Source organism: Myotis brandtii, unplaced genomic scaffold (genome assembly GCF_000412655.1).
Source record: "Myotis brandtii unplaced genomic scaffold, ASM41265v1 scaffold478, whole genome shotgun sequence".
NCBI classification, from domain to species: Eukaryota; Metazoa; Chordata; class Mammalia; order Chiroptera; family Vespertilionidae; genus Myotis; species Myotis brandtii.
The window spans coordinates 622,538-694,626 of NW_005368264.1; the positions used below are offsets into that span (position 1 = coordinate 622,538).

General features: G+C 40.5%; 2 protein-coding genes across 4 annotated transcripts; both read right to left on the reverse strand.

Moving 5' to 3' along the window:
- Positions 1 to 4,343: 4,343 nt before the first annotated feature.
- Positions 4,344 to 54,024, reverse strand: C6 (complement component 6). 2 transcript variants are annotated; one of them, XM_005875990.2, is made up of 19 exons: positions 53,863 to 54,024; positions 53,130 to 53,296; positions 46,949 to 47,111; positions 45,153 to 45,309; positions 43,333 to 43,477; positions 38,281 to 38,422; positions 32,852 to 32,990; positions 30,129 to 30,329; positions 27,818 to 28,058; positions 23,097 to 23,219; positions 19,979 to 20,145; positions 18,388 to 18,613; positions 17,401 to 17,572; positions 16,659 to 16,770; positions 15,468 to 15,600; positions 13,871 to 14,059; positions 12,397 to 12,487; positions 9,460 to 9,701; positions 4,344 to 4,876 (listed from the first exon to the last, which is right to left on the reverse strand). In XM_005875990.2, exons 2-19 carry the CDS (start codon positions 53,131 to 53,133, stop codon positions 4,695 to 4,697), a joined length of 2,829 nt encoding a protein of 942 aa, XP_005876052.1. In that variant the 5' UTR covers positions 53,134 to 53,296; positions 53,863 to 54,024; the 3' UTR covers positions 4,344 to 4,694. The 2 variants fall into 2 exon arrangements, with proteins under 2 accessions (XP_005876052.1, XP_005876053.1); XM_005875991.2 differs by lacking the exon at positions 53,130 to 53,296 and having other exon boundaries at positions 53,863 to 54,023.
- Positions 48,838 to 50,663, reverse strand: LOC102250253 (diacylglycerol kinase alpha-like). 2 transcript variants are annotated; one of them, XR_001364012.1, is made up of 5 exons: positions 50,429 to 50,663; positions 50,114 to 50,187; positions 49,880 to 49,954; positions 49,382 to 49,467; positions 48,840 to 49,291 (listed from the first exon to the last, which is right to left on the reverse strand). XR_001364012.1 is itself a non-coding variant. In XM_014547527.1 (4 exons), the coding sequence occupies exons 1-4, from the start codon at positions 50,191 to 50,193 to the stop codon at positions 49,194 to 49,196; spliced, it is 339 nt and encodes a 112-aa protein (XP_014403013.1). In that variant the 5' UTR covers positions 50,194 to 50,415; the 3' UTR covers positions 48,838 to 49,193. The 2 variants fall into 2 exon arrangements, 1 of the variants encoding a protein (XP_014403013.1); XM_014547527.1 differs by lacking the exon at positions 50,429 to 50,663 and having other exon boundaries at positions 48,838 to 49,291; positions 50,114 to 50,415.
- Positions 54,025 to 72,089: the final 18,065 nt, after the last annotated feature.

Below are 72,089 nucleotides of genomic sequence, written 5' to 3' on the forward strand. Positions count from 1 at the left end.
TGATCAATTATATTCAAACCATCAGCAAGTCCTATTGATTCCACCTCTAAAACATAGCTTGAATCTAGCTACCTCTCTCCATAGCTCTATAACACCCTCAGTCCAAACTACTATCTCTCACCTGGATTAGAGTTATAGCTGCTTTAATAGTGTCCTTGATTCTGCTTTTGCAAATGAAAATTGGATTATTTAGATCTTTCTACTGATTTGACATGAAGGGTGATTCATTCCAAAGAGAACTTTCAACCTTCCTTGCTGAAATTAATCATCATCGTCATGCCTGTATGAGCACAGTGAACAAACACCTTTCATCAGCTTAGGTAGATATAAAGTCTGAATTCTCCAGCCATTTCTCCAAGTAACATTCTAAGTCAGCCTGTGGGCTCCTTAATAAATCAGGCTTCAAAGGCAAGGTTGGCAGTAAAAGTGTCTTGTGTGATAGGAAATGAAGGATGAAGTCCAAGCATTTTCTCCACTGATGCTAAATAATAATAATAATAATAATAATAATAATAATAAACCAAGATAGTTTTCAACCTTCCTTGCTGAAATTAATCATCATCGTCATGCCTGTATGAGCACAGTGAACAAACACCTTTCATCAGCTTAGGTAGATATAAAGTCTGAATTCTCCAGCCATTTCTCCAAGTAACATTCTAAGTCAGCCTGTGGGCTCCTTAATAAATCAGGCTTCAAAGGCAAGGTTGGCAGTAAAAGTGTCTTGTGTGATAGGAAATGAAGGATGAAGTCCAAGCATTTTTTCCACTGATGCTAAATAATAATAATAATAATAATAAACCAAGATAGTTGAATGCACAATTCACTTTAGACTCAATAGTTTTAATATACATACACTCCAACCAATGCTCAGAACAAATAGAGTGAGTTGGCTGGTATTGTCTCCATTTTCACATGAGGAAACTGAGTCTCAGAGGAGTTTTTCTGAGTTCGAACAGCTACTGAGTATCTCCAATTGTTATCAATCTTTGAGAATTTAGGCTTGATTTTATTAATTTTCCAGTTTTTAATTTCCAAAACATGTTATCTGTACCTGTTTAATTCTAGAGAATGAAGAAAATGAAAATAACCCCAAATCCCAGAGATTTGTTCTCCCAGTCATTGTTTTAAAAAGCATTACACACACAATTTACATAGTTTAAACATATACAGTATGATAGCCTGTTTTTTTCACCTTTTACTATGTCCTTTAAATATCTTTTTAAAGAGGTGTTGGTCAATGGTCTTGTACTATTTCCATATGGAGGGGCCATAATTTATCACTGGATATTTAGGCTGTGTCATTTTTTGCCATTATAAATAATGTTGGCATGATCATCTTTCTCCATAAATCACTGTGAGCATGACTTTCAAGGCACCATCTGTTCCTTGGAGTCCCTTAGTTGGTGACACACACCTCGACTAACTGACATTTGACAGGTGGAACTGAAGCTGTACAGCTAGAACTTGTCAAGAAGACAAATAGAGCGGCAGTGGCTGCCTCACTCCCATAACATAAAATAGATACAGGTCTAATTTCGCAGGCCACTTGTTTGGTTAGAAGCTTGATGCCTCATTGATTCCACAGATGATATATTCCAAAAGAATGAAGGTGACCTCAGAGACAGCCAGCCATTTAGAATCCAATTAATCAAGCTGCAGGGAGGTGGTGTCCGACGCCAACCAGACACACTAGGACCTGTCAGACTCTCGAGCCTCAGAAATGGAACTTAGGAAGGTGTGGATTAGGGTTAGCTCTTGGGTGCTCTTCTGCAAATTGCAGGAGAGACACACTCTTTAAACGGAAGGAATCTTGGTTGTGTGAGTTGCAGGTTTTTGCAGAAAGAGAAAAAACAGTGAAATATTCTAAAATGCAGTGAGCTTTGTTGAAGACTGCCTCAAAGAGGAACTCGCTCATAGTCTTAGGATTCTGCTTCAGGGACGTCTGAGATGTAGCGCATGATGATTTATAAAGCTCTTTAAACTTGGGTCTCCTTTATTTTGTCAGTATCTTGCAGAATAAACAAAAATTAAAATCCATATTGAAAAAAGGGCCTGAATTGGTTTCCTGTTGCTTAAGAAACAAGCGTGAATGCTTCGTATTCATTTCTAGTGGCCTAAGAGAATAAAACTTTTACCTTTGATCTAGAATTTATTTAATCTTCTAGGATAGTGGCGGAGATTTTAGGCCCAAATTTCAGGAATTTAATACGTTTCAGTTTTGCTCTTTGCTTTATGATGATGGTTTTATCACTAGCTCTTAACACTTCTTGTACTAAATTGCTATATTAATATTAATAGTCGACTGTGAAAAATTCAACTGGTAAGTGGTGTATGTAAAGTAACCTAATGCAAACTTTAATGGATTAATGCACTAAAAAAATCCTTAAGGAAAATTTCTACAAGTAAAAGAATAAAATACTTTAAAGCAATGTACTTTAATCAAGCAATATGAATGTAACAGCTCGTATAAGCACTTGATTATATTGTGGGGCACAAAGAGAAAACATTTTCTTTTTTTCTAATCACAGTCCTATGGATTGAATATTGCCTGCAAAAAAGGATATGTTAAATAAAGTCCCACCCCTGGTGCCTGTGAATGTGACCCTATTTAGAAATAGGGTCTTTGCAGTTGTGATCTAAATAAGATCCAGTCATTAGAGTGGGCCTAATCCGACAGGACTGCCATCCCCCTAAGACAGTGGTTCTCAACCTTCTGGCCCTTTAAATACAGTTCCTCATGTTGTGACCCAACCATAAAATCATTTTCGTTGCTACTTCATAACTGTAATGTTGCTATTGTTATGAATTGTAATGTAAATATCTGATATGCAGGATGGTCTTAGGCGACCCCTGTGAAAGGGTTGTTCTACTGCCAAAGGGATCGCGACCCACAGGTTGAGAACCGCTTCCCTAATACAATGCGAGTGTGGGTGGACAGCCACGCACAGAAGGAAGAGGAAGAGGACAGCCATGTGATGATGGAGGCAGAGACCGAGTGGTGGATGCACCTGCAAGCCAAGGAGTGCTAAAGGTTTCTGACAAACACCAAAAGCCAGGAAAGGCAGGAAGGGTTCTGTCCTACAGGGTCAGGGGGAACTGCTGAGACACTGATTTCAGATTCCTGGCCTCCAGAACCGTGAGACAATACATGTTCATTATTTTAAGCCACCCAGTTTGTGGTACCTCGTTATGGCAGCCCTAGCAAACAAACACGGCTTTTCTATGCTCTGCCCAATTCCATTTTTCTCTTGCCTCAAATAAATCTGGGACACATCATGCACATTTCTGGCCAGTTTCTGTTTTTAGAACTTGGTTCAGTTTAAGGCTCCACTGGCATTTCCAATTTACACCTCATCACCTTCCCCGCCTCCAGCATCAATGAGGCCTGTGGGTCAGCGGACTTGGGTTAGGGGAGGGTTGCTCTGGCAAGTTTCCAAGCCCTCCAGCCTCATGGAAGTGAGGAGGAAGGGCAGGTCTCATTCCAGGACACTGCCCTCCCCTGCAGCTGCTGGGCCTGGTCCTCTGGTGTTGGAAGCAAGGAAGTGGACTCGGCGAGATGCCTGGAGTTGTCTGATGGACAGTCCGTGATGGGCGTCACTTCTGGACTTGTTCTTATTAAATCTAGTTCCATGCTACTGGTGGTCTGTGTAGTTCCTTGGGGGGATGTTTTGCTTTTCTCCTACCCGCTCTGCCCCAGAACTTCCTGCGAGAGGCAGCTGAGTCTCCTTCTAGTGTTTTCTATAGATTCACATCCAAGATTCAGGGTGGCCTCAGAGCGCCTGCCTCTCCTCTTCTCTGTGCTCCTTCCTGCGGAGCCAGGAGAACCAGAAAAGTTATTTCTTCCCTGCGCCTTGGGACTCAGATGGAGAAAGCGCTGCACCTATCTTTTTCCTTCTCACTCCGCCAAGAGCACTGGCTGCTCTCCCAAGCATCCTGCACTCAGGATGCTCTGAGCAGGAAGCGGTCTTGAGCGCCTGTCAGGGAGAACTCCCCAGTGCGGACCCACGCCTCCCAGGATCTCCTCCGGCAGGCTGCCCCCTAGTACTTGGCACCTTGTAGACATTCAGAACTGTTTGTTGAATGGATGCATGAAGGTTGGTTTTCAAGAATGTGTTTTACACCTGGCCGATGCGGCCCAGTGGCTGAGTGTTGACCTATGAACTGGGGGGTCATGGTTCAATTCTCGGTCAGAGCACATGCCCGGGTTGTGGACTTGATCTCCAGTGTGGGGACGAGCAGGAGGCAGCTGATCAATGATTCTCTCTCAGCATTGATGTTTCTATCTCGCTCTCCCTCTCCCTTTCTCTCTAAAATCAATGAAAAAAAATGTGTTTTACAAGTTGTAGATTTCTACGTTTATTGATTCATAGAAGAAAATGATGTGTTTGTTCTTATTTCTACTTGTGAGGATGCTTAATATCACAAGCTTCAAAGGTCCTCTGAAATTTCATCATTTTAATACAACATGAACAGATGAGTTTACTAGATTGATATGCAAGGTATTTTCTAGGGATATGCTGCAGGGTGTCATGGGCTGGAGGGGAAGCTAAGACAGGAAAGACAGGGAGAATAATTATAAGAAACTAATACAAAAGTTTGTCAATAGCTTCTGAGCATGCCAGTCTGCTGTTTGTACCAGATGCCCTTTTGTCGGGGTTATTTTTGGACAGTCACTCTGTTCATCGGTAACTGTGTTAGGCCAAACACTTTCCAGGATGCAGTATTTCCACTTTCCTGTTGGCACATCTTACAGTTCCCACTTCACAGATGTTCACTGTCTTGCTACTCGTCGATGACCCCATTCTGACGCAGTAGAGTTGGTCCCCACCCTTGATGCACTGGTTGGGCAACATGCAGATACACTTGGAAGTAGAGGCTGCAATGAGAGAGACAATGTGATCACCACAGTTCTCAGGGTTGGGTTTTACCTAACTTGCCCCCGGAGTGGTGAGCTCCTTGGTTAGCAATAATTGAGAACGCTGAAACAAAGGCAATGACCCAATACGCAACTGTGGCTGAAGGGCGTGGCCTGCGTGTAAGAGAGAAGAACGCATAGTAAGCCAGTAAGACCAGACGCAGCATTGGATCATCTCTGACACCTCCTTCTCGCTCACTGTTCCCACACATTCAGCTCCATCCTGCCAGTCCATTTCCACAGTGTCATCAGTTAGTCCCTTCTGTTCTTTTCTCATTGGCACTGCCTAAGTACATTTAACTTTATAATTTATTGAGCATGTACTATAAAACCCATTTAATAGGCCAAGCACTTTGCATGCTTTATTTCATTTAATCCTCACAACAAACATGAAATATCTGTTAGCATACTAATTACACAGATGAGAAAATGGAGCTCAGAGGCATTAAGTGATTTGTCCATGGTCCCACAATTAGTAAGTGGCAAAGGCAGGTTTTAAAACCTAACTGACTGCTGCTACCATATCTGAGTCAGCCTGAGACCCAGCAGCGATTTCATTAACAGAGCAGTGTTTGCAAGGCAGATGTCAATTCTATCCTGTGTGTCTCAGCTGATGGGAGAAAACAGGGCAAGGAAGTGGGGAGATATTCAAAGGCTCAGGCTTTCTGCCCTTGGTAGGAACATTTCATGAAAAAGCACACTTTCCCTCCTATGCCTTCTGTCAACCCGCTGGAGAAGATTCTAGTTGTGGAAAGTCTTGTCCATTGTCAGGAAGGATGGGGTCTGGTGAAGGACAGGAGGCTGTTCCATCTCCGAAGAGAAAGTCAGTTCCCTGGGCTCCTGGAAAGGCCACAGTCACCACTCAGTCTAGTTACGGCTGAAACGCCCTTAGCAAGGTTGTTTGCAGAGCACCAGTACCAGAGCCCTTCCCCATCACCTCCCTTAATTCATCCTTCAACACTCAGTTCTCATGCTTTCAACCTTATGAAACCCTCCCAGGCCAGAAGATGCTTATCTCCCCTACAACTCTCATCGCCTATGGCCTTGCATTAAAATTATTCATGCAAGAATTGGGTAAAGTCATTCCTCCAATTACGGTGAACAGTGCAAGTGTACAAAGGCCTTTTATCTTCAGACATCTCATCGTACTTTGTACAGTGACTTCCTTCTGTTAGATACCAAACGGCTGTTTGCTGACTAAGTCTCCCCCTCTTTTTAGTTAAGGTGGGATTATTTTTGAAGTTCAGGCAAAACACTTAATATGCATAAAACCGGGCCATTGCAAAATCGTTTGTGTTCTAACTTTTGAAAAGTGAACTTCATGTCACTTTGAAGTTCCATTTTAAACTTTTTCTTGTTTTGTTTTAGAAAGAGAAGGAAATGAGTAGCAAAGTACACAATTTAATCACGGTGACATTCAATTCAACTCAGGATTAATAATCTCCCACCTTGCCGCGAGTGGGGTGGGCATAGAATACATGTTTGACTTTCTCTTTCTTTATAAACACTGTGGTTTATACACTGATGCTGGTCTATAGTGCCTTTCGACCCGAATTCTCTGTGACACTGACTTTTGCTTAGCAATTAAAGGGCTGCCAGAGGCAGACCATATCTACTGGGGAGGACGTGCTTCCGTTTTCTGATTGTGTGCAGGACCAAAGAATACTTTAAACAATGTCAATGTCTTATTAAGAAATATTTATGTTTTAGTGTGATTAACTTGAGCAACATTCATGTATTCAAATATTTTACTGTTCGTTTTTTTCTTGTTTGATAAACTTTGACTCCTGGGGACCGTGGACTTTGGATATATGTACAACAAAGACCTAACAATAAAGACCGGTTTTTATGAAACTGTAAGCTGCAGCTTATTTGTTATTCAGACAGATTTAAAAATAATAATTTGTGGAAAAGTAGCAATCCCCCCCCAGTTCTTTGCAATAGCAGAATTTGATAAAGACCTTTTCTCCATGACAGATAAGGAGGGATGAAAGTTAACACTAAACACATCCCTAGCATGCCTGAGCTACCATTTTGATTTGATCTTCTGTCCAAATTCCTTCTATTTTCTGTATGTATTTTTGACAATAATGTTCTTACACTACAAATTTCAAAGAAAATATTTAGGTTTTAAAATGATGTTGCATAACACTGTCAGTTTTTTTTCTACCACAAATTATTGTTTCTGAGAGAGATGTCAGTTGGATAATGGTGTTGGTCAGGCAGTGAAAGGATGAATAACAGTGTTCATCTGGAAGATGACTTAATAGTGTTTAGAATTAGGCAGTGTACATATGGGGCCCTGGTTTGCTGTCTCTCACAGTGAATTGCCTTGTTCCAACATGGCTGAAAGGTTGGAAGCCCCAGACATTGACTTCCTGAGTTGCTACCATCAGATGGTCTGTTGACCATGGCTCCAGTGTCTACCCTTTGTTATGAGTACCATCCTGCCACCTGTCCAGGGAGCTGGACCTTGACAACCAGCTTTAAGTAGAACAGGATGAAACCTTATTTAGGAAATAAGCCCTCTCCCCTTTTCTAGGACTGATTTGAAGAACATGGGATTGGAAAGCGAAAGAGGAGTCAATGGGAACAGTAAGGTTTTTCCAAAAGTAAGGTGGTTTTAGTAAAAATTAGATGTAACAATTCAACAAATTTCTATTGCATACTTCATGCCTCATTTTAAAATAAGCCTTTGAAGAGTGACACATGTGATATCTGGATGCCTTTTTGAGTTCTGTTAAATCCTATTCTTCAAATCCTATATTTATAGGTATACTAGAGGCCCGGTGCATGGATTTGTGCACCAGTGGGGTCCCTCGGCTTGGCCTGTGGGGATTGGGCCAAAACCAGCTCTCCGACATCCCCCAAGGGGTCCCGGATTGCGAGAGGGCAGTTCTCAGGTGATGCACCCCAGAATTGGGCTCCCTCCTTTCTGGGTCTGGAGTGCAGGTGAAGCAGATTTGGGATGACAATGCCCCAGCAGCAACCTAACCCCCAGCCGATTCTGCGAGGAATCTGGCTCCCTCCTCTACTGGTTGGAGCGTCTGTCCCCTAATGGTCATTGTGCATCATAGCTATCAGGTGACAGCCAAACAGTCAGATGGTCACTTAGGCTTTTATATAGCTCAGGTGGGCTACTTCAGGGTCAAACTTCATCTTAGAGCATATGGACTGCTGTGAAATTCTGCTTCCAAGCAATTAACAAATAAAATGGCAATAGTCAATACACTTTAAAGAAAATAGAAATGTAACACCACTTCTTAAACATCAAATTGGCAAAGATATAAAGGAGTGATAACTCCAGGTTTGGTGAGAGTATGGGAGGACAGTCTTTATCATCCATTGTAGATAGGAATACAATATGGTAAAAACATTTCTGGAAAGCAAGTTGATACAAGAAACTTAATAATTTAAAATAATACTTAACTAGAAATTCCATTTTCTATGGTATATCCTAAGAAAATAATTTAACATTATAGATTTATCTGTGATAGATTTGTTTATCACAGCACTGTTTGTAATAGCAAAACATTGGGAAAAATCTAAATGCCTAACAGAAGATTGGTTAAATGAATCGCAAAATGTCCATATAGGCTTTTGCAGACATTAAAAATTATGTGGCAGAATAATATATGATGACATGGAAATAGTTTTATAAGTGAAAAGCAGCAATATGTAAAATAAGATTTAGAGTATGATCTTTTTTTTTTTTGGTAAATTTGTAATATAATCAGGGCAACCCCTGGAGAAAAATTTTTTATGGAATGCTTCTCTGTATAAATGATTAAAGTCACTCCAAATTCGAGTGTCAGCACCATACCAGCAGTCCATTTCCAAGCAATCTTGAGAGAGACTACCCTGCGGGTCATCAGCCTGCTCTGGGAATGTGTTTAGCTTTGAACCAGAGATGACTCTATAGTCTGGGAACATCTGGTTGACCCCATTCATGGTGGAAGGGAGGGTCAGAGAAACAGTGCCTGAGTCTATGAGGGTCCCTGTCTGGGTTCAGGGTGTCCTGCCCGAATAATACAGCCAGCCTTGGCTGGTTCCAGGCACTACAATTGGACATAAAAAATTTGAGGAATCTGCTTCAGCAATTGGTGTCCACGAGGAGCCCAGTCCAGGCACAGAGTACTCTACCTCTACTGGCCCCAGCTGGTCCCAAACGCCAAAGGAAATCTTAGACAATTCAGATACACGCCCTCTAAAGCTGGGAGAGGGGAAGGGTGCCTGAAGCATGAAATCAGGATGTATACTCTTCTCACTGGGGTCTGAGGGTAGTGCTGATTATATATGCATAGCACAAAGATGCGAAAGATTTACACCAGAACTGTTAAAGCAGTTATTTCTAATAGTAGGTGGGTTATGTTTTTCTTTTCGGTTTAAATCACTTTATAAATATTTTTACAATAAAATGGAATGATTTCTGATTAAGGCAAGGTTCATTTTAAGAGAGAGTGTACGAATGTAAACAAGATAAACCAGCTGAGATGAAGTTTAGGTGAGAGCATTTCTAGTATGTGGTCACCACTGGCACTTACCTGAACATTTTTCCCAGTCGTAGCAGGTGTCATAGCCACAGGCTTCTCTCTTGGTGCTGTTGAATGAAAGCTTTGTTCTTTCAAGACCCCATTCTAATTGTGGACCATCTTGGCAGGAACCAATATGTAGAAAATGGAATTGCTGGTTATTTAAACATTTCTTGGCCATAAAGTTGCAAGCAGGTGAAGTAAAGTGACTGTTGGAGTCCGAGTCAAACACACAGAGACCTTCTGAATATTGGCTGCCCGAGAGAGGAAAGCAAGCATTTACACATGAAGACCAGAAGACAAGAAATGGCATCCAGCCAATTTAACATGTTAACTTACTACCCAGGTATCTTTCCCCTGCTCTCCCCACCCTCCAATTTCTCTTCTTTTCATCCCCTTGCATGCTCTGGGATTCATCTTTCAAAAATTTCATCTTAATCTTGGTATTACTTTCAACTGCCTTTGAATTAAGTGAATTTTAAATTCTTAAAAAGATCTTCCATATTTTTATTCAAATCCACTTGCCTTTCTGGAATTATTTTTCCATCCCCTTAATCCTTCTATATCACCTGAAAGTTGTATTGATCATTTTCTAAATTGGTAAGATTATTCTTCCTTTGCTGTCATCCCATGCCTTGCTCAATCAGCATTGTGTTGTCTCTCCTCTCTGCCCATCTGTGTCCAGCTCAATTCCTGCTTATACTTTGAAACTAACCCTGATTGACCTAGCCCACGATAGTTCATTGTACCTCTTCTGAGCTCAGTAACACTCATTAATTGCAACACCAGAATTGTATATCATTACATGGCTTTGCAAGTGGGTTTGTATTATGATTAAGAGCATACACTTTTGCCCTGACTAGTTTGGCTCAGTGGATAGAGCGTCGGTCTGCAGACTGAAGGGTCCCAGGTTCGATCTGGTCAAGGGCATATACCATGGTTGCAGGCACATCCCCAGTAAAGGGTGTGCAGGAAGCAGCTGATTGATGTTTCTAACTCTCTTTCCCTTTCTCTCTGTAAAAAATCAATAAAATATATTTTAAAAAAAGAGCACGCACTTTTAAGTTATTCTTTGTTAACTTGCGTAATCTCTCCAAATAGGTGATGGATTCTGCTACTGAGAAGTAACCAGTGGCCATAGCCCTTGTCTCACTGAGAGGTCAAGAACCCCTTGGTCACGCCAAATCTGAGCCTCTATTCTGAGGTCAATTTTAGAATTAACAGTCCGTTCACCAGCACGTAAGACTGTTTCTAGGAACTAGAGTCCATAGCTGAGAAGAAAGGCCACTCACTAAGTTCGGAACACCTAGGCTTGGCCCAGCCACTCCATAGACACCCTCAATGCCATAGAAAAGAGAACTGAGACCACAGAAAGAGGCTAGAGAGGTAGGGAAGAACTTCAGACAGTTCCAGAGGACAGTCTGTACTCTCATGGTTTGGTGTTGCAAAGATAGAGAAAGAAGTTTCCCCTGGATTCAATGGGCAGTATGAATGTTTCAAGTACTACCCAGAGGGGACTCCAGCAGCGAGAAGCTGCGTGGTGGACCACTGTGGTGGACACTGAGGAGGGTAGATAGAGCCACCTTTGGGCTGAATTATACAGAAAAAGATGCTGTAGTGTTTGAATGAATGAATAAGCATTTGTGCACCTACAGCACAGAGGAACATGAGAGCTATTCAGTGTTTAAAGTGTAACAGTTGGGCACGGTCTGTTGGCTTCTTACCCCAGCATTCATTCTTTCTCCTCCCCAGTGATCTAATTTTATTAAAAAATGCCTGCGCATCCAGCCAAAGAACGGCATTTCCAGCCTCCCTTGCAGAGCCATGTGGCCACACGAATAGGAGAAGATTAAGGAGATGAAATAGAATGATGAGTCTTTCAGGAACTCTCCTTAAGAGGAGAGGATGTGTGTGTTTTCGGCTTTCCTTTCATCCTGTTCCAGCAGAGCAACTCGGACCATGAGGCAGCTTGAGGAGGGCAGAGCAGAGAGAGGAGGGACCTCGGTGCTATCTGAAATAGGCAAGTCATTGCACTGGCCCTAGATCGCCTACCTCTGGATTTATTGAGAAACAAAATTTCATCTGAAACCAATGCTACTTTGGATTAATTTCAGCTGAAAGTAGACCTTCAATAAAAGTGACCTTGACACTCCTCAACACTGGTGGTTTTTTTTTTCATGCAAAGAAAAGAGTTATAACAACAAAGAGGAGATAGCTAACTATTCGTGGCAGTCACATGAAGATACATAATGTTTATGCTCTGCCCCTACATGAAAAAATAGACTGACGTGTGTGTGTGTGTGTGTGTGTGTGTGTGTGTGTGTGTGTGTGAGTGTGAACTCCATGCTCACACCACTTTCTCTACTCTAAGCTTTTGGAGTCACAACTTTGCCATATACTTCGGGAAAGAGGAAAGCTTTGAGATAACTGAATCTGAAGTTTAAAAATAGACAGGAATAAGTATTTATAATAAAAAGGAGACTGTTTTAATAAACAAAAGTCATGAAAACATAGGAACTGGGCTGAGAGATGACGAGAAAGCTTGCAACCAGTAGGAAAGGAGGAATTCAGCTGAGCACAGGGGGGAATTATTTGAAAAATTAATGTTTCATGTTTGTGCTTCAAGAAGCTCATCAAGCTGGCTATACTAGACTGGCCTTCCCAATTCCCAAACATGCTTCACAGAGCACCTCTGTTTTTTTTTAATGTTTTTTTCTTTCTTTTTTTTATTATTGATTTTTTACAGAGAGGAAGGGAGAGGGATAGAGAGTTAGAAACATCAATAAGAGAGAAACATCGATCAGCTGCCTCCTGCACACCCCTCACTGGGGATGTGCCCACAACCAAGGTACATGCCCTTGACTGGAATCGAACCTGGGACCTTTCAGTCCGCAGGCTGACGCTCTATCCACTGAGCCAAACCAGTTAGGGCCACAGAGCACCTCTTACCTACAGTCTTCTTCTGGAGACATACAGATGCATTCAGATCCTGATTCCTTTTGTCCTAGTTGACAACGGCCCTTTAATTTGCCCAGAAAATCTGAAAGAAGAGAAAAAGGAGTGAAGTCCAGTGCACAGAATAGATTCCAAGTGAAAACTTGAATTTAGGAGCAAAGGCAATGGTTAAAGATTCTCATTTATCTCTTACAGTTAGAACATTCATTTTAGCTTTTCCACACAAGCTGTCGTGAAATATTCCATCGCAAAGGTCCTTTCTAGCTCTCATGGGCAGTCATTTTCCAACCTAAAATTGCTGTTAAGTTCAGATAACTAAAGAAAATGGAATTGGTGAGATTTCTGTTCACTTGTTTCTTAAATATTTATTGAGAAACTATGGTATTCCCAGCACCGCATTAGGTTTTGAGGGTAGTGTATTAAGCAAAATTTGACCCAGATCATCTGCTCACAGAGCTTATAGTCTTATGGAGGTAGATAAACATGAATCAAACAAACACATTAATACAAATAGAATTGCCGTCCTTCTTAGTTCTATTAAAGAGAAAGCATATAAACAAGGAAACTGATGTAGCTGAGAAGATTAGAAATGGTGAAATGAAAAGAGAAAAGGGGAAGGAAACACCAGGCATGAAAGTGCTAAAAAGCGAGGCAGCATGTGACTTTCCTGGAACTGAAGACCAGGGTAATTGAAGTGCACAAAACAAGCGCATGGAACACGGATGGCTATAGAAGGACTTTCATCCTTACTTTATAAGCAGTGAAAAGTCTTTGATGGGTTTTAAGCAGCAGTGGTGTGACAAAATAATTCCCTGATCTGGATGTTGGAAAAGAAATTAATTCTGGCTTCAGTGAGGGGAGTGGTCAAGAGAGCTGTGGGTAGACAATGTAGGGGATTATTGTAGTAGTTCAGGTGAAAGAAGATGGTGATTTTGATCAAAGTCCCCAAGGTAGAAATGGAGAGAAGTGGATGCTTGAGGCATAGTTGGTAGATAAAATAAACGACTCATTGAAAATAAAAAGTGGTTGTACATCAGAAACTTGGTGAATAAATGTGTATTCCTATGTTTCAAGTTAAAATAAAATGCTTACATGATTAAAAAATAGTAGGTACTGCTTTTTAAATGACCCTTCACTTTAACCAAATGTTCAGTTAGCTATCAATTCTGATTTTATGAGTGAGCTTGCACTCCCTCAAAATGTTGAAGTATATTGAAAAAGAAACATAACCTCAATCTCTAAAATTTAAAGATATCCACTTGGCCAATAACTTCTCATTTCTGCCTGACCTCCTCCTCTACACAACCTGCTTTGCCCTCCCAGAACACACTCAAGAAATAGCAGCATGGTAGATGCTATGCTACCAACTTTGGGAGACCCCTCCCCTAGGCACACACATATATTTAATGTGTATATATGCACACATGTGTGTAGATGAGAGAAAAGGGAATCCTGAGCTGCTACTCACCATTTTCACAGGTGAGCGAGTTTGAAATGGGCGGTGTCCAGGAATCCTCAGTGCATGTGTACCTCGATGGCCCGGAAACCACAAAGCCTTTGGGACAGGTTAGCTCAATGGATTTTCCAATTTCATACGATCTCTGAAACGGTGAAATCGTCAGAACTTCCTGCACAACTGGTTTGAGGCACTGGGTCACTGCGGCAGAAAAATTTTAGAGGCGTCAGTGGAGCGGAATACACACTAGACGTGGGCCGATTTTATACAACCCAAGAGGTGATTTTAATGTGATTCATCCCATTCGCTGTTTTAATGGCCCCTTGTCATCAGAGAACCTGGGGGTTGAGGATCCCAGGCTTTCCCCGAGAGCCTTCCTATAGCTCCATCGTCTGAGGTTCCCTTCTAAGACAGGTTCCAGGCACTTCCACCTTTCATTATATTACAGGACTCTCTTCTTTGCCGGTGACCAATTCCAGCATGTCATAATTTCAAGAGTTTCATCAAAAGGTTGATGAGACTTGGGGACTCAACAGGGTTGAGTCACACATGTAGTCACCTGTTGGGAATGGCTAAAGGCATTTCCCCAAACCTGAATAGGAAACTGATTGTGGCTGCCAGACAGTTAAAGGGCATCTTAATCTACATGTTATTGCCTCCTACTGGCCAAACACCTGAACAGCCGTAGGCTAATTCCCTCATCCTGACAATAGACTCTGTACCAAACCCTGACCCTTTGAAGTGTATATCTCTGCCTCGCCTCAGGACAAGTTGTGTTAATAAAAAGCATGGGGTCCTGGGGACGGAGAGAACCTAAGACCTTACACTTAAGATCTTGGATCTTAGCTCCTTTAGCTAAGCTCCTCTGACCCCCAATGCCTTTCAAAATTATATTTTGTCTCCGGACTCTTTATTAATCCCTGGATTCCTATGTAATCTAAACACGGCCTTCTCCAGATTCCTGAACCCTTCTTGATGCTGGGACAAGAACCTCGGCACTTCTTCCCTCTCCTTTGCCCAAAAGGAAGTCGCCACATTGTGAGTGATAGAGGCAGGACATTCTAACTGATGCTGCTCTCAATGCTGCCTCACGGGGACCCATGATAGCTCTTTGGAGTCCCCATGTGAGCCTTGGTCTGATTCTCATTTTGACTTTACTGGAGCACAGCTATGTGTGGAGCCTTCAAACTCCTCCTCAGGAAAGGATGGGAAGTGCTCCAAGGAGGAAACTGCCTTTCCCATGCAGCTCCATTGCCGATACACTAAGGGTGTAAGTAGCATCTTCCTGGGACCCATCCATCTGCATCAGTTTGGACATCAGACTAGGCAGCTGTCTGTGGTTAGAAGCAGTGAGCAGACCTCCCGGGCTTCTCTTTAAGCACGTGTTTCGCCATCCTGTTTGTATGAGGCCAACACACAGGGCCAGAACTGAAACCTGAAGATGCTTTGAAATCTAATGTTAGCAGATGCGTCCTTTTTTCTGCTTCACTAAACCTTTTCACCAGAGTTATTAGAAAGCAGTAAAATGTCCTGGTCTATGGTGACTTTGCTTTGTTTATTTTGGGCGCATTTATTCTTTAGAGCGGTCACGAGAAAGGGCGGGCCTCACGCTGGCATTCCACATCGAGCTGTCTCCAGGTCCTGTCTGGCAAGCAGCTGAAGTACTGGTACCCAACCAGCTTGAATCCGGTATAGCATGCGATTTCAGCATCTTCCCCAACGGAGTACAGTTTCTTCTCATTCTAGAATTAACACCGAAACCGGCACATTATTAGTGCTATGAATAAGACTTCTCAGCACCTCGGGGGCATCTGGTTTCTTTCGATTCCTTCACTCCTGTATCAACTCAGCTACAGAGTCCTTTCAATTTCACCTTTTAAATCTCTCCCCAAGTCCCCCTTTCCTCTGCCATCACCACTGCCTTTGTTTATGGCATTTATAATCTCTTACAAGGACAACTTTCTAACTGGTCCCTTTTCCACGTGTGTGTGTGTGTGTGTGTGTGTGTGTGTGTGAGAGAGAGAGAGAGAGAGAGAGAGAGAGAGAGAGAGAGAGAGTCACTAAAATTTTCAAGATATAATGGGTCTTACTTGGTTTGGAATATTACCCTCCTCACCTCTTGCCATTTCTTCCTGTAAAACCTGTCTTCTAGCAAAACAAAACACCTGCCGTTCTTTGAATATAACATGTATTCTCTTTCATGTCTCCGTGTCTTTACCTGGCTGCCTGGCTAATTCCTCTCTATGCCCAACACTTTCTTCCCTTCTCTCAAGACCCAACTCAAGTAGCAAGTCCTCTGTGCAAAGGTCCTGCATGTCCCAGCTTCATGAGGAGCATACCTTTCAGTTCTGGGGGAAACATGCACAAAGCTCTATTTTCCTAGTGTCATCACTTTTATCAGCGCCACCCAGACCCCGAGTGGCCCTTCCACGACCAGATCTCCATCTTCCAATCATAATTAAATAGGGGCAGGTTCTTACCAGCCACCCAACCCTCATGATGCTCCAGTTCCATTCTCCACCCACATAAATGCACTGGTAGCATATCAACTGGTGGAACCAAGTAACTCAAGAAGACTGCTATCCTTTGGTCTAACAATCAGGTGTAAAGGCATCTCCAGGGAATTCAGGTGGAAGAGTGGCAAAGTGTTTCTAAATATCACTTTTTTCACTTTTTGGGTCAACAGAAGATTATTAAACTAGGAACACAATAACTCTAACTTTTGAAAAAGCATACTTTTTAAGTTCTATCTCTCTCTTTTTTTAAACTCCAAACCTGAAGGGAAGGTCAGGATGCTTACTCGGATAAATCCATTTTCCGGAGGAACTGGCCGAGGACACCCTGTGTCTGATTCTAGGTCAGGGAGGTCTGTTTCTTTCCTATATTCATCGTCATTGATGCATGCTTGCCCACTAAAAGGGAACAATACATATGTGCATATAATAAACATGTATATACATACACACTTATATTTAATGTATATTTATGCATAGAGTGGCATATATATATATATATATACACACTAATAAAAGGATAATATGCTAATTAGACCTTCTGGGAGACCATCCAGGGAGGGCAGTTGGGGGCCAGCAGACCAGCTGGGGAGGGCAGTTGGGGGCGAGCAGGCCGGCAGGCAGAGTGGTTAGGGGTGATCAGGCAGGCAGGCAGGTGAGTGGTTAGTAGGCAGTGGTCCCGTATTGGGAGAAGGCTGTCCGACTGCTGGTTTAGGCCCGATCCCTGTGGGCTCCAAAAACAATTAAGACAACACTGGCAATTGGACATCCCCCGAGGGGTTCCAGATTGGAGAGGGTGCAGGCCGGGCTGAGGGACACGCCCCTCCCGTGCACAAATTTTGTGCATCGGGCCACTAGTGTGTGTGTGTGTATATATATATATATATGAAAAGGGTCACAGCAGGTAAAATGCCTCACTAATATGCTGTGTTGGAAGAGGGAAGATTCTAGTTCTTTCTTGCTTAGCAGGAAGGTAATCATGCCTTCACTGTGCTGGGGGTCCCTGGCCCACCCCTCCAACCTCCTTACTCGTTCTGCATGATTGAGATGGAGCAGTGCTCCTCTTGCCGACTCTCCCCCTCGCAGGGCTTCCCTCCTAGCAGCGGGCTGGGGTTGTTGCACACTCGGGTTCTTGATCTCTTGTAGGTGACGTCGCACTGGCTCCAGGAAGACCAGCAGCCCCAGTTCCCATCCACCGCATCTGGAAGGCAGGCAGACCCGCCCACGGTGATGGTGAACCCCAGGGAACGCGGGCTTCGAAGCCAGGCCAACCTGGTTTCCCACTTTTCTGCTGTGTGGTCCTTTGTGGAATATCACAGAGTTGTTGTGAGGTTAAGAGGAAGTTAGGGCCTGACCCACCACCTGATTTCCTTTCCCGGTCCCCACGGCTGGATAAAATGGCCACAGCTGTGAATCATTTTCAACGACCTGCAACCTACCTCACACATAGGTATATGGGTACATACATGTATAAATACAAACTTCTTCTGAGTGGAATATATATCAAACCGTGTGTTTACAGGTAATGGAATATTTTCCTACTCCTATGACACATCCCCCTTCTAAGGAGGATCAGGTAACCTTGAACATTACTCAGCCCTGAATGAAAACTTCAGCTATGGTTTAATTTATCCCTATCACAAAGCTGTCTTCATTCTACATTACGACACACAAAAGCTTATCACACACATTGTATTTTCTATTATTTTATTTATGCCATATTACAGGCATTGTGCTGTGCATCCTTTATGTGTATATTAATCTTTGGATACAAGCTGACATTATCCCCATTCTCTGGATGAACAGATGGAGGCACAGAGAGGCCAGGCGACTTCCCCAAGGCCACAGAGCTGGTAGGTCATGATAGGCTCCTCCCAGGGCTGTTGGACTTTGGAGTCGAACTTTTTACAGGCTTATCTTCCTTGTGAGTTTGCGTAAGGTGGGAGGTGCTAATGGAAGTTGGTCTGTTTTCAGTGACACGCCTAGCCTCCCTCACGATGAGTTCCTGACACTTACCCGATTTGAAGTCCGGGGCGCGCCTCTCGCAGTTCTCTCCGTAGGTGCCGCTCTGGCACACGCACACGCATTCGGTCCCCAAGAGAGTGGGGCGGCCGTTGTTAGGACACGGAGCGCACTGGCAAGGGTCAAATTTGGCTGCGTATTCCTGGAAAGCTCTCCTGAGGTTGTTCCGTCGTGTCACCGCACAGGAGATGTTTCTCACCAAGTCCGTGATGGGAGCGAGCTAGAGAGGGGGTCTAGTCATGGTCACGTCCCTTTGCCTAGGTTGCCATCACCGCCCAGTTCCCAAGGCATGGGAAATCCCACCCGTCACGGGGGTTATTGCAGAATATAGTATCTATGCCAGTTGCACCCGTGGAGAAAGGGATGAGTTTCTTTCCGTTTCTTTCTCACAGCCGCTCTCAGCAAGATTCGCTTGCTTCTGTTGTCCCTAAAGTATGGCAGATGTGATGTGCCTGGAGCTTAGGTTCCCTGGAAATTCTACTCTGGAGATGTCCCTTACCTGGACCTGCATCATGTTACATGTTAAGCGTCAAATGCACGCATCAAAATACTGAGCTAGGTGAGCAGGAGCGAGGCAGCGCAGGAATGTTCTGCTGACGGCTCACTGAGTTTGACCCCAGGTGAAAGGTCCAGAGGATGAAGAGAGTTCCTCTGGGTTCTTTGTTCTCCCAGGGGCAATACTGGTGTTTGGGGGAACGAGAGGAGAAAGTGTAGAATGGGAGAAAACGGAGAAATGAACTCACTGGTAGGATGAGTAAAGAGTTGCAGCAAGAAATAACGGGGCTTGCACAAAACCAGGGCTCATCTTATTAACATTTTAAAACCCCAAAGGGATGACTATTTGGTGCCATGGGTGACTCACAGGTGCCCAGGCGGGTGGCTGGATCTCACTTTCCTACCACAACCCCGAGAGCGTGCTGCATCATCAGGCTGCGTGCGCATTAATCTACGTTCAGAGTGACTGCATTCCTGCCTTCATTTGAACCAAATGAGCAGGACAGCCTGTTAGTGGGCATTTTAAAATGTGCTTATGTTTTAGGCAAACACTGGTTCCAAATGGACTAGGACTGATATGTGGGCAAAGTGTTCCATGAATAATAAAAATCGCCTTCTTATGTAATGACAACAAATAGAAGACTGGTACATTTAATCAAAGTTTATAGAACCAGAGAGCCCCATGGACATAAAATCCCACTTATCCCACAGAGCTATCTGTGAAGGCTTAGGAGAGCTCACCAAATAGAGAGTTGCAAGAAATTACAGAGACCAAATTCTTTGCACACCTTGGAGAGATGAAGAATACTACTCAAGGCAAGTTTGAGCAGTTTTATTCACTAAATCCCCTTTCCTGATATTCTACGTATGCTGCAAATTCTAACTATGTATTAGAGAATGCTTGCTTGAATAGCAAAAGCAATAGACGTGTAATTTCACATTGAAAACGAGGCCCATTGTGCATGCACACTAAAGAAAGACAGTTCCTTTATCATCTCGGAGCAAAATGGAAAAGGCGTTGTGTGGCAATTCCTTTGGGCTGCCAGAGAACTACTTCAGCTCTCTCGCCCATCATACTTTTCATTCTTACCTTAAAGTCAATCACAACAGGATTGTCCTTCAGCGATTCTACCCACTGAGAAAAGACATTCTCGTCAGGACCCGAGGTCCCCTTCTCCCACACCAAAGCCGCGGAGTACTCAGTCCTCCCGCCTTGAACCAACGAGATGGCTTTCTCTGCTCCCTGCATCATCGAACCTGCAAGGTGTTTTAAAAATAATTATCCATTTAATTTTATTGCAAATTCAACCTTTAAAGAAAAGCCTGTTTGCACAGAAGTGGATGGTAGAGGCATGTAGCTCCATTAAGTGAGCTAAGTGAAGAGCGAGAGAGCACCGCTCCTCGTCCCCACAGGCACTTCATGAATAGCAGTGCCAACAGTGCCAACAGCTGCCGTGTATTAAGCAGCTTGTATATAATAAGCTGCACACATTATCTCGTGCAGTGCTCACAACAATCCTGAGAAATAGGTGCTATTGTAAACCTGGACAATAAAGCTAGAAGTGCATTGGCTCCCAAAGTGTGGTTACTAGGAGGACTGGGGGGCTGGGGTGCAAATGCAGCCCAAGTCCTGACTACTCTGCTCCCTGCTCTCTGATGCCAACCCCCCACTTTTGATATGTATTAGTATATGTCTGGCCCCCGGGATAATATAGACCCCTGGCTTCTGTTTTCCAATGTGTTGACGGCCACACTGGAGACTTCCGACTACAGAACAAAGTTGATAGAGTGCTTTTAAGCGTAAAGACAGGAGTAAAAGCACAACTAACCAAAGGAAAAGAAAAATAAATTAAACTTCAAGTGAAGAGTTGGCACAATGTTTCTTTAGAGGCGATGATATTTACTATACATAGCACAGATTTCTATATAAGTTTGCAAAAACAATCTCTATTAACTAATGGTGTCTCTAACTAATAAGAATCAGAACTGAGGAATAGGAAATTGTAGAAAGAAATACAATCAAATGAAAAGGAGGCCTGTGATATGGGTGAGAGTTAATGCCATTAATTTGATGTCGATTCTTCAGGGCCAGGAAGGATTAGCCTTGCCCCCACTGTAAAATAGTCTAGAATGACTAGAACTATGGGGGAAACACTCTCCCTATGAAGAGTAGTCTGATCTTTTTCAAAGTGAGGCATGTGAAATAATACAGAAAGGTATAAAAAAAAGAAAATTTTAGAAATTTTTGTATTTTTTTCCATATAAAGAATGGTTAAGAAATCAGTATTTGCCAATATATCTTATACCAATTGACACTGACAAATATAATTGTCTGAAAATAAAATTAATAAAGTTAATTGCATGCAGAAAATATTTGAAGTAATACCTAATAAATGCAGAGAAAAACACCCAAACCTTAATAATTATTACAAAAAAACCTAATGGAAATGGAATGACAAATAGAATTTAAGATGTGGGAATTAGTGTCCTTAAAAATAGGCAATTATATTTTGTCTTTGCAGTGTGTCATTTCTTTCAAACTACAATGGTGATAGTTTTCAGTGTTTATTTGTCTTTGTACCTTAGTTTTGAAATCTCCCTTTTCAGTCAATTCTTATATTTAGTCTTTTTTGTCTCTGATCTCTTAATTTATTGAATTTACATTCTGATTAAGTTATTCCATTGCATGAAAAACTGGCATGGAAACTGCTTCCCTCTTCTACTGGGTTATGCATGCTGCTCTCCTTTTCCCTCTTTTTTCTTTTCTTCTGATATAATACAAATGCACGATTGTCAAACCAGTTCTCATTTTGCTCATGCTTCACATGGGCATCTGCAAGGGGACCATCTATACGCTGATATTTTAAACTATCTAGTTATGATAGTACATATTATATTTTTATTTGTTCCCTATCTGTCTCCCCATGAGAAGATAAGCTTCACCTTTTGGAAGTTTCTGTGATTTTGCTTCCCCTTGTCCTGAGCGGAATGAGTTGCAACCTGCCAGGGGAAGTAAGGGAACTGGAAACTTTACATGGAGAAACGGGTTCTTTACAAAGGCACGGCACAGAAGAGAGCATGCCTGAGTCAGGGGACTGCCCACACTCCAGCTAGTCAAGGACAAAGCGGCAGGGACTTCCCTTTCAGGCTTTGTGAAAGCATGACATGCTTAAGGCGTGAGAGCTTCATGGTTAGAATTGCCTCAGAGAAGACTCCTCTCAGAAAATGTGTGGACAGACTGAAAGAAGGCAAGGCTAGAGGCCGGGGGCCAGTTAGGAGGCTTCTGTGGTGATCCAGGTGGGAAACGAATGGAGTGTGTGCCATGGAAATAAAGAGATGGGGACAACTAGGAGAAATATCAGGGAGGTAGCGTGATCACTCAGTGGCTGCCGAGGCTAGAAAGAGGGAGAAATGAAAGCTAAGAGGGCACGAGGGCAGAGGTGAACACTGTGCTCTCCCCTCCCAGGACCACATCAAAATTACAACTAAGTGCAGAACCATCAACCTGGAGAACCACCTGAAGACTAGCTGGACAGAACCTCTACAAGATACAGCACTCAGGTGTCTGGCTTGGCTGTCTGAGCCTTTTAAAAAAATCCTCAACTGAGGATATGTTTTACAGTGAGGAGGGAGGGAGAGAGAGAGAGAGAGAGAGAGAGAGAGAGAGAGAGAGAGGAGAGAGAGAGAGAAACATTGATGTGAGAGGAACATTGATAAATTGCTTCCTGTATGTGCCCCCACTGGAGATGGAACCCGCAACCTAGGTCTGTGCCCTGATGAGAATTGACCCCGCAACCTTTTTGGTGTATGGGATGATGCCCCAAACAATGGAACCACCGTGGCATATCCCTCTGTATTTTTAATGGCTGGTTATACATATCATTACTTTGTAAGCTTCATGATAGGAAGGCCTGATTCCCACCCATCTTTACATCACAATGGCTAATATTGGGTTCGGCCCATGGGAAGAATCAATAAATATTAATTAAATTAAACAACTTAAGTATAAGATAAAGAAAACCTTAGCCATTGCCCCCTTTAAGTAGTGCTAATGATGCTGTATTTGCACTCTCTCTCCACCACACACAGGGCTCTGAGGTAGTAACTGAAATAAGTGCAAATGGAAAAATCCCACAGTCCTGTGCAACTGGTCCTAGGTTACTGTCAGCCGCGGGGTGCACTGGGGAGCTAAGGGAGAGGGCTGTCACCTTCATATTTCTCTGACATCTTGTTGGTGGTGCACCGGTGTTCCACGGTTTTTTTTTTAAAGAAAAGAAAGCGTTTCGTTGTTTCAATCCGGATACAATTTTGAACTTCTGAGTCCGTTAAGCCTAGGAAATGGAGCACAAACAAAATCTCCTGAGCATTCAGAGAAGAGTATGAGGGTCTGCATCAGCCGCCATCATCTCTAATTCCCGTGAGTGCGAATGAACGACAGTTCTCGCCTACAGATTCAGTCCTTCACAGACCCTGAGAGGAACCTGAACAGAAGAGGTATTTATGAGTCCCTGCTACCTCTCCCTTCCACCCTGGCCCGGAGAAGCACATATGCGGTCATCGTGGCCCAGCCCAGGGGACCATGTTGGCCTCTCCCTGTTGCTTACGTAGAATGAACCTCTAAGCTTGCCCATCCTACTGGCCGATGCCACTGTGCAGCCCTGCACATCAGAAGATAAACACACACTGTGTCTGTGCCCTGCTGTCGGATTTTGCGGGGCCATGGCTGACTCTGTGAAACCTCCGTCCACTTCACTTTTCCTTGTTCATCATCAAAAATGTGAATCCTGTTGGTCACCCTCTCCTTCCCTGGATGCCCATTCTCATACTCACCTGTGCTTCCTCTCTGACTCGGCTGCTCGCTCCACCTCCACCTCCAAAAACTTTCCGTTTGCTCTCGGAAATTCTGACTTCTGACCTAGGAACTCTTGTCAATTCTTGTCCTCACTTCCTCTCCCTGACTCTGCTGCTCTCTCCACCTCTACCTCCAAAACCTTTCTGTTTGCTCTCAGAAATTCTGACTTCTGACCTAGGAACTCTTGTCAATTCTTGTCCTCCCTGACTCTTCTCTTGCTCTCCTTATCTGAACTCAAGCCATTTGATATGTTTCTCGTTGTCTCTAAGGGAGGTTGGTACTGCCCCATTCCCAGCCCCTTCAGCTGTGGGAGCTGGGGGTGACCACATCTTCCTCACTCCCCACAGCTGCTTCCATGGGATGCCTCTGCACAGTTGTTTATGTCTTATAAAAATTCTGATCTCTGAGGCTGAGGCTGAGGCTACCCAGTTCTAATACTCTCAGTCCTCATGGTTCTTGTCTTTCATCAAACTTCCACGCATCATTAATTGAAGATCGTGTCACCGGAACCACTCTTTCCCACCACAAAGCTTGCCATTATCCTCAATGTCTTCACCATCGATGCGGATGTCAGGGGTTGACGGGCACAGTGCAGGGAAACAGATCTTGCCCTTTGTACACTTGTGTGGTACCGCCTACCTGGGGTCTTTTGAGGAAAATCTATGTTTCCTTTTTGTTAACTGCTTCCCAAGCCACCTGACCTGCTACCTGAAACATCAATTTTAGAATCCAGGTTTTTTGATGTTTAGTTAAACATTGCCTTACAAAACACAAGCACACAAGAGATAGAGCTGTTAATATCAGCCCTTAAGCACCTTAAAGCAAAGTTGTTTATCAAATACTGATATTTAGGGTTGCAGGTCACCATAGGCAGGAAGGAGTGTGTTGCAGGGGTGGGCAAACTTTTTGACTCGAGGGCCACAATGGGTTCTTAAACTGGACCGGAGGGCCGGAACAAAAGCATGGATGGAGTGTTTGTGTGAACTAATATAAATTTAAAGTAAACATCATTACATAAAAGGGTACGGTCTTTTTTTTTTTTAGTTTTATTCATTTCAAACGGGCCGGATCCGGCCCGCGGGCCATAGTTTGCCCACGGCTGGCAGAGCTTGAGGCACAGTTGGTGAGATGCTAAACCTGAAACCTGAAGGAGAGATCACTGAGGAATGAGGCTGAGTGGAGGAGCATGGGGAGTGCCCACTTCAGTTTTTCTCAGTAGTTTGACACATTGGAAGAGATGCATTAGAAGTTGTAAGAAGTTCTTGATTTGAAGTCCCCATGCTTACCGTGTATCTTTAACTTTAGAAAGAAAAGACTGCTATTTTGATCAAGCTGAATAAACATGTCACTTTTCTCCTGATAGTATTGTTCCTATAAGTGGGTGAGTCAAATGTTTAGGCAACATTAGGAATTTAATGCCCCTATAGCAACAACTCCCATCTTTTCTTATTTTTTGTTAGGTTTTGATTATTTGTAAGTTAAAATTAAATGTTATGTGTACAATTCATTAATGATAACAAAATTAATTAACCATAAGCTTAGTTAAATCCATTTTCTGAGGGTTAGAGGAGAATCCTTGAAGATTTGAATGAAGAATCCCTCTTATGAGCCATGGTGTTGGTCATACAGTGATTAAAACATCAAGGCTTCATCAGTGAATTTCTGTATAAGCCTTTTCTTCCCTGTAGCAGATCCTAGAGCTTGCTGCCTGACCTCTACCCACAATGACCAAGAGGCAACTTGATGCTGTAGCACTTGACCCCTCAAACCCGAGTGTCCCTCTGCTGGGGTGTGGGGATGAGTATTTTAGAAATGTCCTCAGCTACTTAGACTGGACAAAGGCCAATAGTGCTAGTTGAAAATGTCATACCGATAAGTAGTGAGGCAATTAATTTTTCTGCTCAAATTAAAAGCAGAAAATGACTTTTCAACAAAGGGAGTTTAAAATTACCATCTTGCATATTATGATATTTTAATTGTTTAATGTTTCACTGAATTCCTGAAATTCTTTTCACCTTGAACACTGAAGCAATGTCAACTTTTATTCAAGGTTTTAAATTGACTATGGGACCCTGAACAATAGGGGAATAAATCAAAGGATGCATCTAAAAAGGAATTGAATTTTGTTTATTTTTCCCGAGGGAGACAAAGTGCTATGAAATATTCAAGTCGTGGTGTTTTGAAATGAATGACAAGGGTTATGATTCTTATTGAATAAAGCAAACAAAGACTAAGCCTGTACTCTAGTATCATGTCATGGCTAACTCAAGGGAGAACAAATAGAAAGAGAGAAAAGGGAAGAGGCCAGAATAGATATTTATCTAGACAATGGGCAAAACCAGGTAAACACAACCCCTAGAGAATTCTATTTCATTAAATTTTGTTTCTGTCTTGGTGTGCTTCAACTCAACCACAATTAAAATTGTGCACCAATAGTGTTATTGTGACTCAGAGAAATAAATAAGTATATATACTAATTGAACATAAGAATATATGTTATGTTTAAGAACATTGAATATAAGAATATGTTTTATTGACTATATTAAGTATACATATTCATATATATATAGTGTGTGTGTATGTATGTGTTTGTGTATGTACACAGGTGTGTATGATGATATATTTCCAGTTTCCTACCACATCTCAAACTCCCTTTCTTTCCCTTATTAGGTGTCACTCTCTATCTCCAGAGAAAGAGACGGAAGTTGAGAATGTTCCAATAGGGAAAGATAGTTCATCACTCTTCATTTTGGTTATGGGGCTTCAGCTATTAAAACGCTGGAAGGTTGATTAAAGATTCACATAGTTCTTTACCTGCCCTGATCTCTAAGCCTTTGGAGGCTTTGCTCTGAATGGGTGATGAGTCCAGCTCATCAAGCGAGAAATTATTCTCTGAGCCATAGCTGCGGTAACTAGAATAAAATCATCTCAAGGATGAATGAAAACAAGTCAAGGGCCGGAGATTTCCCCCCACGATTTTTGCCAGCATTAATGTTGATGCTAGTCTCTGTGGCCGGAGACATCACATTCATCATGCAGACATCATTCCGGTGGGAACGAGGGCTGACAAAACAGGAGGTTAGGCGGTGTGGAGAGCGCATCACAACATAAACATTTTCGATTTCAGTAACTCCATCAGGTGAAATTTTTTAGAACATTTAATGAAAGTATTTCTCAAAGACATTTGTCCCATCTCCTTTCTTAGGAAGCTGATCAGGAGGGATCTCTGGTCACCTAAGGATCGAAAGAACTCAGGGCAGCCCCAGGAAACATTAGTATTTGTGATATGAGATGTAAGAACGGAGGAATTGACACTCCATTGACACCAGTGTTGTATTTTTCAACAAATCCCTTGTTCCTTTTTTATAAAGTTACATGATCAAGAATTGTGACTTCTTTGGGGGAATTGGTCAGTTGAGTTCTTGTTACCATTCAGTCTCTTAACCATGTTCTCAAGAGACACATGGTAGAATCATCATAGGATCCTCTGCCATTTCCCACAGGGGTCTGAAAACAAATGATTTCAAAGGTGCTTAAGCTGTATGAATAATTAATATTTGCAATTTAAGATAATACTTAAGAAACCAAGATTTATTTATAGGCTAAGGTGTATATTATTATTTTATATGTAGGCAGGAAAGCACCACTGGCTGCTAGTGAATTTGCTATACTTATTGTTCTATAAAATTATTATCGCCTATAAAAATGCTGTAAGTCAATGATCCTTTAGGATTTAGTTCCAGGACAAATCTTGTTGACCTTGAGGAAAGGGCACGCTCTTTAGGTCACCGCTACTGAGTCCCTTATGATCTTCCTAAATGTCAGAAAATTCAGAGACAAATCTGATGCCCCATCAAAGATGTTACGCATATTTAGTTTTCCTTCTTTGTTGGTCCTAATTTACTATTTTTGTTTTATTTCCTTGACTTTGTACTTTTGGCTGTTCTTCATGTCACTTTGAAAATAAAGATGGGTATAATTAAGGTTCATAGAAAAGAATTAAAATGATACAATAAGAGAAAAAGACATCACCTGTGACCAGATCAGCTTATGAAAAGGGGGGCGAGGTAAGCATACCTGAGTTCTTGAGCTCCTCTCGGCTGTACTGGTAGAGGAGGTCATACACGCCTCCCAGGGAGCCAGAGGTGAAGTAGTGAGTCCCAAAGTTCTCAAAGATCCGGCTGTACAGGGCATAGTTGTAGTCCAGAGGCAGTTGGTTAAGGGCTTTTAAAAAGACATTTGAAAGCTGCAGGTCTTTACTTTTCATTGTGAAGTTTAAGACTTTTATAACCATATGGATCCTAATAAAACTGGAATCCTAAATGGAAGAGGAGAAAACAGTGAAAAGGAAAGATGATTAAACATAATGAAAGCTTGTTGTTAGGTACCAAGCACTTAACTGTCATCTATTTATCATTCGCTTCATTTCAATCTAATATTACAATTTTAACTCGCTATTGCATGTTCTCACATGCAAAATTATAATTTTCACTTTATTGTCCAGTTCCTTTTCCTGAGATGTAGAAAGCGCCAAACAAGATGAGATGATCTCAACGATGTACACCGTGTGAGTGAGGCTTATGTTCCCTACCAAAGAGAGAGCAATTCTCAGAAAAGCAAATCTTTTTCTCTTGATCGTCAATCATGGCTGCATCCCTACTGAGTTTTTATTTAGAAAGCCTTGCCAGTGCAAATAATTGAAAAGGGATTATGCAATGAATTTTCAATTGCAAGTTATGCAACTGAGACTCAAGTCCCAGCTTTGTCACTAACTGGGAAAAAGCTTTTAAATTCTCTACGCCTGTTACCCACGAAATGTCATCTGGTGTGCAGATGAGGGCTGTGCCCTGTGACTTTTCACACCCTTCAGCTTAACATCAACCCAAATGCTATGATTCAAAATCACTCTTCAAAATAAAGAGGCAAAATTAACCCAAATTATCTATATTCTCTCTCCTCCACCCAAAAGCAAAAATATTTGTTTGAAGTTTTAAAAAAAATCATTTCTTGTTATGTCGGGTTGGTTTAGGATTAGGTGGTTAGTTATTATGCTCCAAACTTCATTCCATTAAATTGTTCTTCTACACAGCCACTGAATTTTATAAGTGTATCCATGTAACTGCTCTTTTAAAATATTTTTATACACTTTATCTAATTTCTCAATTTACCAAATTGTAGTGTTTGAGAAAAAAAAAACACACAGAAAGAAGAGTACATTTTAGCAAAAGAACTTCATAATAACCTTAAATTATTAAACAGCTATCTTCCTGTGTGCTGTAATCATGGCACACAGTGACTGCTTACACAAAAGGAAAACAATAATCCCAGGATTGAAAAGGAGTCACCATCCCCTTCCCCACTTCCCTTCTCTTTTCCTCCTTCCTCTCTACCTTCCTGCCTCTAGCACTAAGATCATGGAAGTGAACAAGGCCAAGGTCTTGCTTTTGTGGAGCTCCCATTTTGTAAGTGCATTAAGTCTATTTTTAAGTTGAAAACCTGATTTTTGTCATAGAACCCTGGCTTTTGAAAGTAGGAGGGGCATTTTGCTTTTACTAAGGGGCGTACTCACTCCCTGGAGATCTGTAATACCTGTTGAGATTTGGCCATTGAAATGAATGGTTCAAAACTTCCAGGCAGCAGTAAGAACTAAATTGTGGGAAATAGAAGTGAAACTGGTAATTCAGCTGAGCAGGAGCACCTCCGGGGCGCTCCACCTGTCAGTGCATTTGTTAGTCCTGGTGGCTTGAATTGGCTGTCATAGGCCAAAAGGTTACGTGACAGTAAGTTATTAACCACATACGATCCAGTTCAACATTCGGTGAGATCTTTTTTTGTAAAGCAAATTGGAAAAGCACTAACTCTTACTGAGAAAACTGGCATTTTGACTTTGAAACAGATTATAAGCCCAATTATGAAAAAGACGGCAGAAGAAACAGGAAACAGCAGCCAAAAGAAATGAAAAAGAAAAAAATTCAAAATGGGAGAAAAGCAAGCAAGTATCTATCTCAGTGAGAACACTAAATGTAAGTTGGCTGAATTTCCCTAGCAAAAGCCTGACACCACCAGATTACATTCAAAAAGCAAAGTTCTGTGACATGTGGTTTGCAAGAAATACATACACTTAAACCAGTAAGACCAAGAATACAACCATAAACATAGCCAAACACATGCAAAAAGGAAGCATCATTATACATATGACCTCCATAATTTTTGAAGTGGGATAAAACAACCATGAAAAAACACTAAAGCTATTTGAATATGAGTTCGAAATCCTACTGATTGGATGTCAACCCCCCCCCCCCCTCATCTTGTCCCATGATTGCTGGAATTGGCATTAATTTTCAGGAAAGAATAAAAAGACCAGGAACCATATATTTTTTTTTTTTACCTTTTTGTGGGAAGCTTGAATGGCTTCCTTGAAAGCAGAATTTTGGGTGGAGGACTGACTGTGTGTTGAGGAATAAAAAATTGGCACATGAAAACCGCTGTTTTCTTCATTCAAAGCTGAGCTTTTTTGATCTTTATTCTTTCCAATAGGAGTTAAATCTGTATAGAACTCTGTTTTCAAATCATCTTCTTTAATTTCCACCTGGAGAAAAGTCCATATGAAATATAACAGAATGTAGGAAATGCTGGAGCTACTTGTAAAGATCTAATGCAATGATCATTCATTTATGCATTCAATGAATCTTTACTGAGGACTCATTTTGCTAGAGAACACGGAATAATATTAGCTCCTGCCCGCAGGGAGTCGGTAGTTTAGCTAGGGAGAAAGACCATCACAAATACTTAATTCAATATATGAAGATTGTGCTGCCCAGGGAATTGTCACAAATAACTATAAAATCCAGAGAGATAATACCAGGAAAGTCTAGCTCACGGAAATGACTCAAGCTGAGATGTAATGGGCTAATAAGCAAACGAGGACTATTTTCATTCTGCCTGTGAATTTGATGTAGTTTGCAATCTGATTTCAGATATCTTTCAGAATATTAAGGCCTAGAAAAGGAGAGGGCAGGTCCTGTGTGATCATGCTCTGGAATCATCCCCATCCCTTCTATCCTTATTCAGTGTTGGGCATCAGCACTCTACTGGCCATGTCTGCAAGGCAGAGGACAAATGATCAATTGGTTCTGCCTGGTGGGTGGTTATGAGTCTTCACTAGCTTGGTCTGAGAAGAAGAGAAAAATCTAGTGGAGCTGATTTTTTTAATTAGCTAATTAATTAATTAATTTATTTATTTACTTTTTATTGTTTAAAGTATTACATATGTCTCCTTTTCCCATCCCCATTGTCTTCTCCATGGCTGCTCCCACCCCCCAGCACATGCCCTCACCCCCAACTGTCTGTGTCCATGGGTTATGCTTATATGCATGCATACAAGTCCTTTGGTTGATCTCTTATGGAGCTAATTTTAAAAATAGCCAAATACTTGTTATGTTTATACCAGTAAGAAGAGAATAACAGATAAATTAAAAAAAGGTTGCAAAGCAAATTGAAGAGTACTTGTTTATGTGAAAGATGCTTGTCTGGTTTGCAATGGAAAAATTTCTTCTTGTTTTAAAATATTCAGTATTCAAATACACTGTGAGGCAAACCATATGTCACAATTAAATAGCTTGCACAATTATTCAAGGAAAGATAAAATAACTCCACTGCAAAAAGTTCTTGCTCAACAGTAAAATATAGTCAAAAGTTCAATGTTACTTTCAGATATTGCATGGCACACCACTTAGCATTTAAAATGTCCAGGAATAAAGCTCTTAACGCTGAAGCAATGCAATCATATTTAGCTATAGTTGCTGACATTTCTGCACCATGCCTCTAAAAAACTTAGATTACAAATATCTTATTTCATGAACTAGCTCTCACACAAGAGAAGATGTGTCAGCTTAAAGAAAAAGATGTTGTCACGTAAGGAAGGGGGCTTGGGGACCCTGGCAGAAGTTCAGAGAAAATCTGACCACATTCATTAGCTTGGTGGGAGGATAGGCTCACAGACAAGCAGTGCGGAAACATTAGATCGAACTGGGAAACAGCCAGGGCTTGTAGGCCCTCTAAAATACTGGGATTGGATTCTAAAGGCAAGCTTTTACGTATAAGATCTTTAAAAATATTAACTGAATGAATGAAAAATTGGGAGTGTTACCATCACATTTGTGTTTTGCCAAGATCATATGGAGTATAGTTAACTAAAGTGGAGGCAAGGAGAGTGGTTTGAAAACTATTGTAATAAGCCAAGTGGGGATGGAGCTCTGACCAAGAATTGAACCGTGACCTCTTGGTTCCTAGGTGGACACTTAACCACTAACCCACACTGGCCAGGCTGTTCATGTCTTTCTTGATATAACCATCAAGGTCTCATCTAGTACAGGCAGCACTGAAGCAGGAGCAGGATTCTAATTTGCTCTGCCTTTTACTTGCTGCACAACTCCAAGAAAGTGGATGTTACCATTAAAATAATGTCTTTTCTGTTTCTCTTATCATAAATTAAAAGTAATAGATTATTTTGTTTAACAAGTATGGAGCACTTATCATGTGTAAGGCACTGGGCCAGATTCTGGGAGTATGTAGTATGATGCTTATTACCACTTAGGGAAACGCACAGAAAATCAAATCAACTAATAACATAGGAAGGAAAGGGGCAGAACTACCACTATTATATTTAGGTTTATTTGATTTTTTAGAAGGCAGTTACTCTTTTATGTCTAAATTTTGTGGTTACTTGAGGGAGAGAGCTATGGTAGAAGAAAATTCTGAATAGTCATTTTTCTGTGTGGGGATATGTTATAGCTGTATGTTCACTGGGGACAGCATGAACTCTGGAGTTTGGGAAACCTGGGATCAAATCTCTAATCTGCTACTTACTAGCTGTTTGACTTTGGGCAAATTAATTACCTTAGTTTTTTGTTTGTTTTTTTAATCTGTAAATTGGTGATAATAACACTGACCTTACTGGGTTGTGGAAGGATTAAACACTAACACCTAACACGTCATTAAAAATGTTCATTACCTTTTTATTCTGTCCCTTCATTTATCACTAATCTTTCATTGGGAATTTAGTTTAAATCACCATTGGTGCTGGCCTGCCACTGTGATAGGCTGTCATACCTCAAAGCTGACATCTTCCAGATTGGCTGGAACCCGGTAAGGATTACTTGCTTTAATGCTTTTGACAGTTTTACACATTCCGCCAGTGAAAGAGTTATCAAGGACTTCTCCTCTGGGCTCTCCTGCCAGAAAATTAAACCTAGAAATAAAGGAGTTTGCAAGAATTCAATAGATGCAGAGCAATCTTGAAAATTTACCTTACTTATATGAAAGAAATTTCTCTCGTGGACATTTTTGACTCATGACAAATGACTTGGAGGAAAGCCCATTTTTTTTCTAGTCTGTGGTGAAACATCCAAAAAGGGCTAGAAACCAAAACTCAGCCCCTCCAGTTCTGTCAGGGTTTCCTTATTCCATTCACATAGTTGTTTTGGGCTTTCAACATGAAATAAAATTTGGGTTGATAATTATTTCATGACTTAGGAAACCAGCACAAATTTTGGAAGCCGATTATGAGATAAATTATTACATAACTAATGCCAGTCTAGGCCCACCTCTTTCAGAAGGATACAGTAAAGGAATTCTTACAGATAGCTAATACTAAAATAGTTAATAGCAATATTTTAATAGAATTTTAGTAACATTGTTTTATCAAGCAATAATAATATTTAAAATTTATTTAACAAATGCTTGCATATTATGTACTATAAGTCAAGCACTGTTTGATCTATGTTTAATATTATATTTATTTAATACTTATGATAAGCATGTGATGTAGATATAATTATTATAACCATATTACAAATGAGGAAATTGAAATATAGAGATTAGTTAGCTTAGCACAAATCAAGTATTTAAGAAATTGTTTTCTGGGAGATCAAAAAGTCCTCCAAGATGCTAATAGTTTTCCAAATTCTTACAGATATTAATATGTGTCTTGTGGGAAAAGAAGAAGTTTTGTGTCAAAAAGTTTGGTATTGATGGATTACATATGATGAAATAATAAAGCAAATATATAATGATCTTTGTCCCCAGTTCCTGGCACAGGGCTCCTAAAGCCCTTGTAATCTCCTAAGTGATAAGAGCACTAAAAGCATCTTTTGTTCTAGTATTTAGTTTTTGACCCTGGTTTATGACACAGGGCTCTTAAATCCCTTGGAATTTCCTGGGTGATAGCGGTGTCTTTTGACTTTTTTCTTGTTTTAATATTTATGTTTCAGTTGCAGTTGACATACAATATTATATTAGTTTCAGGTATACAACATAGTGATTAGGCATTTATAAAACTTACTAGTACAAAGTGAACACCCCAACAAATCTAGTATCTATGCGTGCAGTGTCTTTTTTTTTCTAACTGGGTGACTCTTGGTGGGCACCTGGATGGGGACTGGTAACCAAAAAAAATCAAACCTTGATTAGAACCTTAGAGTTTTTAGTTTCACCTTTCATTCTCCAGAGAGAGGAGAGGGGCTGGGAATGGAGTTAAGGATCAATCATGCCTACGTGATCAAGCCTCCCCCCCACCCCAAATCCCCAAAGGATAGGGTTCAGAGAGCTCTCATGTTGGTGAATACATGGAGGTGCAGGTAGTGTGGTGCACACAGACAGGGCATGAGAGCTCAGAGCCCCTTCCCACACACCTTGCTCTACTCATGCCTCCCAACTGGATGTTCATCTGCATCTTTTAAGATGTGCGCGTATAATAAGCTGGTAGACAGTAAGTAGATTGTTTTTCTGGGTTCTGTGAGCCCCTCCAGCAAATTAATCAAACCCAAGCAGTGGGCCAGTGGGAACCTTCAATGTATCAGAAGCATGGGTAAAGTGGCATGGGAAGTCGGGGGCAGTCTTGTGGGACTGAGTCCTTAACCTGTGGCATCGGCACTAAATCTAGGCAGATAGTGTCATGATTGAATTAAATTGTAGGACACCCAACTGGTGTCACAGAGAATTGCTTCATGGGGGAGAGCACCCACACACCTGGTGTCAGAAGTGTGAGTGTGGTAGTGGTGTGAGAGTAAAGCAGGTACACAGGAGGAGGGCTGGTGCATGAGTTACAGCTCAATGAAGCTGCTAAAAAAAGGGAGTGGTTCCTGTGGCTTCTCATACCCCAATCGCTGTGAGCACAATTTGAGTTGTGTCCTCATTCATATTTGAAATTCTATCAAAATGGGTACTTGAGGGAGGAAGTATGAGGAGCTGGTCTGGGAAGAAATTTCCAAACTACTCAAGTTAGCATGACAAACATAGGTGTTTCACACTCATTCATTTTTGTTTTCTGACTTAAGAGGGATCAATGAGGAAAAAGGAACTGCTCACTGTGCTGGGCTGCATATCTGGCGCTTCGGCCAGACGGGTCATGCTGTGCTGTCTGTTCCTAAAACACACAGATAGGAAGGTACTGACATCAGGCCAGGCCTTGAGATATGGTCTCATGACCCCTTCCCAGCACGCAGGCCTTCTTTCTCAGAGGGCCCGGAAGTCTCATTCCAAATTTGGGAGACAAAGGACTGGAAAAAGTATAAGTAAAGAGAGTTTCCTCCATATTGGGGGGCCCAAAATTTGAAAGACACATTTTTCTCTGGGCCTCCACAAAATTTAATAATAAAATGTAACTCCTGTAGTCTGGGCTGCAATTCAGCCGCTGCTTCGGCAGGGTGCTATAACTGTGGTCAGCTGGCCAGCTTAATAAAGGCTCTTAAATTTAAATTCTGAGTCAGTGGTCTATCTTGCTGAGTGAACCCATAACACTCACTTTATGCTGCCTTATGCTATGCACTTGTAAGTTTGCCACAAACAAAGGGCTTAACAAAAGTGGCTCCTAGGTCATGAGAAGCTCTGAAGATGGAAGCTGCTTGCAGAGAGCCTGCAGATAGGACTTCACGGAGGTGGCTCTCTCAGGCTTGAACCTTTTATGAGTTAAGTCAACTGTGCAGCCATTTTCAGCCCTATTCTTTCTCCTCCCCTCTGTGGTATTTAAATTGACTTTAAATATTTTGGTGTTTCAAATATATCACGGTTTTTGATATTGTAGGTGTTTTTTAAAAAATATATATATTTTATTGATTTTTTACAGATAGGAAGAGAGAGGGATAGAAAGTTAGAAACATCGATGAGAGAGAGACATTGATCAGCTGCTTCCTGCACACCCACCTCCTACTGGGGATGTGCCGGCAACCAAGGTATATACCCTTGACCGGAATTGAACCTGGGACCTTTTAGTCAGCAGGCCAACGCTCTGTCCACTGAGCCAAACCAGTTAGGGCTGATATTGTAGGTTTTTAAAGGAATTTTATCTTATTTGGATTAGTGTGTCATATTTTGTAACTTTTAATATTTATTTTAAAATTATGTATATATGCTTGTGCGTGCGTGCATGTGTGTGTGTGTGTGTGTGTGTGTGTGTGTGTGTGTGTGTGTGTGTGTGTTTGTTCCTTGGCTGAATCTGTGAAAAAAATAAACAGCATGCTAATATTGCCTGATTCTTGCTTCAGGTTTAAGACCTGGTGACTTCTGTTAGCAACGAAAGAATGCTGTTCTGTCTTGCTAAATTCTTCCTTGGGGAGATGCCATTTAAAAAGAGGTACAGGCATCCAGGAAGCTACTTCCTGTGGAGAGAATGGCTGAACCTGTGAAAAAAATAAACAGCATGCTAATATTGCCTGATTCTTGCTTCAGGTTTAAGACCTGGTGACTTCTGTTAGCAACGAAAGAATGCTGTTCTGTCTTGCTAAATTCTTCCTTGGGGAGATGCCATTTAAAAAGAGGTACAGGCATCCAGGAAGCTACTTCCTGTGGAGAGAAATGTGTGAGAGAGGGGGGCAGAGATTCTCGGGCCAGCAGAAAGAGATTCCAATAAGCAGCTCTCAAAACTCTCAGTTCTTGGGGAGCAAGGAGAGGACTGGCTGTTCTCAGCCGGCAGGTTTTGCTCATTTCTGAGAATCCTTGGGACAGCAGCTGTGCTTGGCAGAGGCCACACAGTCCTTCTGTCAAAGTACACATAGCGTGTGGTCCTCCCATCTGCACTGTAGATCTAGACCAACTGAGCCAGAGGTGGGACTGGAATGTCACCCTTCATCAATCAGAACATTAGAAAACATGACTACTAAGTGGGAGTTTGGGCTGAGGTTTTTCTCCCAGGGAGAGGAAAAATAAAAAGGAAACCATTTCTGCACATTAACAAGATGCTGTTGAAACGCTCTCATTGAAATCAACTCAAGTTAGAAATTCTTAGGACAGAACCTCAGAAAAGTCTGTGGTCATTGGACACACCAGTGAGGAAACTGTGGCCGAGAGATGTTCAATAACTTGGCAATGGTGTAGCGAGTTAGTGCAGAACACGGCCCTGCACCTGGCTCCCTGACCTCCAAGCCAATGGCCCTTCCATTTCACTGCTGTCCTTGAGTTTGGTTCAATAGCTTCTGGTATCCATTCTCATCAAATGAGGTTGTATTTGCAGTGGCTGCTGTTTCTCTTTGATGCCTCAAGGCTTCATATTATGCAAGTCTGGCAGTGTAAGTGAAAACTTTAAAAAAAGTCCAATACAAAGCAATAAAAGTCTATAGCAATCTATCTGCCTTCTGGCCAAAAAAAGTTGAAGGGAGATTTCTTTATTATGGGAACAGGAGATTATCTGTACTGATTTTTCTTACGCTTCCAACTAAGGCTCAGTTCTTCTCTTTCCATTGACTTCATTTACATTTTCTAAAGTTTTCTAAGTCATTGGCTCCGTGTAATGAATTTAGAATCCCTTGCCAAACCTCCAATGACCTCATGACTTGAATACAAACCACCTGTTAATGCAGGTCTGACCTTTGGCCTTTAAACTGTACTGGCCTTTCCATGCATCATATAGTTTATGTGAGAAAAGTTTTGGACACCCTAGCCATGTTCATTTCACCGCTAATTCTCTTAACTTTTTCACACCATTGTTTTTTATCACCCCTTTTTTCTATGTTTGGCTAAGCCCTTTCCTCTGGCTTGGTCTTCTATCATTGACTCAGGGCTTGACTATAACCCTTGAAGACTGGTTTTAATTCTCTAGTATTCTGACTTTCGACACAGTCATAGGCATAAGACTCATTCTCCATTTGCTCCTGGCATTTCTTAGTGGTTACTCACCCACTAAGATCTAGCCCCAAAAGTCCACCTGGGCACCACCCAGCTTGGTTGGCCTCCCACCAGTTTGCCCTGATCTGCTCCAGAACTGTTGAAAGTATATATGAGGATGAAAACAAACAACAAGTATAAAGGGCCCATAACATTGCTTGGCACAAGGTAAATGTGAAAATGCTAAATAATTTCATTCCCTAGGAGTGAGGATCATGGCCACATGCTGCCCCACTATGGTAGCCAAGTGCCAGAGGCAGGCCTGGTAAGAGTAGAAAGAGGTGAATGAGGAAGCAGACAAGGTGTCTCATTGCTTCATTGCTGCTTCCAACTCAGTTCTGAGATGCTGTTATTCCCCCAAATGATAAGAAGATTTTACATACCCAGTGCCCATCCTGTATACATTAGGGATGGGGTTGTACTTCCGTAAGCAGACTGATTTTTTTCTCCCACAATCCCTTTCATCTGAGTTGTCTCCACAGTCATTTTCTCCATTGCATTCTAATTTGCTGGCAATGCAACGACCTATCAAGAAAAGCAAACAACGTTGACCACAAATGATTATTTAAGGCATTTATTAATCTAAAATATTAGTGATTTAAATCTCAAGAAAAAGCTAAAAGCAGGTTTTCTAACAATGACTCATCCAAGATCATGTTTTACTTTTTTAAATTTAAAAAAATTTTCAATTTCAGTGATATTTAATATTATATTAGTTTTAGGTGTACAGCATAGTTGTTACACATTTATATAATTCATAAAGTGATCGCCCAATAAGTCTAGTACCCACCTAAGTTTTCATTATTTTTTTATAAAGATTTAGGAACATATGGAAATGGAATGATAAACTTATATTTCCCCCCATTTCTTTTTAGGATTAAAAGACTCACCATAGATTATTTAGTCACCATGGGGCTGATTGGCTTAAAAAGAGAATGAGATCTAGAATTGCATTCTCATTTCAGTAAGCTTTCTGCAGAAATCCTGCTCTGTAGCAGAAAATGAATTGAAGGTTTAGAGTTTTGTTCTGACTCAGGATAGCAGACTCAAGGTCACTGTTTTATTTTTAAAAACCAATTTTACACACACACACACACACACACACACACACACACACACACACACACGTAAGTATGGTAACATGGCTGTATCTCCAAAATTTTATGTTGAGCAAACAAAGCCAGACACACAAGAGTGATGCCATGGGATTCGTTCATATGATATTCAAGAATAAGGAGAGGGGAAAAAAAGAAGAAGAAGAAGAAGGAGAGGGATGAACTGGAAAGAGGAAAACAGAAACTTCTTCAGGATTATGGATATTTTCTATATCTTGATTGAGGGTCATGTACATGTATGTATATACTCATCAAAATAAAATTTCACACTTATTATCTGTGCATTTTACACTAGGTAATTATTTTATTATACATAATTAGTACATTTTTATTATGTAGTCATATATAACTACATAATATAATTGCTTTACTAGATACTTTATTCTATCTAATTATTTTTGGACAAGTTAAATGCCTAGGTGCTATCGCATTCGGTAGCAGGTTAAATTAGTGAGTTTAGGAAATGGGACAAGCTTCATGTACTTAAATAATTCCTTTTCCTTTTAAACTTGCTGAATTTCATGAGGATCCTTGTGCATAAGGCATTTCAATTTCTGTAAGCATATATTACAGAAATTGAAATGCCTTACACACAGCCCCTCTCCTGCCTATAATCAGGGGAGCTGGTGTCCTACAGGCCTCACTGACAACGATTCAATGTTTTACTCCAGGTTACCTAGTTAACTATTCTAGGTTGTGATCAGCATCTCACCATTGCTATGTGTGACTATTTGGACTCACTGAATGCTTGGGGAAAGTGGGTATTCTGTTGAATACATTTTTTTTTATTAATGGAGAGCTGCCCAGAAAGCACTTAGTTTCATCTCTTTTGGTTAATAACTTTCACTAAGAAGGTAGAATGTTAGAAAGTAATTAAGTCCTTCTTTGATTATTCAAAACCTTGTATTATATCTAGACCAGCATTATAAAGAATTATAGCTACACACTCCAGCATCATACAAGAGTGAAAATATAGAGAGAATAGAATTTCTATCAACCCCAGGATATAACCTGAAAAATGCTCTGGTTTTAAAAGAGCACATTTCTAGGTTTTATTTGTTTGTTTATTTTCAGGGCAGAACAGAGTAGGTAATTTAGTTTTAAATAGAGATGCTTTTACTAAAGGAAAAAAACCCCAAATATTATAATTTTTAATGTTTTGAACCCGGCACTTACAAATTTGAGCAAAAGCTAATTTTTGATATGGTTACACTAAAAAAATCCTATTTTATTGAACCGAGGTAGGGGTACACATGCAGGATACAGTTCTCATTAGTCTAGCTTTGTGAGCAGGGTACCAGATTTGTTAGAACACAAGAACTTCTATCCATATGTACTTCTAGGGATATTGGAGAAGACCTATTAAAAAGGGTAGGGATGAAAGCAAAAGGACATCCCTTGAGTGATGTTTAGGAATGAGTGGCAGGTGTGATATAGCTCTGATGGGACACAGCTAAGAATGGTTCCAGGCCACAAAAACTCAATGGAGTAGGAAGCACCAGAGAAGAGATATTGTAAGCCACACATATATCCTCTACCAAAGAAGGGGTGGGGAAGTTGAAGGGCAGTTTGGATAGTGCAGACTTTGCAGAAGTCAGCAATTAGCCAGCACATATACATAATACATATACACTCACACCTGAAGTCATGTAGTCATTTAGAAATTGTACATGTTTTTTCCTATGTACTTGAACTGATTTTTGTTATTGTTACGTATCTATATATATATAAAAGCCTAAGCGACCATTCGACCAGTACATATGACATGTATTGACCACCAGGGGCCAGAAGACGCTCAACACACAGGCATGGAAACATGGAACAGACTGATGAATCTCAGAGGAAATGGGGGAGGGGGTGGGTGGGAAGAGATTAACCAAAGATCTTATATGTATACTAGAGGCCCGGTGCACAGATTTGTGCATTGGTGGGTTCCCTCGACCTGGCCCGAGGGGATCAGACCAAAACCAACAGTCTGATATCCCCCAAGGGGTCCCGGATTGCGAGAGGGTGCAGGCCAGGCTGAGGGACCCCACTGGTGCTGGGCCTCTAGTTATTTTTATAACCAGCTGCAAATTCTTTAGTCTTCTATGCTTAAAATGAGGACTTTGGGAAAGGAGTTGGCACAGTGCATCAAGGTTAGCCTCATGGGTAATTCTCAAAGACTCATTAAATGAATATGCTTAGTCTTGGGGACACTTGGAGGACTCTGAACAGAAACTATGATGGAGGAAAGAAAAGAAGGAAGCTCTCTTTAGGATAGACAGTTCTTTGAGGGCCAAATATCATCCTGAGTCAGACAAAAGATGATGCATCCAACATTTTATTCCCTTTCAGAGTGACACTAATGATGTTTTCAGGAGAGCATAGTAGTATAGATCTTTGTTAGAATATTTAACCAATAGGCCATGGCATTACCCAATCAAAATGGTTGCCAACCAAATCCATGCCAGGGATTAACCGGTGAATAGCTGAATCTTGGGAAAATCTAGGGTTTCCTGTGAAGGAATATGGACAACAGGGCAGGGGGCACTCAGGAAGTAGCTGCTTACTAACCATTGCAGATGCATTTCAATAGTTTAGATTTTATCAATGGCTGTGGCCATATTGCTGATCAGCTATTCTAATACCACTAACTTTCCTGAAATCACTCGTTATGAATTGGTGGCCTATTGATGTATTTAAAGACCTCTTAAACTTGTGAACATTTTTGGCCTAAAGAAAGTTCTTTGTAATAAATTTTATAGAATTTATCATCTATTAAATAAAGGAGTTTTTTTCTGGTAATTTGTTCTGAAAACCCTCCTTCAAGCTTCAAATAATTACACTTCACTTCTTTATCTTAATATTCTGAATATAATGCTTAGATTATTCTCCTATTCCCTCTTTTGTCAATAGCTCACAGGACCTTATTCATATAGGTATGCTGTATATCTACCTGCCCTCATCCCACCCTCTTATTCCAGGGAACAGAGGGAAAACCCTGACACCAACATTTCTGTCTGACACTTGGAAAAGATTGGCAAAGCTGAAGGCAGGAAGCAAGGATTAAAAGGAGAAAAACCTTAGGCCCAAGGTCTGGGGTCAATTTTCTATGGAATTTGAAATCTCCTATCTAATTATAAATACTTTATTTTTCAGTGCATTCCAGAGTACACAGAAATGATGTAAATTGCATTCACCTGAACTCTAAATTTAACTTCAAATGGATGATTTAGATAAAAGGTCAGTGAACTATGGCCATTGGACTAAAACTGACCTGCTGCTTGTTTTCATAAATAAAACTTCATTGGAACACAGCCATGCTCATTTGTCTATATAGATATATCTATGGCAGTTTTGATGCTAAGATGCCAGAGCTGATTAGTTGCAACATAGACCTATGAACTGCAAAGCCTAAAATATTTACTATCTGGAATTTTACTTAAAAAAATTTGCAGAAATCTCCAGGGGTCCTCAAACTTTTAAACAGGGGGCCAGTTCACTGTCCCTCAGACCGTTGGAGGGCCGGACTATAGTTAAAAAAAAAAAAACTATGAACAAATTCCTATGCACACTGCACATATCTTATTTTGAAGTAAAAAAACAAAACGGGAACAAATACAATATTTGTATTTGCATGTGGCCTGTGGGCCGTAGTTTGAGGACCCCTGATAGACTTCAAAAACGGTGAGTGTTGAAGAGCTATTAATTATGCAAGACAATGCATAGATTAAATAGTATATTCAGAGCTTGTTTATAACCTAGTTAAACTTAACCAAATTTATAAATCTGAATGAGGGCTTAGAGAAAATGTTACCATTGTTTAAATCATTTTGAGTTGCCTCTTTTGGAATTTCTTTTGGAGGCAATCAATGGACCACTGAGAAAATTTGTCACATCATCTCTAATCATCCCCCTCCCTGACATATCTTAATATTAATATCCTTGGTGTAATAAACCATATGAAAATCTTTTAAATCTATTGCTCCCTTTCTATTGTTTATTCTGATTATAGATTTGTGCTTATTAATAGTTAACTTTTAAAAGTAGCTGCCTCCTTCTTTTCCTCATCCTCCTTTTTCTTCCTCGTGCTTTATAACAGGGCATCAATACTTGATGAGCAAATGAATCAGGTAGGTGGTCAAGATGGTTATAGTTTGAGAGCAATAACTTCACACGTAAATAGCTTGGTAATTGGTAGCATAACCCCTCCGCCTCCCCATGCTTAAAATATGGTGGGATTCCTCTATCACAGCTTTTACTGGAGTCAATTGGGAAAACTTTGTGCTAGTCAAGTCATTTTTAGTGGAGGATGAACATTTTCCAAAAGTACATTACCACTGTCACAACGGAATTTATTCTTGCAGTCAATCTCTTCGATTTTGCAGAGTTTAGTTGGAATGCATGGTTGAAAATTCACCAGGGGCTCCGTACACTTTTGTCCTCCAAACTGACTGGGGCGCAAAATAGATCTAACCTTAAACTGAAAGAAAAAGAGAGCAGGCTAAGTAACTAAGAGGCAGGGTTGAAGCCAAACTGTATCTCAGAAATCTAGGCTTCTCCATCACAGTAGTGATTGTTACTATAGTGGTGCTTCCCGAATTAGCTAATGATTGTTCTGATTCCATTACTGTGTGTCCTTCAGGAAGTCTCTGGGCCCCAGTTTCCTAAAAGGAGGAAGTGGGCAAAAGGTTTCTAAGACTTCTAACTCTAAAATCATATGATTCTAAGTTAAACAGAAATTCAATGCACAAATATTTACTGAGTGTCTCCTGAGTACAGATTCTTCCGGGAAATAATAATAGTCCTTCAGTATCTCAAAGAGAGTGTGACGCGAATGATACATGTGAAAGGATTTGGGGGTTCTTTTTCACAAGGAAGTCACCATGGAAACCAAGGGTGACACATTCTCTACACTTTAAAAGATTTAAAGTATATATATGTTTTATTGATTTCAGAGAGAGGAAGGGAGAGGGAGAGAAAGATAGAAACATCAATCAGCTGCCTCCTGCACGCCCCCTACTAGGGCTCGAGCCTGCAACCTGGGCATGTGCCCTGACCCAAAATCAAACTGGCAAACTCCTGAGCGTGAGATGCATTCAACCAACTGAGCCACACTGGCTGGGCTACGCTTTAAACAGTTTTAAATGGTGAGTAGTAGAACAGAGTCAGGGAAGGACAGAATTATGAAAGCATTGAAAAGTACTGACTTGGATGTCAGGAAAGTTTGAGTTCAGAATGCAGCTCCTATATCCACTAGTGATGTATTCTTGGGCAAATTACTTAGCTCCTAACGAGCCACCACTTCCTCATCTGTAACACGGGGAGAAAAGCACAATGTGGGGTGAAGTGTGAATAAGGTGATGCATGGAAAGGACCTAGGACAGTTCAGCGCAGAGAGGGGGCTGAGTTTCTTTTTTTTCTCTTATATGTGAATGCTCAGCATCTGCCCTGACGGGTCCACACGGGCAATGTCCTTACAGGAACAAGCTCGTGGAAGGTAAATATTGCAGCGGGAACAGTAAACAAATGGAGGGACTTTCCCATAGGGAGAGGGAATTAAGAGGAAGGGCAAGGAATCAGGCTTCTGGCTAATGTTCCAGATTTCTGTCTGATTTTAAACCATGGACTGAAATTCTCATTTTCTAGGGCCTGCTTTTGCTTCCCGTGTTCTCAGAGGGCACAGAACTGGGCAGTTTCGACACAGGTACTGGGGGCAGAATTTCCTCTTGGTGGTCATACAACAGTGAAACATGTGAAATAAACCCCCTGGCCCTTAATAATTGCTCAATAAAATTTTTCCTCAATAGAAGGTGGGAAGGTTTATTTGAAGAAATTCAGCATTTCGGTGATGGTTGAGCCTTTGAAAACCCGTCTTTTTTTTTTAAAAAATATTTTATTGATTTTTTACAGAGAGAAAGGGAGAGAGATAGAGAGTTAGAAGCATCGATGAGAGAGAAACATCGATCAGCTGCCTCCTGCACATCTCCTACTGGGGATGTGCCCGCAACCCAGGTACATGCCCTTGACCAGAATCGAACCTGGGACCTTTCAGTCCGCAGGCCGACGCTCTATCCACTGAGCCAAACCGGCTTCGGCAGGAAACCCGTCTTTTTATTGGGATTCCGATTTCCTGAATATGTCCACGTGTCACCCACCTGCTTTTCGACACAAGGGTCACAGTCTGACCATGGTCCATAATCCCCCAGGAGGCAGTTGATCGGACAAGCTTGCCAGTTACACTCTCTGGCTTCCCGTAAGACACAAAGGTGGTGACAGGAGTTCTTCAGATAGTATTCATTTATTGTTACTTGTCTGCAATAGTGAAGAAAAAACCTGCTTAGAATTAGTCTAATCACTGTGACTCCAGCCCAATAAGGAAAATGTCACTGAGAACTGACTATAGTGAATAGAAGGAAAGAAGGCTTTCGTGAAAAATCATTTCATGGAACTCAGGACCAAGTACATAATTTATGGGGCCCACGGCAGAATAAAAAAGGGCGGATGAGACTGTTCTTATTTAAAAATTAAGAATTTAAAACAGTGACGATAGAGTATTAAGCCAAGCATGAAGTCCTTTTAAGTGTTAGGTCACTCACTATGAAGCTGGCACCGATGGAATTCCTGGAAGAGACTGATTGGGAAAGAAAGGAAAAGAGAAAGTTCCTGAAAATTGCTTAAAAGATCTCAGTGTAATAAGTACAATGATCGAGGTGGAATCAGAGTGGTGTGGGGCCAGTCAGTCAAAGAGGAAGTGACAGGAAAGATACAGGAAGTGACAGGAGAGATACATCTTGAAAAGCTCACGTGAATTCTCCCGGCAATGAAGGGAAGAGCATGTGGAGGGAAGGGCCGTGCAAAGAGGACAGGTGGAGGAGCATGGCATGTCCCCGGAGGAGCCCGTGATACGGGCTTGAGAAGGGCACAGTTGGGAAGAAAGGGATTTATTGTTGAACTTCACTAGGTGGACGGTGAGAGAGCTACTGAGGGACTCTTCAGTAGAAGAATATTCTAAACAAATCTGTCTTTACATACTTGGCGGATGGTTTATTGTAGAAGTCAATTGGTTATTTATTTATTTTTTTTAATATATTTTATTGATTTTTTACAGAGAGGAAGGGAGAGAGATAGAGAGTTAGAAACATCAATGAGAGAGAAACATCGATCAGCTGCCTCCTGCACATCTCCCACTGGGGATGTGCCCGCAACCCAGGTACATGCCCTTGACCGGAATCGAACCTGGGACCCTTCAGTGCGCAGGCCGACGCTCTATCCACTGAGCCAAACCGGTTTAGGCGAATTGGTTATTTTTAATGAGACTCACACTATACATATGCAAAAAAGAGTTTTCTAAAATAAAGTTTCTAAAAAGTGTTATCATAGCTAAAGCACATTAAACACATGCCTTTCTCCCTCAAGTCATGTGAGCATCTGCAGGGAACAGAAACACCTCGTAGATTTAAAAAAAAACACCCACTGGGACAAGTAGTCTGAATTGGCAAAAAGACTGAATTACTAAATGTGACACAGTTTTCTTGCTTCTTGTACATGCCAACAATCAAGGTAGCAGCTAGCATTGCTGTGCAGTTAAGCTCCTGTTAGACTGTTTAATGAGCAGAAAATTCTCTGTAATTAACTCACTCACTGGTGGTGAGCAGTTATATGCTGATTGAATAAAAAGCTTGAGTAGCAATTCTAAGTAAATAGTCAACTGAAAATATTGCACAGATTCTTAATTAAATTTCTTTGAAACTCCTCAATGTTATGGAGAGAACAAGAGTAGACTTCCATTCAACCTTATGTGGAAAAGACCGCAAGTTCCTTCCAAATTCATGAGTTCTTATTCTGAGACATCTAGTTTTGTCCCATTGCTTCCTATGGCCCTTTGGATATTGCTAAGTCTGCCCTTGAGGTTTCCCAGGGCACACAGCAAAGCTGCACAGCTCGCACCCACCTTGATCTGGTTTGGATTCCAGTATTGCAGGTTTTGGAGCAGCTGGACCACTCAGTCCATGGGAAATGATCACAGTAGCAGGCGTGGCTCTTGTCAATCAGGGCACTCAGCAGGATGAAACACAAGACAGAGTGTCTGGCCATGCTCTGAGAGCCCCCAGGCCCTGAAAAGCAGTGATAGAGTGCATATCAAAGACTCATCGGGGGGTAAACCTTTACAAATCATTCTGTTAGAGACTCAGATATTATCTTAGAAAACACTGGTGTCTCCTCGTCTTGCTTTAGGCAAGTTCACACATAAATTTACATGTTCATGAGTATAAATCCTATTTCTAAAGATTTTTAAGGTATATATTTCTGTGGTTACAATCCCCAGTAGGAGGATGTTTCTCTGAATTGTTAGTGGTAGGCTACAAAGCAAAGTATGTAGTATATATTTGTAACCCGTTGGGAATTCTTGTATAAACTTATCCTTTTCAAAACAACTGCTCACTTTGTGTGGGCAGGACCCTCCAGTACACTTCAATTTTTCCTACTTTTCTAGATCTGGGGAATGAGCTAGGACCATTCTGCTGGAAGTTCTATTCAGTTTCCGGACATCCTGGAAACCTGCTAAAGCAAGTCCTCCCCCGCCCCCCCAAGAAAAACCCACAAAAAGTCTCATAGACACAGACAAAAGTATGCTGATTACCAGAGGGAAAGGGGGTGGGGGAAGTAGAAGAGAGTAAAGTGGGGATAAATGGTGATGGAAGGAGTCTTGACTTTGGATGGTGAACACACAATACAAATATAGATGATGTATTATATAATTGTACATCTGAAACCTATATAATTTTATTAACCAATGTCACCCCAATATATTCAATAAAAATAGCTAGAGAGAGAGTTCACTGTCCAATTACCTCTACCTTTAGAGCCATAGAAGTTTGAGCTGAAACAGATCTTTGAAATCTGCAGCTTAAACACCCTCATTTTATAGGTGATGAAACTGAAGCTTAAGGAGGTGCATTAACATTGAGGCTACATGACAAGTAAGAGCCCAGGACTCTTCATTCTTTGATAATATGCATCCTTCACTGAATCTGTAGTAACACTAATTATTTTGTTACTGGAGCATCTCTTGATGCCTGGAGCTCTACACCCAGACCACGAGAGGATGTATCCAGATGTGGCTGAATGTTGGAGAAAACCTTGACCAGTAGTTCCCACCCGTGTGCTGAGGATCTGGGAATTATTGAAGGGAATTTTCAAAACCATTTCTGCCCTCCCATATTGCCATGTTGATCTTTATATCTCTAACAAAACATGCAACATGATTAAATATAGAGAAAATACTGCTGCAATTAATATAGTGACTCACATTTAAAGAAATAAAATCCCCTTCACCTTGTTTCTCCACCTTAGTTTTATTATCTATTAAAAAAGGAATACTTTTCCTTCTTCATAAGGCTTTTGTTAGGATTCAGTAAGGAAATTAATGTAAAGTGCTTAAAACAACCCTTGGCATAGGATCACTGCTCAGTATTAGCTTTTAAAATTAGTAATAATACTTACGAGTGTTGCAAATTTTGTTGTAGCTGTCAGTCATGTATTTTTCAAAACTAGGGGCTCTTTGAATTACATCAAGGATCATGTGAAGATTAAAATATGTTTTGACATTAAATATTCAAAGCAATGTAGACATTAATTTGTCTTTAACTCCAATTTTTAAAAATTGTTTTTATTGATTTCAGAGAGAGGAAGGGAGAAGGATAGAGAGATATAAACATCAATGATGAGAGATCAACTGCCTGCTGCATGCCTCCTACTGGGGATTGAGCTGCAATCCAGGCATGTGCCCTGACCAGGAATCGAACCAGCAACCTTTCTCTGTGCACGGGACAATGCCCAACCAACTGAGCCACACTGGCCAGAGCTGGCTTAGCTCTTATACAACCTTTCTTATTCCTACACTGTCCTCCCTCTACCCCCTTTTTCCCTGATGCTCTGGGCCCTAAGAATTGGTTGGGAGAAATAGAAGATTTTTAGATTTATAGGGGAGAGAACCATCACCCTTGACCCTTCTAAGTTCAGACTGTGATCCTTGTTCCTTCCACAGCTCTCTCCTTTTGGGACAATCCACTTTGGTACCTGCCCATCTATGCCTATTCTTCCCAACCCTCTTTGTACACCAGACGCCTAGATGCTTTCTAGGTGTCTTCCCCTTCCAACCCAACTCCACCCATTACCCAAGCAAAAATTTCTAATCATTTACCTCCTCCCCATCTTAGACAACGAGCTAGATCATTTCCAGTGCCCAGGGGTAACACAGCAACAGGAGGCACAACAGGCAAGTTGGCTTTGTCTGGGGAGGCAGGTGCAGAAATGCATGGAGGGAGTTAGCCCCGGAAGGCCACTGCCCGAGTGCCCTGCCCGGAGCGCTCCCTGCACTGACCAATGGTCTCGAGGATCCAGCCTACTGTGCCATCTCCACCACACACCAAAATCCGGTAATCGGGAACTTCTCTGAAGAATCTAAGCCTGAGACAAAAGGTGAAAGAGAAGGTGAGGAACGATAACTGGAATGAGGCTACCCAACTCCCGGACAGGCAGATTACTTCTTTTTTGGACTTTCCTTATAATCCCCTTCTCCTATGTCAAAAGACTTATCTCTATTAAGGGCAGAGAAAAGGTACAATGGGGATAGTTTATAGCCATCCTTAGTAGTTAGGGAAAATTGGTATCTCCAACCTTTGAGAGCAGAACAATGATGAGGCAGAGCACTCAGAGGACAGAATACTCAGTGACCCTAGTAAAAACAGCATTCTGAATTCTGATTTCTAGGGGTCCCCTGGCCCTCCCCTCCCAACATGCAATCTTTCCTGCTCTCTCAACATACACAGATAGGCAGACACACACAAACATTGTGCTACAGCTCCCAACTTACACTCACCCTGGCTCAGGACCATCCTTTAGGAGGTTGAACACCTGTCGAGGGTTTAGCAGATACTGGAATTTCCAAAGCACCCTGTTTGAGGGAAAAAGGAAAGCTCATGGCAGGGGATGGAGTTTCTGTACCCCACTTTCTTGCTGTCCTCCTCAAGGAAAGTCCTCTCCATACACACAGATTCCAAATCTCTGTCGGTCTTCTCCCTCCATCTCAGAAGACCCAGTATTGTTTTCTCACCTCTCTCCCTGCTTCCCACCACTCTTAGGGTTGACAAAGACCAGAAGTGGGTGGGTGTTAGCAACAGGGTCAATCTGCATGGGAGAAGAAAACAAGGATAGGGAACACAGGGTTTTGTTAGAGTTCAGATGGACCCTGGAGACAGGAACAGAAAGCTGTTATTCCCCCAAGATATTTTTTCCCCTCCTCTACCAGGGTGGGGCTTCTGGAGAGCAGGCACAATTCCCCAGGTTTCCACTTCATTCCCCCCAGGAGGGCTCCTTTGAAGGAAAACCATCCCCCACCACATGAAGCCCAACCCTCTCAGCCTTGTACCCGCAGAGCCTCAAACGTGCTCAAATTTAAATCATCCACGATCTTCTGGCTTGTTTTGCTACTTTTATGCTCCTGTCCAGAGGCCTAGGAAGGGAAGCAAAGGGAAGGAAAACTGGATTGTGTGTGAATCCCTAAACAGATGAGAGTTTGACTTGAGTCCTAAAAGTATAGGCTCTCTGCTCTAAATGGCATTGTGTGCATGTGTATTTTTAAATCGGAGAAGCACTCGTGTCCCCTCCCAGCCGCTTCGAGAAGGATAGAGAGATATAAACATCAATGATGAGAGATCAACTGCCTGCTGCATGCCTCCTACTGGGGATTGAGCTCTGGGCATGTGCCCTGACTAGGAATCGAAACATGACATCCTGGTTCATAGGCCGATGCTCATCCACTGAGCCACACCGGCCAGGTTATTTTACATTTCTTAGTTGTGATGAAAGAATATGTCAGTTAAAAAAAATATATAGGGCTTGCCCTAACTGGCTTGGTTCAGTGGATAGAGCGTCGGCCTGCAGACTGAAGGGTCTCAGGTTCAATTCTGATCAAGGGCATGTACCTTGGTTGCAGGCACATCCCCAGTAGGGGGTTTGCAGGAAGCAGCTGATCAATGTTTCTCTCTCATTGATGTTTTTAACTCTCTATTCCTCTCCCTTCTTCTCTGTGAAAAATCAATAAAATATAAAAAAAAATAGGGCTCCTTGTTTCATAAATTTTTGTTCAAGCCAAAAGCTTGAGATCAGATATAAAAATTGTGTCTCCAATATGTTAAAAAATGAGAACATTTCTTCTTAATATATCAGTAAGCTTTTGAATTTTCCTACAAACTCAGAGAAGAATGCTGGAATAAAAACAACCAAATTCATTGGCATATGACTAAATATGTCCTTCAATTTCAAATGGAATCTGCACAGTTGAGTATCCATTGTGTGCTGCTGGGCTGTGAGTGAGAGACAAAGAAATATAATTCATGGTCACTGTCTGGGTACAGTAGACAGAGATTGGAGATGCTTCCCATGATTTTCACCTAAGCTTTTGTATCTAACTCATAGGTAAGCTGCTGTAGGCCCAGGATGTCAACGACTAAGCTGGTCTCTGCACTTGCCTGCCTACTTTAGTTCACTGGTAGAGTAGCTCGGCTTTCCTGGTTTCCCTCAGCAGCACAGAACCAGGGACAGTAGGACTAGAGTGCTCAGACAGAATTTAGGCTGTGATCAGACAGAATGGTGTGAGGCCATTCTGTCACATCAGACCCGAGCTCCAGACTGGGTGCTGGGTAGAGGGTTCATTGCGGGGAGAAAAGAGGACATCTGTAATACTTTCAACAATAAAGATAAATGTTTTAAAATCCTATATAATAAAGAGGTAATATGCAAATTAACCCTCACACCCTCACAAGATGGCTGCCTACAACCAGGCCAGCAGGGGGGTTAGTGAGGGATGACCAAAGAACTGAAGAAGCAGGCGCGTGGGGCGACCAGGCCAGCAGGGGGGGCAGTTAGGGGCGATCAGGCTGGCGGGGGGGGAGGGGGCAGTTAGGAGTGACCAGGCAGGTAGGCAGGTGAGAAATTAGGAGCCAGAAGTCCAGGATTATGAGAGGGATGTCCAACTGCCGGTTTAGGCCCCGGACATCCCCCGAGGGGTCCCAGATTAGAGAGGGTGCAGGCTGGGCTGAGGGAACCCGTCCCCCATGCACAAATTTCATGCACCGGGCCTCTAGTAAGTAAATTAAAGGCCCTGAGGAGCTGACAGACCACTAGACAGACCACTACCCCATCCCCAGCCCATCCCCCATTTGGGGTCTTCTTACACAGGACTGCTTCAACAAGGAAACCTACACACAGGGTGTGGCTATTGTTGCTGTTGTTTGCTTATTTGTCTTTCTTACTGGGTTTGGAAGAAATAGATTTCTTCCAGAATAATTCTCTTAACTGTGCAGAAGAGAACTTCTTAAAGCACTTTGTGTGATCAGTGTGTGATTGGGAGAAGTTGAAGTACAAGAGGTTTCCAATTCTCCATCCGCAGCACCCACTATCTGTTTGAACTTCCCAAAGCTGGAAAAGTATAGGTGGATTTCATATCAGTTCTCATTGAAAGCTGCACAAAGATAAAAATAGTCTTATCTCCTCTTTGGCTATAACTGTTCTGAAGCAATTTGGAAACTGCTCTAAATTAAGATGGTATGTCAAAGCTTCTTATTTGAGCCCTGGCCGGCAGCTCAGTCATTAGAGCATTGGCCTATGCATGGATTGTGGGTTCAATTCCCAGTCAAGGTCACCTATCTGGATTGCAGGTTCGATTCCCACCTCCAGTCAGGGCACATGTGGGAGGCAACCAATCGATGAGTCTCTCATATGGATGAGTCATTCTCTTTCTCCCCCTACTCCTTCCCTTCCACTCTCTCTAAAAATCAATGGAAAAAAATATCCTCACTCCTTGGATGAGGATTTAAAAAAAAGAGCTTCTTATTTGAGGAGATGCTCATAAAAGAGCTAATTGGTAGTGTCTCCTTTCTTAACATTCTGTTGTTATAACGAGAAATTACTTTATGTTAAAAATATCATTTTTATTCAAATAAAGGTAATTACGAATTTTTTTTATTTATGGCCCAGCATATAATATCCAATGCTTCCTTCTTTGTTAACTTTCAACATCTCTAGGCACTTGGGGGCTATCTAAAATGATGTAAGAACATTTTACTTACCCATTACCACACAATTGTCATATAAACTCAGAACAAAAGAATGCTCAGAGGTAGAGGAAGACAGTGAGGAAAAATCTTCCACTGCAGGACCCTGGGAGAAGGGCAGCGATTCTGCAGGTTTCTCACCACTGGCATCCACTCCTGAACTCTCAGAATCTGTGATCCCACTGAATCAATGGAAATGGCTTTGTGAGCATTTAAAGAATTTTAGTGTAGCGTGAAGTCCATTTGATTTTGACCTGTTTACCCTCCCTTGACTGATTTGTCTGTAAGGCAGCTCAGTGCCTCTTACCCAACAGGTTCAGAGGATAAGCTAGTTTGCTCTCAAGTACAGCTTCTTCCTTTCCATCTCCATGTAAACTTATAAAATCTCTTATTTCTTGTTTTTCTTTCTTCTGTGTGTACCGCAGGGGCTCGAGACATGCTATTTACCATTGCTAGTGCAGACCCAGGAGCCCAGGCACAAGACTGATCACTCGCCAAAGGGTATGTTTGCTTTGCTTTTAATCGCAAACCACAAAGTAGTTTCTGGAAGAAAATTTCCTTAAGAAACATGAACCTTTGGTTCTTTTGATATTTAAGCAAAGTAGCTATTGCTTATGTTTTAAAAAGAAAGAGAAATGCCTACAATCTGAGTTATGTAATTTTTACACATGAAAGGATAAGTTTGTTGGAAACACAATCTACAATGTTGAAATATTAAGATTACAAATGAAATCATTATAGCACTCACCTTTAAACAGAGCTTGTGGTGGCCAGGGATCGAATCTGCAAATGCCCGAGGACACAATAGGTGCTCACAACAAAAAGGGTGGAAATGATAATCCAGGCAAGCCAGCAGGAGGGAATGCCGTCATATGGCAGGGACCTAACTCACCTGCAGTGTGTTACACAAACATCCCGTGGAGACTCTGGACTTTGTAAGTGATTGCTTCAGTCGGCAGTTACCTGGAAACTTAAGAGTGAGATATCCCACGGGGACCTGAATTTTCAATGGTTTTCCCAGTCAAGGGATATTGCGATAAGTATTGCTACTGCAGAGAAAAGAAATCTCTGACTCTATTTTAAAAACTCTTGAGAATACATTGCTTAAAATTTCCTTTCCCTTCTCCTTTAGGAATGTTCATTTCATTAAAATATGTATAGATTCTTACTTTTTTTCTGATTATAGAATATTTGTTGAGGGAGATTTAGAAAATATGAAAAAGTGTGAAAAGGAAAAGGAAAATCATTTTTTTTAAAAATATATTTTATTGACTTTTCACAGAGAGGAAGGAAGAGGGATAGAGAGTTAGAAACATCGATGAGAGAGTAACATCGATCAGTTGCCTCCTGCACAACCCCCACTGGGGATGTGCCCGCAACCAAGGTACATGCCCTTGACCGGAATCGAACCTGGGACCCTTGAGTCCGCAGGCGGACGCTCTATCCACTAAGCCAAACCGGTTACGGTGGAAAATCATTTTTAATAACCAGACAAAACCACTATTAATATTTGAAATAAATACTTCTGGTCATATAATGTATAAGTGTATTGTCTCTCTATGGAAGTATACATATGAGCATATATATATGTGTGTATATATTTATATATACACACATATATATATTTCTGGTCATATAAAGTATAAGTGTATGTGTCTCTGTATAAGTATACACATGAATACACATATATATATTTTTTAAATGCCATCACACACTTATTTAAAGATTTAAATGTACAGAATTGATCTCATTCCACAGTTTATAGAACCATATCATGATTGGCCTGTGCAAAATCTTCTATTTTATTTTATTTCACTATTTATCCCCAAGATCTTGTGTCATTTCTTTTCCCAGATTAGTTACATGTATTAACGTATTTGGTGTTCGTCCTCACATGATTATTTAGATATATGTGTATCCTTCAAAACGACAAAGTCTCATTTCCCATGTGTATTTTTTGTAATTTACAGAAATGGCATTTTGCTAAAAGTCTTCTTTGATTTCTTACTTTCTTCATTCAACATTATGGTTCTGAGCCTTAGTGGATGTAAACCTACAGGAGCATAGACATTCATCGTGCCAACCATAGTTTACTCACTCTCTTAGTGTGCACTTCTCTGGCCTGCAGCTCCCGCAACTAGAAACCCAGGGAACTCTTTCCTGTGGACCTGTGAGAAAATGTCTAAAGACTTCCGGGTTGCCCTTTAGAAAACTACGTATCTTTGCACTCTTACCAGCACCTATGGGGGCTTCTCACTAGCGAGTTCTTAGCAGCCTTTGCCGTTAGCCAACCTACTGATGTTATCTCATGGTAGTATCTCATGGTTATTTAAATAGCTTGTCTGTGATCAGTAGTGAACTTCAGCATCCTTTTATTGTCTCCAGACATTCTAATTTTCTATCTGTGAATTAAGAACTCACATTTCCTGATTATTTTTCTACTATATTTCTTTACTTACTTTTGTTGTCTGATTTTCAGGTATGCCCCATACATTCTAGATACTAATGTCTTATAAACTTTGGATTTTGCAGATTTCTTCTTTTACCCATGTGTTCATTTCATCTGTGGTGTCTATGACTAAAGAGAAAAATCTTAATTTTGATGTAATCTAATATGTTTATTTTCCTCTGATAGTTTTTGCTTTGGATAGGTTTTCTTTTCCTTATGAAATTATTTTGTTTAAGAAATTATAGTTTTATATTTTATAAGGTGTTCTTTAATCCTCTGCTGTTACACTATGTTTTATAAATGGTTTGAGGTAGAATAAAGTGAATAAAACCTCAAAACCTATCACTTAATAAATGCAGAAAGGCATTTATTAAAACTCAACATATATTCCTGATAAGACCTTTCATCAAATTAGGAACAGATGACAACTTTTTTAATCTGACAGAGTATCTACCCAAAATTTGAGGCTACCCTCATAGTTAATGGAAAAATATTGAACCCTTTCTTCGTAAGATCAGAAGAGAGATAAGAATGCCTGCTATCTCCCTTTTATTCAATCCTGTACTGGAGTTCCTATCCAGTGCAATAGGAAAGAAGAGAAATAAAAGACATAACATTGAAAAGAAAGTAAGTGGTATTTCTTGTAGACAACTTGATTGTGTATGTAGAAAATCCCAAAGAATTCACATACACATATTAAGATTATAAATTAATTTAGTAAGATTTTAGTAAGATTGCTGGATATAAGTTTATTGTGGAAAAAAATTGTTTCTACATACCAGCAAAACCAAATAGGATGTTTAATTTGGAAAGGTTTAAATAATGGTAAAGCAGGGTTTTTTTTTATATCTAATGATAATTATGCTTCTATGAAAGGCTCACAGTATAGGTTGAGACTGGCTAACATGGATATTACACTAAGGTAAAGTGGAACAAAATAGTGCAATAGAAAAAAAGAAAACTATAGGGATTGAGAACATGGAGGCTTATATTTTACTTTTGATTCTGCAATAGTCAGTTGTGTGATCTTCAATAAGTCACTTTACTTTATTAAAACAGTTTCCTCATTTGTAAAATAAATGTTTTTCACACTTTTTTAAAAACAGTAGAAAGTTTCTTTAGAAATATTAGTTATATTCTCAATATGGAATAGAGCTAAAAATATTCCTCAAATAACTTACATTTTCACCATGTGGAGGGGAATGATGCTCTCAGCAGATCCTCTGAAGCAACACACTTTAATATGCGGGGTAGTAATGTGCCCCAAACCAGTGTTAGTCAGAACCAGAAAACAGGTGTCTGATTTATATTACTAGTATGTTTTCTTTCTCCTACACTATATGGAGACTTTACAGATGGAAATTTCAGGCCAAGAAGGAAAGCAGAGCGAGTGGTGTGTTGAAGATACTTTAGGCTGGTGTAGCAGCTTCACCGTGAGTGTATGATATGATAAATAGAAGGGAAGATATTTGGTGACTAGTAATGAAATATATCATTTAAATATATACACTTCTTTTTTAGTTGGTTGTTTGAGGCCCTAAAATTAAATACATTTTTTATAGGTCTTGGTGTTTGGAACTAAAGGCAAATTCTTAGAAGTCATAACCTAAAGAGATGAAAGTCAGGAGCCAATAAGTTAACCTAAATAGGGTTGTTAAGCAATGTGGGCTATAGGACAGAGGAGTGAGAAGGCCATGTGCCATGGCACAGGAAAAACACAGGTGGAAAGAGGTGAAGGTAGTATGGAGGAATTCTTCAGATGGAGTGCAAATGTCTGTGATCCAAACACCAGAACTGATCTGGTATCAACTGAGAATTGAGCATCTTTTCAATCATGTATGTTTGGGTTCCCCATCTTGGGTCCTTATGGATGATCAAACAACATATCTACTCAGGGTCCTTTTCTAGAGCAGGGGTTGGCAAACTACAGCTTTTATATTACAACTAGAGGCCTGGGGAGTGGGCCTAAGCCAGCAGTCGAACATCCCCAGAGGGGTCCTTAGCACTGCTGCAGAGTCAGGGAGAGGCTCCCACCACCGTTGCTGCACTTGTCAGCCATGAGCTCGGCTCAGGGCTTCTGGCTGAGCGGTGCTCCACCTGTGGGAGCACACTGACCACTAGGGGCCAGCTCCTGCATTGAGCGTCTGCCCCCTGGTGGTCAGTGCGCATCATAGCAACCGGTTGTTCCACTTTTCGGTCGATTGGCATATTAGCCTTTTATTATATAGGACAGTAGAGTTGAGTAGTTGTAACAGAGATTGTATAACCTGTAAAGCCAAAAATATTTACTATTTGGCCCTTTAAAGGAAAAAAATTTTTAACCCTGAAACTTGGGAGATTCTCTAAGCAATATAACCCCAGTGTCAAGTTCTAGGAAGTAAAAGTAGTCTTACTTGAGACGGATGAATGGGTGATTGTTGCAGAGCTAGCAATCGAAGGCTTGTGTGCAGTTATGCTCAGGTATGCCTCTGTGCAAGAATATGAGTGCTTCCTAAGCAATATTTGGATACATGCCCCTGAGAAACAAAGCATACTACGAAGTTCGCCAGCCTAGCTGTTTCAGCAAAGGCAGGCCTTCTAAACAGCTGGTGACATGCAATGCAACTTTCACATAAAATACTCTACATTTTCATAATGTAGAAAGCTTCTAGTGAGCTCACATGTACACTGACCAGTAGAAAAAGCCTTTAATTGCAAAGGAACAGAAGGGTGTAGGAAGCAATTAGAGCTAGGACATGGAAAGTTAAAATGGAGCAATTATAATTTTTCCAGAAGGAGAATATGTATTTTGTTCAAAATCTTTATTCCTCTCTGAATGATGATAGATTTTACAGCTAAATGGTATTTTCTGCCAAGAAAATGACCCCAAACATAAGATAATGAATAGTGGAAGCTGCTGATTACCTGAAGGCTTTTTCATATGCTTAAGTATTCACATGCCAACTGATCATTACAGCAAAAATACTGTATTTCTCATTAGAGCCAAGGCTAATGACCCCATCTATTTTACAGGTCCTTTAGCATGTACGTTGTCAATGGGTGAGTAGATCGGATTGCAAATTGAGTTTTTTCACATGGTGATTCATAGATCAAAACTCTCAAATGGAGGAAATAGAAGGTTGCATTGGATCTCAGGATACCATGCTCTTTTTCTCTTTTCCTTTACTACTAAAACTGTTAGGCTAGTCTAAATTGGCTGCATTTGATTTCTTACCATCCACTCCTCACTAACGTCACTCTTTGCCATCTGGGTTATAAATACAACTAGCCGACAAGTCCTATTTTCTCAATGACCACAAGTAACTTAATTGCCAAATGGAATGGCCTTTTCTCAATCCACTGTTGGCTTCTTGGACAGAGGAAGCATGTTTTTGTTTCTTTTTCCTGAACTCTCAGGAAAATTTAAAAAATATATATTTTTATTGATTTCAGAGAGGAAAGGAGAGGGGGAGAGAGAGATAGAAACATTAATGTGAGGGAGAATCATTGATCAGCTGCCTCCTACACGCCCCCCATGGGGAGCTAGCCTGCAACCCCAGCATGTGCCCTTGACCAGAATCAAACCCAGGACCCTTGAGTCTGCAGGCTGATGCTCTAGCCACTGAGCCAAACCAGCTAGGGCTCTCAGGAAATTTCTCTTTCCTCCCACTACGATTCTCTTCCCATCTGGAAGTCTATCCTCAGCATCTTTCCTTTCATCAGATATTTTATCTACTTCCATGGACTTATCCATCACATTTGGGTTCATTGCTTCCTACTCCACCAACCTCTGTCTTCATTGTTTATTAATAGGATCCAAATAGAACACCATCTCCAGTGGTGACATACTCTCTCCCACACGTCCTCTATTCTACTAGCTGCTAAATCCGGTGGCTCTTGTCTCTGAAGTGTCTCTTGTCTCTGTACTTCTCATCTTCTCCACGTCTTCACCATGTCTATGGCTATAGCTCCCTTTCCAGCCCCAGTGAACTCACAAGTTAAAGATTGCATCAATGACATCACTGGTCCTAGAATTCCTCCTGAAATATTCTGCCAGGTTACTCCTTCTAGAGCTTACTTCTCCGTGATACAACTTTACTCAAAATCTCAATGTTGCTCTTTTCAGAACACCATCCAATTAGGACCAGAATTCAATTATCTGACATTTGAAACTCTGAGCAATCTGATCCTATATGAGCAATCTGATCCTATATGACCTCTTTACACTTATTTTCTCTCCTTCCTTTTGCATAATTCATCATCCAGCCAAATTGGATAACTGGCTGTTCATCAAATTGGGCTACTGTTTCTCCTGCTAATGTAATTCTTTCCTAAAACTGCTTCTCCCCTAATTTCAGATTCAGAAATATTAGTGCATTGTATATCTGTTCTTCAAGGGCCATTCCAAATGTATTTTCTTCTTAAATCTTCCTGTATTTTATAAACACTTTCACTCTTAAGATCAGACACTATATGATTCACCCATCCTTGAAATTTAGCTTTTACCTCTTACATGGAGCTCACATGAAATTGCCATGTATTATGAATATTGGTATGTTATATTATTACCTAATATCTCTTACTCCATTTAATATATTCAAAGTTCCTAATGACAGGACCTAAATAATATTCATCTTTATAATTAATTAACATAGAAGTTAAATAAATGCTAATTGAATTGAGTTGTGTATACACAATGAGTTTACAAGAAAATTGCTGAATTTTACATATGCCCTTACACACATGCCCATAGATAAAATTTCATGTAGTTTCTCACTAATTTGGCATAAGAGGCAACAATCTTTTCTTTAGCAAAGTGCTCCAAGAATTGTTTATATTTAGATATTTGCTGAATTGTTGAGTAATGCATAAAGATGATATTAAATTGAATAAACCCTTTGATGATTGTTTGTAAGGAAAAGAGAATGCTCTGTTACTTACACTCCTAATCTAAAACCGAGTGAACAGAAACATCTGTGTCATAAAAATCTACTTTGTGATAAAACAAGTCCAACTGCTGCAAGGTTTTGCCCCTTCTAAGATGATAGAGAAACCTGGATTAGATTTTAACTCATGACCTTATGGGAAAAGGCAACAACAAAACAAACAAAACCACACTGATTGAGGTCAAATGGGTCTTACCTAAACTCTTTTTTAAAAAAAAAAAATATATGTATTGATTTCAGAGAGGAAGGGAGAGGGAGAGAGAGATAGAAACATCAGTGATTAGAGAGAATCATTGATTGGCTGCCTCCTGCATGCCTACAGGGGATCAGCCCACTACCCCAGGCATGCGCCCTTGACTGGAATCGAACCCGGGACCCATCAGTCCCCAGGCCAACACTCTATCCACTGAGCCAAACCAGTTAGGCCTTACCTAAACTCTTGAGTCAAATTCCTAGTTTGCTTTTGAATCTCTAATTGTCCCATGCATCTTGACCACTATTACCAAGGTACTTTTCTGTCTCATTCAGGCTGCTGAATCAGAAGTTCCATAAACTGGGTGGCTTATCAACAACAGAAATTTATTTCTCACAGTCTTAGAGGCTACATAATCCAAGATCAAGGTGCTGGCAGATTCAGTGTCAGGTGAGAGACCACCCCCTCATTCATAGACAGCTGTTTTCTCTCTATAACTTCACATAGTGGAAAGGGCCAGAGTGCTCTCTGAGGTCTATTTTATGAAAAGGCACAAATCCCATTCATTCAGGAGGGCTCCACTCTCACAAGCTAATCACTTCCAAGTACCATCACACTGGGGACTAGTTTCAACATATACATTTTGAGGGGACCATAAACATTTAATAGATAGCATTTTCCTAAACTTACTATGATGACAATTTAATATTTGGGTAGCATTTCATGGCATGCAATATACTGTTCAAAGGAGCAATAGTATATATTCACCCATTCTGATCAATTTATAGTTATTCACTGAGCATCAGACATTATGTTGAAACTTAAAGATAAAACGATAAATAAGTTTGGTTAGTTCTTTCAAGAACTTTATTTAAACGGTAATAATAGAAAGAAAAAAGTGAATGTGAGAAGTACTGAAAATTATGTCTCTCACAGAAATCATAAGCTCTCTTGTGCATGCAGTCACTTATTCTCTTGTCTTTGGGTCAGATTCACTATAACTATCACCAGTATCATTACCCAAGGCCTTTTATTCACTCATTCAGCAAAAGTTTACTGCAAGGCAGTATTCTAGGCACTTGAACAGTGAATAAAACAGAGAAAACTATCCTGACTGTGGAATTTACAATCTATTGCGCATAGGAGAGAAAACAAAACAAAATAAATATGCAAGTTACATAGCTTTTTAGGAGCATTTATTTAATATTCATTAAAATATTGTATCTTCTAAAAATGCAGGCCATTCTTTTTGTCTCTATTTTTTCATGCTCCTTGGCTTTCTTGGAGGAAAATGTGTCTAGTCTTGTCTCAGAAAATCTAATCCTATGGAGCCTGCTGAGTTGCCTGTAGGTCTCGTGATTCTGCCTGTTGGACAAGGCTGTGGGCCAGGATTAGATATGAGCCAATTTCATGTGCCAAGGCTGGGGACGGGGACTCAGAGGTTCTAGTTAGATTTGATGTGAAGCTACTTATATGCCAGGCAAAGGGGAGGATGCCTTTCTGCAGAAAGAAAAGTGAGGTGGAAACTTAAAGAAATTTATAGATGTGAGGTCATGTGATCCCAGAAAGTGTCAATGTTGTTCCTCATAAGGCCCAGTGCACTTTCCTTGATTTTCATAAAGTACACCACTTCCTGTGGATAAATTTTCTTCTTCTTTTTTATTTTTTGCTTATGATACTTTGAATGTTACTTACAAATGATCCTTAACTAAGATACATTTTGTGATTTTCAAATAGTTGCAATTTCAAAAGAGAATTCAAACACCTTCACAGTGGTATGATACGGCACTGCTCAATCAGAATGAGGCCTATCCAATTCATCCAAGCCCTGCGTCCCAGCAGATGTCAGCATGAAGCCCTGTCCACAATGAAGTGAATGGTGCATAGCGCCGGCTTTCTCTGAGCTACATGCAGCCACCAGCAATTGCAGAAATGAATAAATCAGTTAAATATTGACTAAAAATGCTTTATCCTGTCTCCTAAGACAGTGTGGAAAGTGGAAGGTAGAAATTGTGCTTCCAAATCAGGACAGCTTCCTGGAGGTAGGTCATCGAAGATCAGTCGATAAGATGGATGGGAAGAGGGTGGGAAAGGAAGGTCATCCCAAGTTCAGGTATGGCCGTTGAGAAAGCTTTGAATGGGCTGCATTAAGCTCTGTTTATTCTCTGGGATGTGAATAGCTAATAAGTGAGGCAATAAAGCAATGAAGGCAGATGGGAGGTCCTTGAGATTGATCTGGCAAAGCACCTGGAGGAAAAACATTTATTCTGAATTCTGGCTGGGGGGAAACTACCGCAAAGCTAACGATAGCAGTGATTTGATCCTCTGGGCAAAGAGCGCTACCTGAAGCATGGAACGGAGGGTGACATAGGTCCAGGTCAGATATCACTGGGGTCATGGGTAGGTTTGTGGCTACGGCAAAGAAAGAAATGCTGTGTTGAAGCATGTAGACAAGTCCAAGTTGTAACAGCAGTCAGAGTAAGAGGCAGTGAGACTTGGCTCACATACGTAAATATCCATTTTTTCCAAGTTCTGCAAGGAGAAAGTTGTTTCAGTTAAATGCTTGGGAGCCTAACAAGCCCATTAACAGCACATGGCCAGCGTATTTAACCCGCAGTGGAAGCCAGCAGTTCCCAATCATCCATTACGCATCACTAGGTCTGTGGCCAACGCAGAGAAAAACAAAAGGAATGGAACAAATTGAAGTGTTTGGCGAGGTCACATTTTAAAATAACCAAATTCTGACGAATAGCTGCATTTTCTATAAACGATGATGAGACAGTCTTACAGTTAATGAAAAACTCAACTTCTGTTGACATGGACAGAGTTTCTTGATTTCTTGACATGTTTTATAAACATTTGCAAAAATGGGATTATTTAGCTGTGTTTATTCTTTTTATGACTTGATAAAAAGCAACTTTTTCTTATAAATCTATAAAAATGTTTTCTTAAGAGAGTGCGTAATAAACTCAAACCATTTCCCAACCCACCCTTTAGTTGAAATTATTTTAAAAGGCTGTTCCAGGTTCATTTTTAAAAACAAAATATTTTGATTGATTTCAGAGAGGAAGGGAGATGGAGAGAGAGATAGAAACATCAGTGATGAGAGAGAATCATTGATTGGCTGCCTCCTTCACCCCCCCCCCCACACACACACACTGGGGATTGAACCTGAACCCCAGGCATGTGCCCTGACCAAGAGTTGAACCATGCCCTCCTGATTTATAGGTCGACACTCAACCACTGAGACATGCCAGCTGGGTCCAGGTTCATTTTTTAAGTATTCATAGAGGTTCTCCTTTACATGAAGGAATTGATTAAACCCTTAATTTAGTGTGAATTCCAATTAACTGTGAATAAAACAGATATGATTCTTGCTCTCATGAACTTACTTATAGTATATTAAGTAAAAGTGATATAAAACAAATGAACACACACAAAAAGTATATAATATCTTAAAGTATATAACATTTTAAGCATAACTTTAAAAGTATCCATTAAAATATGGTAAGTGCCATAAAAATAATAGGATGTTATAAGAAAATATAAAGAATATGAAATTTAGATTTGGAGGTCAGGAAAGGATGGAGGACAAACATTTGAGCTGAGATTTTATTAGATGAAAAGAATTTAGTAAGTAGAACAGAGGGAAACAGAGAAAGAGTTATAGAATTTTTTTCCTTCAGACTTAAAAAGAGGTTGTAATCTTCACTGTGACAGCCCTCTTTTTATCAGCCTTTTTGAGGTACAACCAACAAATAAAATCATGTTATTTTTAAGTATTAATTATGGTGGTTTGATGATATACATAATGAAAGGATTCCCACCATCTAGTTAATGAACACATTCATCACCTCCTATATTTATTTTTTTGGTGAGATATTTAAGTTCTACTCTCTTAAGAAATTTCAGTTATATAATTCAGTGTTATCAACTGTAGTTAGCATATTTTACATTAGATCCTCAGGCCTTATTCATCTGATAGCTGCAAGTTTGTACCCTTTTACCAATCTCTCCATATTTCCCTAACCCCCCAGCTCCAAGCTACACTTTTCTACTTTCTGTTTCTAAGAGTTAGACTCCATTATTTTTTATTTTTAGATTTACTTTAGATAAGTGACACCATCACACAGTACTTGTCTTTCTGTCTGGCTTCTTTCACTTGCTCAATGCCTTCAAGGTTCATCTATGTTGTTACAAATGGCAGGTTTCCCTTCTTTTTCACAGCTGATTAATATCCCATTGCATCTATACTACATCTTTTGTCCATTCATCCTTTGAGGGACACAAGCTGTTTCCATGTCTTGGCTGTTGTGAATAATGCTGCAATGAACATGGGAATGCATCTATCTCTTCAATATCCTGCTTTCATTTCCCTTGGATATAACCAGAAGTGAGATTGTTGGATTATATGGTAGTTCTATTTTTAATTTTTTGAGGAACCTCCATATTGTTTTGCATAATGGCTGCACCAGTTTACATTCCCCACCAACAGTGCTTTCTCCACATTCTTGTCAACACTTGCTATCTCACTTTCTTTATGACAGCCGTTCTAACGGGCATGAGGAGCTATCTCACTGTGGTTTCAATTCACTGTTTACTTGTGATTAGTGACACGGAGCACCTTTTCTTGTGCCTGTTGGCCATTTGGACAGCCCTCACTTTTATGTAAGTAAAGTATTAATAAAGGAGAACTGGGAACTTTAGTGATTATCCAAGTTAATGCAAAAAATAAATGGTGAAAGGGGAATTAGAGGTCTGCTGCTCTCTAGTGGAACTTGTTTTACTTTGTTTTCTGTTGTCCTGCAGTATTCCCATGGCCACTTGAATCATTCTGTTCTGCTTTTTTACCTTTAATAGACTTACGAATGTTTTGAGTGTAATTAGGAAAAAAAGGCATTCTTGTGCCTTGGTGGCCATTACAGCCCTCACTTTTATGTAAGTAAAGTATTATTAATAAAGGAGAACTGGGAACTTTAGTGATTATCCAAGTTAATGCAAAAAATAAATGGTGAAAGGGGAATTAGAGGTCTGCTGCTCTCTAGTGGAACTTGTTTTACTTTGTTTTCTGTTGTCCTTAAGTATTCCCATGGCCACTTGAATCATTCTGCTATGCTTTTTTACCTTTAATAGACTTACGAATGTTTTGAGTGTAATTAGGAAAAAAAGGCATTTTTTATAAACTAAATTTTTTTAAAAGGGCAAGGATATAATAAACATTCTTGGTAGTTTAATTTGAACATTTTATAATTTACGTCATTAAAAAATAGAAACAAACGTCTTAAATGAGAAACCAAAGCCATGACTTCACCTTTTCCCACTTCTTCAGTCTTCTCTCCAGTACCAGTGAACTTCAATTTAGAGCTGGGTTTTTGTCTTGTTCCGTTTTTATCTCCATATTTCTTAGTACTAGTACCTCTTTAACTCCATTTATCCTGATACCAGGTTTTTATGCTATAGTTTTCATGTAAGCCCCATAATATACTGTTCTATTGGCTTTAAACTATGCATTTACAATAGGAATAACATCGCCCTCATGAGGATGAAAACTAGTTGTTGCTGGGTGATGAAAGACTCTTAAGTATTACAGTAGTCTGTGGCCCTACAAAGCTTAAGCCTACCCAACAGAACCTTATTCCTAAGAATTTAATTTCTTTTTATGGATTTTCTTGCATGTCACATAAGCAGCATTGACACCGAGTTCATAGAAGATAGACATAATGTATACAATATCAATGCTAATTAACTCTGGTGAGTAAATGGCTTCTTTCTTTTGATTGGTCTATTTTGAGGCAAGAGGTGACCTACTCATGTCTATTGGCTGCTGTTGGCTGCCTCATAGATATTGTTTGCTTGATCCTCATTGTTTTTGTTTGTGACTTAGACTTTGAGAATTAAATAAAAATAGCTCATATTTTATTATTAATTCTATACAAATGATTCAACCCATCAGGTCAAGTGCTGAAAAAAAAATGTTGACTGTATCTAAATGAACATCTTTAGCTATTTATTTTCTCACATCAATCCAAGATTAAAAATTAACTTCATTAAAAATAAATTTTAAGAATCTGTTTAAATTATATTACTTTTTCAACAATTAATAGTTACATAAGCTCTTCTTGCTATTTATTACCTCAGTTGCTAATTTGCTATTAACTTTATAAATTAAAATTTATAGAGCTAAATAATTACATGAAAAATTACTTAGCAAAAATCACGCAGTTGTAAAGTTACATATTAATAGCCTTTTAATTTTTAAATTTAACTTTTAACTTACAAAAGTTTAGCAACTCTGAACACTGCATTAAGCAAAAAGAATAAACTGTATTATTTCTTCTTTTTATGTATAAAGCACAGATATACATACAACATATAAACAAGTATTCAATATATCTCAAATATTAAAATTTTATTTGGTTGGGGAGTGAGTGATTAGGGAGAAAAAAGTTTAAAAGGGTTCCTAGGGGGAGATAATAAAAAGAAAGTTTGGGAAAGTACTTTAAACTCTCATATGTATTTCAGAGAACTGAAGAGAAAGAGTTTATGTTTATGTATGTCCACATATGTGTCACTTCTGATGTTCTCCATTCCATGTGTAAGAGTCTCTCTCTGGGGAAAAGTGGGAGGTGGTTGCTTATCTTGAGAGAGGTAACCTGGTGCCTCGAAGTCCTTTGCCTGCACAGGGCTGCAGATGGAAACCCACTCTCTTCTCTGCTATTCACCTCTGTGTGCCTTTCAACACATCGCTCCCTCTGCTCTAAGTCAGGTACTAGTCTCCCATCTGCTTTCTGTTTTCCAAACCTTATTCAAATACCCAGTATGTCTACTAATATCTCCTCTAGTTTCCTTGTCCTTTTTGGGTTTACAACACTTTATTTCTTTCCTATTATAATGAGAGATGGTTGAAATGACCCCATTATGACCAATCGATTTGTTCCATTGAAATTCAGGTAGCCTTTTAAATGGGAATAAATGTAATCTCTTAACCATATTCATTTAATTAGTTACTTTCCCTATTATTTCCCCTCATCTTCAGAAACTTGAATATGCATAAATCCTTTTGATATTCTATTGAAAATTGTGCTTTCTGATCCATTTCTATCACAGATATAAAGAATATCATGTATGAGAATGCGAGGGAGAGGTGTATATTCAGCTCAAAGCTGAACTTGCCTCAGGTACTATTGAAATAAACAAAAGCTTTGATTTTTATGGTTTCTCCTATTTCTGACATTTAGGAATTAATAGGTATTGTTACTCCAAAGGGAGATACATGTCAGAGGAGGCAAGAAAACAAATAGAGCAGTCGCGAATTAGCCATGAAATTATGATAAATTCATTATTCTACAAGGGACTAGAGGTTGAATGAAACTGTGCTTGAATCCAAGTGCTTTTTCCTGCTCTTCTTTCCTGTGATTGTAGAGAAAATCAGTGGGGAACAACAATTACACAACAGGCTGGGTGAACGAGCAACCTCAGATGCCAAGTCACCAAGCAAAACACTGAAGACTGTGTGGACATGGTACCTTCATAGCCCTACCCTTCAGGAAAAGAGAGCTCAAAATACCCTTTATTGACACCATAGAATATACCGCATTGACCATTTGTGTGACTGCATTGGCTCAGCCTTCTCTAATAGGTAAGTTGAAGCAGTGTGATTGAATTAACCAGTGTTCTCTCAGGCTTAGCCATATGGAAGACAACAAAGATAATTTCCTTTTTAGGTCGAGGTGCCTGCACTGTAGTACTTTCATGGTTTTATTGAACGTTTTTATTAGCTAAATCATGAGGCAATCCCATCTAAATAAAAATGGGAAGGTTAGCCCTAACCAGTTTGGCTCAGTGGATAGAGCGTCAGCCTGCGGACTGAAGGGTCCCAGGTTCGATTCAAGTCACGGGCCAAGGGCACGTACCTTGGTTGCAGGCACATCCCCAGTAGGGGGTGTGCAGGAGGCAGCTGATTGATGTTTCTTTCTCATCGATGTTTCTAACTCTCTATCCCTCTCCCTTCCTCTCTGTAAAAAAAATCAATAAAATATATATATTTTTAAAAATGGGAAGGTTATATAATATTACAGAAAAAGCTGCAAGCTGGAAGGCAGATCTGCCCCTTTCCAAACCTTTCTTCTCAGGACCCAGTCACACAGGTGGTCCGATGCTATGGTTTGGTGGTAATACCACTGAACCCGGATGGTTGTTGTGGGGATAATTTAGGACAATGGCAGTTTTCTAACACACAACTAAAGCACAGTTCAACTCATTGTAATGTAACAGCCTAAACTCATTCCCAAGTCAAATAATTTTTGTATTACCCACTTTGTTTTTCAGCAATAGCTCAAAAAATGGAGAACAGAGAAAAACATAGCTAAAACATAACTATATAAAAGATTACAAAAATGGTTTTGGAAGCTCACAAGGGATCTCTTTATAGTAAACGGGTTTTAAAGGCAGAGACTTGTTGAATGAAAGTAACTGCATCTCCATGTATACAATGAGATTAACCAAGATGTCCATGTGACCCAGAGTTCAGTTATAAAGAACTGAATTCTGGGTCACAAGCACAGATGCGAAGTCACATCTTAAGAGCTTAATTAAAACTGATGTGATAAGTTGGTGTTGTCTTTAGGGGATATTGCTCTAGTCTAATGGACTTGAAAGAAATATTTCAAAGTCAAACATTTGATGAGCATTATAAAAACAGAAACATGGAACAGACCGATGAATCTCAAAGGGAAGGCATGGGTGGGTGGGTGAGTGGGAGGAAAGAGATTAGCCAAGGAACTTGTATGCATATATACATAACCCATGAACACAGACAATAGTATGGTGAAGGCCTGGGGGCGGGAGGGGATAAATGGGGGAAAAAAAGAATACATCTGTATTACTTCCAACAATAAAGATAAATTTTTTTTTAAAATGTTAATTGGCTAAGGATGAACCAAATACATAGCTTATATTACCCTCAGGTCCTGGATATATGCGTGGGTTTCTAGAGTCTCTTAAGTTTCTTTCATGTCAATGTAAGCAATGATGTCTGGGCTCTTAAAAGGGCTCACTTGAATTTTAAATCCTGTTTTTTCAGGTCCAACGCTATCAAACCTCCACAGTTGTCCCAATTTTGAGCACTGGAAATCACAGGAAACCTTTTGTTTTCTGAGACAATAGCACTATCTTTCTACAGTGAGATTTAAACCCTTTCCAGCACATTACGGCCTTACATAAAACCATCAACCCCCGTGGCACAATCACTGAGAATTTCAATTGCCAATTGCTTACAGTGGCTGTTCACTGGAAGAGGGAAGTTTTTGTTTCCTAATTAGTTTATATTATTGGCCTGAGGCTGCACTGAAAAAGAAGGAGAAGAAGAAAGAGGAGAAGATCCATTCTAGTTTTCTAGTATCTCCTCACATGTGATACCTGTTAAGACTAGGGCTACCATCGGTCCTCAAAGAGGGTGCTGTTGGTGTTAGGCTGTGACAGTTCTTCCTGAAGCCAGAATGCCTTGTGTGCATGGAGGGTTTCTTGGTATTTCCGGCCTGCACACTAATTGCCTGGGGCTGTCCCCAGTCATTGTGACAAAACCTCCAAAAGTCCCCTAGGGAGCAAACCACCCCCAGCTGGAATCCTAAACCTTAGAGCAGAAAGCACTCATTTATTTTTTAATGTATGTGTTTATTATTCGTATACAGATGATGACTTCTAGATTATTCACCAATTATAGCCAACTTTTCCTGTTGGTCAATTTTTTTTTCAAAATTTATTCAGACCCACATTTCGTTTTTATTCCACCACCAACTTCATATAAGCTCCAAAACTCAAATATCTTTTAACTCCTCAGTCTGGGCAAACGAAGTGGTTGCCTAGTGGTGAACTGAGCTGGCAGCCGCTCAGAGCAGCTGCGACTCAGTCGCATAACCGAGCAGGGAAAGCACACACTGCAAACTATTGAGAAGCCGAGTTTCAAACATAAAATGTCTAACCTCAACAGTACTCCCAGACTTCCCGAATTCTTCCCTAAAACGAAGCAATAACCCCACAACCTCTCTAGTTTCAGACACTAGTCTTATTTGTTTGTTTTTGGTTAATCCTCACAGGAGGATATATTTTTTCCCCATTGATTTTTAGAGAGAGTAGGAGGGAAGGAGGGGGGAGAGAGAGGAAGAGAAACATCAATGTGAGAGAGACACAGTGATTAGTTGCTTCCTGCACATGCCCCAACCAAGGCCGTGGATTGAGCCTCAAAACAAAGTACGTGCCCTTGACTGGAATCGAACCCATGACCCTTCAGTCCTCGGGCCAACGCTCTAACCACTGAGAACACTGGTTAGGGCTCAAACGCTAGTCTTAAAGATGAACATTGAGTAGGAAGAACAGAATTAATAAATGGAAACATTAACCAGTTAGATTTGACAAGGTTGCACTTCAATTAGTAACACACTACACAACAGCTTGCTTTTCAAATGAGCAAATGAAATATCCATCACCTCATCCTGACCTTGTCACCTAGCAATCACATATCATACAGGATACTTCGTATTTATAAAACAGGGTCTAAACAACTTAGCCAACTTTCATCTAGAAATCTTTTCAAAACCAGAATCACAAACCTCACATGCATGCTACTAACCAAGGAAAGAAAATAATAAAAAAGTGGAAAACATACCTCTGACTGGAAGAAATCCCAGCAGCACACCAGCCAGGCCCAGAGTAACTGACTGCATATTTCTTCTTATGGGCTCTCAGCAGGAATCTCAGTCTATACTGAAATACTGAGGTCAGGAGCATCGCAAAAGCATTTTAGAGTTTAAGTCTTAGTTTCAGAATAAAATTTAGTAAGTGTTAAGCTGCAGATAAAATTAAGAGAAACTCAAATTTATTTTAGGGAGAAATTTCTATATATGCTAAACCGAATTTAAACTAAGTTTTGTGTTTTTTTTTCCCAGAAGAAATTGGCAGAGCAAAACAGAGGCATAACTATGTTAAGTTTCTTCTTCCCATTATTTTAAAATAAAGTATCAATTAAAAATGAAATAACTTTCTATTTTATTTTTAAAAATCACAAATCCAGGAAAAATAATATTGGAGTTGCATCTGAACATTTAAAATCTACCATTAAGGGTTGCCAGATGGAAGGGGGGGGGGGCGGGGGGAGGGAGGTCCTAATATATGGTGACAGGAAGAGATGTTACTTTGGGTTGTGGTGCAATATACAGATCTTATGACAGAAACCCACACCTGCAACTTGTATGTTCATTTGAACAATGTCACCCCAATATTTTTAATAAAACATTCAACTGGTGAAAGCAGTCATTTCTACATTGTTTAATGGTCACTCGTCAACCCACAAATTATTATCATCTTTCATTTCATATTTAATGAGATTTTAAAAATAGCAATATTCCTACACC

What these genes read in the sequence shown, in the direction of transcription:
- LOC102250253 (XM_014547527.1), bottom strand. Translation starts at nt 50,193, where the DNA reads ATGCAGATTGACCCTGTTGCTAACACCCACCCACTTCTGGTCTTTGTC. An exon ending in GGTGGGAAGCAGGGAGAGAG is followed by an intron (nt 49,955 to 50,113) that starts GTGAGAAAACAA and finishes TCCCTCAAACAG; the next exon opens with GGTGCTTTGGAAATTCCAGT. An exon ending in CTGGATCCTCGAGACCATTG is followed by an intron (nt 49,292 to 49,381) that starts GTCAGTGCAGGG and finishes CTGCCTCCCCAG; the next exon opens with ACAAAGCCAACTTGCCTGTT.
- C6 (XM_005875990.2), bottom strand. An exon ending in GTATACAGGATGGGCACTGG is followed by an intron (nt 32,991 to 38,280) that starts GTATGTAAAATC and finishes CTTTATTTCTAG; the next exon opens with GTTTAATTTTCTGGCAGGAG. An exon ending in TGGAAGATGTCAGCTTTGAG is followed by an intron (nt 30,330 to 32,851) that starts GTATGACAGCCT and finishes ACTTTTCTCCAG; the next exon opens with GTGGAAATTAAAGAAGATGA.